Raw genomic sequence first — 72,089 nt, 5'->3', positions numbered from 1 at the left:
TGGATTCAGCCCTTTACCATAGAGCGGACTCCTTACATGCAATAACAATAATAATAATAATAATGTGAATATTTAGAATTCTATTTATCGTGAGCTGTAAGTAAACACAAGCATTCGGCAAACTATTTGATAAAAATAATTTGTGAATTTGCCATAGGGCCACGCCGATCCTAATTGCACACAGTAGTTATGGTATCGTGAGAGCGGGCTATTCTCAGTACATTTATTTTTGTAATTAGAAGTAAGGTTTCAGATATTCCGCAGGCAGCAGGCTACTAATCACTTCATCTGCCCACGAGCAGCGGATCAGATGGGGACGACGACGACACTCTTCAGCGAGAATGAGAGGGGGGGGGGGGGGCTGTAGTGTAAACAAGAAATGGTTAACGGGAAGAGATATATAATAAGATGATTACAGGCCCACGCCAAGTAATATATTACTCAGCATGAGCCTGTAATCATTTTATATCACTCGGCCTGGGCCTGTAATCATTTTATATTACTTGGCGTGGGCCTGTAATCATTTTATATCACTCGGCGTGGGCCTGTAATCATTTTATATTACTCGGCGTGGGCCTGTAATCATTTTATATTACTTGGCGTGGGCCTGTAATCATTTTATATTACTTGGCGTGGGCCTGTAATCATTTTATATTACTCGGCGTGGGCCTGTAATCATTTTATGTTACTCGGCGGGCGTGGGCCTGTAATCATTTTATATTACTCAGCATGAGCCTGTAATCATTTTATATCACTCGGCTTGGGCCTGTAATCATTTTATATTACTCGGCGTGAGCCTGTAATCATTTTATATTACTCGGCGTGGGCATGTAATCAGTTTATATTACTCGGCGTGGGCCTGTAATCATTTTATATTACTCGGCGTGGGCCTGTAATCATTTTATATCACTCGGCGTGGGCCTGTAATCATTTTATATTACTCGGCGTGGGCGTGTAATCATTTTATATTACTCGGCGTGGGCATGTAATCAGTTTATATTACTCGGCGTGGGCCTGTAATCATTTTATATTACTCGGCGTGGGCCTGTAATCATTTTATATCACTCGGCGTGGGCCTGTAATCATTTTATATTACTCGGCGTGGGCCTGTAATCATTTTATATTACTCAGCATGAGCCTGTAATCATTTTATATCACTCGGCTTGGGCCTGTAATCATTTTATATCACTCGGCCTGAGCCTGTAATCATTTTATATTACTCGGCGGGCGTGGGCCTGTAATCATTTTATATTACTCGGCGTGGGCCTGTAATCATTTTATATTACTCGGCCTGGGCCTGTAATCATTTTATATTACTCGGCGGGCGTGAGCTTGTAATCATTTTATATTACTCGGCCTGGGCCTGTAATCATTTTATATCACTCGGCGTGGGCCTGTAATCATTTTATATCACTCGGCCTGGGCCTGTAATCATTTTATATCACTCGGCCTGGGCCTGTAATCATTTTATATCACTCGGCCTGGGCCTGTAATCATTTTATATCACTCGGCCTGGGCCTGTAATCATTTTGATACCGGAGAAACTGACGGAAGCCAAGCACAGAGAGATGGACACAGGTTTCTTCAGGAAGGAAGAGATTCTTTATTGGATCACCGATCGGGACTCAGAGGGACTAGCGTCACCAAAATACAGCAAAGTCTGAGTACTGAATACATAGAGTACATTCCTTATATAGCACTGTAGCTCCTCCCACAATTAACTACACCCACACATACCCTTAACCTATTTAATAAATAGAGTCTAAACTCATCCATCCGGTCTAACCACGTGGCTCATCTGATACAAAGGAGAGGGACGCGTAATTCCAGTTCTTACATTCCTGCACCTGGTCAGTACAGTGATAACAGTATCTTAGCTACGTGTGCTACAAACACATATACATACATATGCCTTGTGGCAATCTTAGCCTGCTAAACTTGTATTTTACTGGAATTACATCACATTCCCCCCTTTGATGCCTCTGATATTTCACAATTACTTGAGGCATCACTTAACCTTGGTTTGCATATACCTCAGGTTACCATGAACCAGACCAGACTTATCTTATGATGTGAATCTTTTAACACTCATCTTCCTGCATTGGTTCTCCTTGATCTAGAGCCTTATACTTATATATCGCCATTATCTGTGCAGCAGCCTTCCTCTCTGCTATACTTCCTATCAGGCTTTGCACAGACCTAACTACTAAGGGTATAAGACACGGTAGGAGTAGACACAACAGTAAAATCAGTAGGACTCCACCTACCACTGCCTTAAGCCCTCCAAACCACTCATACCAGCTACCAAACCAACTACTTGGATTGTACCCTTTCCATACCTGAGTAGGCACATGCACTAGTTTAACCATATGGCTAGTAAGCTCAGCTATTGCTTGCCCTTCGTCATCTATTTGAAGACAGCAATTGCTCAGGTTAAACTTCCCACATACACCTCCCTCTACTGCCAAAAGGTAATCCAAGGCTAATCTATTTTGGTACACTGCTGTCCTCATCCTGGTATTATGCTTCGCTAGAAGATTGAGTGCTTGTGAGGTCTCATTAGTAATAATCTCAACCACCGCCTGTAATCTTTTATAATACGGTTGAGCATATAAATTGGGGTTCTATAACCAAAGGTACCATCTTCTGCCCACGTGGCTGGCCCATAATAATCTATGATACGCTGGGGAGGCCATTCATTATCTTCCCAGGTGCCTATCTCTAAGGGTCCCCTTTTCTTCCTATGATTCACATCATACACTTTAACACCTAAAGTCTCACCTGTTTCAATCGGTAACAAGAAGAAGGATGGTTTGAGCATACCCAACACACATGCCCCTTCCCAGTCCTGTGGCAACTCCGAATAGGCTTTCTTACCACAGATCCAGTACAAATTTGCTGGGGCTCTCCAGGTAGATGTGATGGATAAATCAAACCACACATCCTTTAAACTGGCATATCTAGCAAACGGGTTAGATGGTTCTGAGACATTTGAAGCCGACCACCAAGTTGTATTTTTAGTATCATCATCATAAGCTTTTTGCCCTAGACAAGTTAATTCTCCTACAGAAGTATTATACATTATTCCTTTCCTTGCTATGCAAACATAACCTATGATGGAGGTCTTTAATCTCCACTCAGATTTACCTCTAACACTCAAATGATAATCGGCTTGTGTAGATATTAGTTGGTCAACTGCCTCAGAACCGGACATTACCTCCTTTGCTTCCCAAGGCCATTGGTCTCCCATGTTAGTACCTCCACACACATAGCAGTTGGTAACATTAAGACTACCGGCAATACTTTCAGCTAGGTCAATGAACAGGTTTTTAGCGTTATGGGGGATCTTATTATCTATACTCATCTCTTCATAAAAGGAATGGTATACTTGATGAGTCTGGGAGGATACCGTATCAGTCTCTATTCCTATAAACAATAATGTCCCAGGATCTAAACCCGTCCCGTATATCTGAAACCCAAATAAATTTCCATACTTATCTAGGAACTTGTCGGGGTTATTAATAAGTATATGGACTGGGTTGCATTCCATAGACTTACAATAAGGGCTAGTCGGCAACTTAGTCACTATCATGTCTTTATCTACTGTCTGTCCCCAAGTCGCCCACCCCACACAAGACCAATATGGACAAAAGTTATAGTCTTTATTTGGGCATCTAGGACTCACATATTTATTTTTACTACTGGGACAAATATATTTATCATTAGACCCATACGTCCTCTCCCATCTAAGATCCCCACATACATTCCACGGTTTTCTACCACTTGATATCGCCTTACATGCATCAAATAGCAGAACACCCGAAGAATGTACGGATTCTAACACCGTCTTATTAATTAGGGTCCCCTGAGGATCTCCATTCCTGAGAGTCAACCAAATTGTACGAGGTTGATACTCTGGACTGAAGCACTTAGGTTCTCCTACTCCTAAATGGCACACACTATAGTCTATATTTAGGTATCTACATCTTGATACCTCTCCTTTACATTCGTATTGTGAATGCCAAATTAGGGTTTGGGAAATATGGTTACCTGTTCTCGTAGTCTTAATGCATACCTCACAGCTAGGAGTGTCGGTACCTCTACCTTCCTGAATATAAAAACACATATAAATAAACACAATCAAAAGCACATCTTTCGCCGTCATCCTCAGTCTTCGTCCGTGCGATGGAACCTCAGCTTCCAGGATGTGAGGGCTGCAGGGAATGGAGTTCTGCTCGTCTTCACAGGTGTCCCTTCGAGACTTTCCTGGCTTATACACTATGTGTTGGTAAGCGGACAGGCTTTATTATGGCCTTCTCACTCACACCTGTAACAATAAAATTTGTAATCCACAATAATTCCTCGTTACTCCGACTGAGTAGTGCGTTTCAACCGGATCTTGCAGGGATTCTCTGGATCTGCTGTAATTTGCCAAGAATCGACTGCTGCTGGTTTAACCCTGGAGTGATGTATCCACGGAGTTACTTCGGCTACTTTTATCGCTGTAGGGGTAGACAAAAGAACAACATAAGGACCTTTCCACTTGGGCCCTAACGGTACATTATTCCACTCTTTAATCCACACTTGGTCTCCTGGATGATAACTATGAACAGGGGGATAAATATTCACAGGTAATCTATCTTGTACCCATTTCTGTACCTCCTCCATAGTCTTACCCAACTCTACAACCTGCTGCCGGGTAATTCCTTCTCCCAACTGACTCAAGTCCCCCCTTAAGTTACCAAGTACGGGAGGTGGTCGCCCATACATGATTTCAAAAGGAGAGAGGCCCATCCTTCTGGTAGGGGTACTGCGGATTCGCAATAAAGCTATGGGTAAGAGAACGTTCCACTTAAGTTGGGTTTCCTGACACATTTTAGCCAACTGGTTCTTTATAGTTCTATTCATTCTCTCTACCTTACCAGAACTCTGGGGTCTATATGCAGTATGAAGCCTCCACTTTATACCAAGCATATGAGTCAGTTGTTGTAGGCACTGATGAACAAAAGCTGGACCATTGTCCGATCCTATAGAACAGGGTAGTCCATATCGGGGTATTATTTCTCGTAGCAGGAATCTTACAACTTCTCCTGCTTTCTCTGTACGAGTAGGACATGCTTCTACCCAGCCTGAATAGGTGCACACAATTACCAACAGGTAACGATGTCCACCCGATTTAGGCATTACTGTAAAGTCTATTTGTAGATCGGACATGGGGAGTCCCCCCATAAACTGGACTCCTGGTGGCTTTACTGGTCCTTGTCTTGCATTATTCTTAGCACACGTTACACATCTGCGTACAATGGCCTGAGTCAAGTTGGACAATCTTGGTATGTAGAAATGTTTCCTGAGAGATTCTTCAGTACTGTCTCTCCCAGAATGTGTCCCGTTGTGATAATTTTGGACAATTTCTACCGCTAGTGATGCTGGTATGACTATTCTTCCATCTTCTAGCTGATACCACTTGTTCTCCAAATACTTTCCCGGTTCAGTCTTTAACCACTCCTCTTCTTGAGCTGTATAAACTGGAGTCCATTGGGACAGTGGAGTTGGTATAAGAGCAGCTATATGCCCCACATACTCCTGTCTTCCTGATTCAGCAGCACGCTTAGCTGCACTATCTGCCATCCGATTTCCCTTGGTTACATCACCATCTCCTCTCAGATGCGCTCGACAATGTATGATACCGACTTCTTTCGGCTCCCACACTGCTTCCAATAGTTGTAGGATTTCAGCTGCGTACTTGATTTCTTTGCCTTCTGAATTCAGTAGTCCTCTTTCTTTATACAAAGCTCCGTGGGCATGAGTGGTTAAAAACGCATACTTAGAGTCCGTATAGATATTTACTCTTAAACCTTCAGCCAATTGTAACGCTCGTGTTAGTGCTATTAATTCTGCCTTTTGTGCTGATGTTCCTTTCGCCAGTGGCCGAGCTTCTATCACCTTGTCTATTGTTGTCACTGCATATCCTGCATAGCGGATCCCTTCTTTCACATAACTACTGCCGTCGGTGTAATATTGAACATCGGGGTTCTGGATGGGAAAATCACGAAGATCTGGTCTACTTGAAAATACTTCATCCATTACTTCCAAACAATCATGTTGACTTTCAGTAGGTTGCGGCAAAAGGGTAGCTGGATTTAAGGTGTTTACAGTCTCTAAATGCACTCTTGGGTTTTCACACAACATTGCTTGATACTTGGTCATACGGCTGTTACTAAACCAATGATTTCCTTTGTAATCCAACAACGTCTGTACTGCATGTGGGACTCGTACATAAAGTTCTTGACCCAGAGTGAGTTTATCGGCTTCAGCTACTAGCAGGGCGGCTGCAGCTACGGCTCTTAGACAAGGTGGAAGTCCGCTGGCCACTGCATCCAGTTGCTTAGACATGTAGGCAACAGGTCTTTGCCATGATCCCAAGTACTGTGTCAATACTCCCACAGCCATTCTTCTTTGCTCGTGTACATATAAGTAGAATGGTCGTGTGTGATCAGGTAGACCTAATGCTGGGGCACTCATCAAAGCCTTCTTCACATCTTCAAATGCCGTTTGCTGTTCTTGGGTCCATAAGAAGGGGTCGTGCTCTGTACCTTTGATGGCTGCGTACAGAGGTTTTGCCAGTATCGCATAGCTGGGAATCCATATCCTACAGAAGCCTGCTGCCCCCAAGAATTCTCGCACTTGTCTTCTATTCTTGGGTATTGGTATTTGGCAGACAGCTTCTTTTCTCTCTGGCCCCATAATCCTTTGACCTTCAGAGATATGGAATCCCAGATACTTGACAGTTGGCAAACACAACTGAGCCTTCTTCCTGGACACCTTGTATCCTGCCTTCCAGAGAATATGTAGTAGATCGTGCGTTGCTTGCTGACATTTTTCTTTTGTAACTGCTGCTATCAACAAGTCATCTACATATTGTAACAATACACATTCTCCTGGGATAGACTCGAAATCCAGTAGATCTTGACTTAGAGCTGAACCAAATAGGGTAGGTGAATTTTTAAACCCTTGGGGCAGTCTTGTCCAAGTCATTTGGCGTTTTGAGCCCGTTACAGCGTTCTCCCATTGGAAAGCGAAAATACATTGGCTTTCTGCGGCAATTCGGAGGCAAAAGAAGGCATCTTTGAGATCTAAGACTGTGAAGTAAGTAGCCCCGCCCGGAATTAAAGCAAGCAGGTTATATGGATTGGGTACAACTGGATGTATGCTAACAACCGCATCATTGACTGCTCTTAAGTCCTGTACAGGTCGATACTCATCTGTACCGGGCTTTTGAACAGGCAGCAATGGGGTGTTCCAGGGGGAAGTACAGAATTTTAGGATACCATACCGTATGAACTTATCCAGATAGGATTGGATGTTCTTCTTAGCCTTCTGCGGAATGTGATATTGTCTTAGGCTCACTGGATAAACCCCATGTTTCAGTTCAATTTTTATTGGTGGAATATTGCGGGCCAGTCCTGGTGGGTTGTTCTCTGCCCAAACTCCTGGTTTGTTAAACAATGTCTCATCACTCCTAGGGTTTTGGCTAGTCAACACTGTATAAAGTCGCCACTCTTCTTCCTTTGGTACGGATAAAGTCATAATACCTGAAGGTCCATTAAACTTTAAGGATGTTGTTCCATTTGGTAGGAACGTAATCTGCGCTTGTAATTTTGATAGCATATCACGTCCCAGCAATTGGACTGGACATTCAGGCATATAAAGGAATTGGTGTTTTACTACGTGGCCTCCCAATGTACAGAGTCGACTTTTAAGAACCGGTTTTTCAGCACTTCTTCCAGTTTAAAAGATCAGTTGTGGTAAATGGGACATATACGAAGACTGGGTCAGCGTGTGCCATTTGACCTGCGGCATCGATATAAGCTGACCCGGGATTCAGACGAAGAGGCATCTGATAGTGCTTTAATTGTTGGGCACCAGTCAACTGTCGGGTTTGGATGGGGCTACGTAGAGAGGCGTCAGTCATGGGTTCCGGTCGGGGAGAGATAGGGTATGGGGATGTGGGAGGTCGGTTTTGGGAAAAGGTCGTAAATAAAACACTTCGAGCCGAGCTAGATGAAGCTAGATGAAGCTTGACCGGAAGTCTGAAGTGGTATCAAATCAGGATATTCGTTTCTAATGGGGGTGGATTCTGGTTCCGGAAGGGGAGATTTAGTACGAGGGGGGGTGGATCCTGTACTGGAGGAGGAAGCGGAAGTGGATGAGGGTAATGAGGGGAGGGGTGCAGGACTTCCTGCGTTTGCGTCACTTCTTCTTAACGGAAAGTAAGGGGGCGGCAAAGGGATCTCGGACTCAGGGGGCGTGTCCAAAATGGGCCTAACACCAGTCCTAGTGGACGAGCAAGTCCTAGCTACCATGAGGCGACACTGCTCCTCGTGGCATGTCTGGAGCCATTTTGGCGAGTCATTTACGGCCTGTCTCCAACAGTCAATATAAGGAAACTGGCCGTAAAGTTCAGGCCTACCCGATACAGCCACGTGTAAGCGCTGTACCAGAGTTGGATCCAAACTGCCACGTGGCGGCCATGCCGCAACCAAAGTAGGCCACTCCCTAGTACACAAAGTGACCAAACGTACAGGAGACATCTTTACCCCAAAATCACAAACTTTGAATCCCTTTTTAAAATTCTTAACCATACATCCTAAGGGATCCGGAATCGTTGACTGCGACGCACCCATACTTAACAATGGAACGTCGTCGACAACGAATACTATACACGCGTACTATTCAACAGTCACACCCGTTTCCTCTGGCAACAGCACCACGTGGTACGGTTACCAAGTGAAACGTACACAATAACAATAAACACTCAGGGAATTCCCGTACACACACAGCTGTTACACCAGTCACTATATAATCAATATTATGCCCTTTGGCGTAACTATACAGTCACCCACGCTATAATTCTCTATATACGAATTACCCGTCTATAACACACCCCAGTAACATCGTCTTTTACAAATAGCGGTTACAGTACGGTTAGCATAGGTCAAAGCACAAGTTAAGGTCACAATACAATTATTAGTGGTTATGGTGTTAAACATGCAATGGACGACAATGATTAGTACTTATTATATAATGTCAGTAAATATACAGGGTTATGGTACCGTGCACTATAATACAGCAACACACTATTAACACTCTCGCTAGACGGCTGAGCTCGCGCTATCTAACAAGATATACACTTTACTAAAACAATCGTTAACACATTTACAATTCCCAACTAAACTATTGGCCAGTACCTTGAATGGACTACCTAAAACTATATACACCCGTTTTGGTTAGCCACACTGCCCAATCACCACATATATAGCGAGCTAGAGAACCGAATTTACACAGGCGCCTCTTAGTCGCACTATCAAAAGTCTAGTGGGTTCCAAATTTACACGCCTTCCACTTAGCCCAGATAGGATGAGAACTAGCGAACCGAATTTACACAGGCGCCGCTTAGTCTCCCGGTCCCTCCGACCTAGCGAACGTAATATACACCCTAGAACGCTAGTCTAGACAAGACACCGGTGTCCGGCTAGGGCTATTTACACCAGGACCCCGCCTGACTAACCAAATCAAACGGTCTGACTAAAGAGCGTTCGATCGAGCGGTGCGCCTTCGCTCCTTCCCTCCGACAGAGGGGGCAGATACACAGATTCAAAACCCCTTTGGGCCTACCGCACAATCGGTATACCCCTAGTGGGTCCTGCCGTCTAAAACAGCAGTTGTCTTACCTCCTCGTTCCTGAACCTGAGTTCACACTCATCGACGGGGACACCCCAGCACTTCTCACGTAGAGGCCGATGATCTCCTGGACAACAGACCAGTGGCGCCGAGACGAAGGGAGGTCCACGCAGAAGTTCAGGGGTGCAGCCGTAGAGAACGTGGGCAAAGATAGACCGTCTCACGCCTCTGCCTCTCAGCTACCGTTGAACGATGAGCTTCCCGGCCAACGCACCAAATGATACCGGAGAAACTGACGGAAGCCAAGCACAGAGAGATGGACACAGGTTTCTTCAGGAAGGAAGAGATTCTTTATTGGATCACCGATCGGGACTCAGAGGGACTAGCGTCACCAAAATACAGCAAAGTCTGAGTACTGAATACATAGAGTACATTCCTTATATAGCACTGTAGCTCCTCCCACAATTAACTACACCCACACATACCCTTAACCTATTTAATAAATAGAGTCTAAACTCATCCATCCGGTCTAACCACGTGGCTCATCTGATACAAAGGAGAGGGACGCGTAATTCCAGTTCTTACATTCCTGCACCTGGTCAGTACAGTGATAACAGTATCTTAGCTACGTGTACTACAAACACATATACATACATATGCCTTGTGGCAATCTTAGCCTGCTAAACTTGTATTTTACTGGAATTACATCACAATTTTATGTTACTCGGCCTGGGCCTGTAATCATTTTATATTACTCGGCCTGGGCCTGTAATCATTTTATATTACTCGGCGTGGGCCTGTAAACATTTTATGTTACTCAGCATGAGCCTGTAATCATTTTATATCACTCGGCGTGGGCCTGTAATCATTTTATATTACTCGGCCTGAGCCTGTAATCATTTTATATTACTCGGCGGGCGTGGGCCTGTAATCATTTTATATTACTCAGCATGAGCCTGTAATCATTTTATATCACTCGGCCTGAGCCTGTAATCATTTTATATTACTCGGCCTGGGCCTGTAATCATTTTATATTACTCAGCATGAGCCTGTAATCATTTTATATCACTCGGCGTGGGCCTGTAATCATTTTATATTACTCGGCGGGCGTGGGCCTGTAATCATTTTATATTACTCAGCATGAGCCTGTAATCATTTTATATCACTCGGCCTGAGCCTGTAATCATTTTATATCACTCGGCCTGGGCCTGTAATCATTTTATGTTACTCGGCCTGGGCCTGTAATCATTTTATATCACTCGGCGTGGGCCTGTAATCATTTTATATCACTCGGCCTGGGCCTGTAATCATTTTATATCACTCGGCCTGGGCCTGTAATCATTTTATATCACTCGGCGTGGGCCTGTAATCATTTTATATCACTCGGCCTGGGCCTGTAATCATTTTATGTTACTCGGCCTGGGCCTGTAATCATTTTATATTACTCGGCCTGGGCCTGTAATCATTTTATATTACTCGGCGTGGGCCTGTAATCATTTTATGTTACTCAGCATGAGCCTGTAATCATTTTATATCACTCGGCGTGGGCCTGTAATCATTTTATATTACTCGGCGTGGGCCTGTAATCATTTTATATTACTCGGCCTGGGCCTGTAATCATTTTATATTACTCGGCGGGCGTGAGCTTGTAATCATTTTATGTTACTCGGCCTGGGCCTGTAATCATTTTATATCACTCGGCGTGGGCCTGTAATCCTTTTATATCACTCGGCCTGGGCCTGTAATCATTTTATATCACTCGGCCTGGGCCTGTAATCATTTTATATCACTCGGCCTGGGCCTGTAATCATTTTATATCACTCGGCGTGGGCCTGTAATCATTTTATATCACTCGGCCTGGGCCTGTAATCATTTTATATTACTCGGCGGGCGTGGGCCTGTAATCATTTTATATTACTCAGCATGAGCCTGTAATCATTTTATATCACTCGGCCTGGGCCTGTAATCATTTTATGTTACTCGGCCTGGGCCTGTAATCATTTTATATCACTCGGCGTGGGCCTGTAATCATTTTATATCACTCGGCCTGGGCCTGTAATCATTTTATATCACTCGGCCTGGGCCTGTAATCATTTTATATCACTCGGCGTGGGCCTGTAATCATTTTATATCACTCGGCCTGGGCCTGTAATCATTTTATGTTACTCGGCCTGGGCCTGTAATCATTTTATATTACTCGGCCTGGGCCTGTAATCATTTTATATTACTCGGCGTGGGCCTGTAATCATTTTATGTTACTCAGCATGAGCCTGTAATCATTTTATATCACTCGGCGTGGGCCTGTAATCATTTTATATTACTCGGCGTGGGCCTGTAATCATTTTATATTACTCGGCCTGGGCCTGTAATCATTTTATATTACTCGGCGGGCGTGAGCTTGTAATCATTTTATGTTACTCGGCCTGGGCCTGTAATCATTTTATATCACTCGGCGTGGGCCTGTAATCCTTTTATATCACTCGGCCTGGGCCTGTAATCATTTTATATCACTCGGCCTGGGCCTGTAATCATTTTATATCACTCGGCCTGGGCCTGTAATCATTTTATATCACTCGGCGTGGGCCTGTAATCATTTTATATCACTCGGCCTGGGCCTGTAATCATTTTATGTTACTCGGCCTGGGCCTGTAATCATTTTATATTTCTCGGCCTGGGCCTGTAATCATTTTATATTACTCGGCGTGGGCCTGTAATCATTTTATGTTACTCAGCATGAGCCTGTAATCATTTTATATCACTCGGCGTGGGCCTGTAATCATTTTATATCACTCGGCCTGAGCCTGTAATCATTTTATATTACTCGGCGGGCGTGGGCCTGTAATCATTTTATATTACTCAGCATGAGCCTGTAATCATTTTATATCACTCGGCGTGGGCCTGTAATCATTTTATATTACTCGGCGGGCGTGGGCCTGTAATCATTTTATATTACTCAGCATGAGCCTGTAATCATTTTATATCACTCGGCCTGGGCCTGTAATCATTTTATGTTACTCGGCCTGGGCCTGTAATCATTTTATGTTACTCGGCCTGGGCCTGTAATCATTTTATATCACTCGGCGTGGGCCTGTAATCATTTTATATCACTCGGCCTGGGCCTGTAATCATTTTATATCACTCGGCCTGGGCCTGTAATCATTTTATATCACTCGGCCTGGGCCTGTAATCATTTTATATCTCTCGGCGTGGGCCTGTAATCATTTTATATCACTCGGCCTGGGCCTGTAATCATTTTATGTTACTCGGCCTGGGCCTGTAATCATTTTATATTACTCGGCCTGGGCCTGTAATCATTTTATATTACTCGGCGTGGGCCTGTAATCATTTTATGTTACTCAGCATGAGCCTGTAATCATTTTATATCACTCGGCGTGGGCCTGTAATCATTTTATATCACTCGGCCTGAGCCTGTAATCATTTTATATTACTCGGCGGGCGTGGGCCTGTAATCATTTTATATTACTCAGCATGAGCCTGTAATCATTTTATATCACTCGGCCTGGGCCTGTAATCATTTTATATTACTCGGCGTGGGCCTGTAATCATTTTATGTTACTCGGCGTGGGCTTGTAATCATTTTATATTACTCGGCCTGGGCCTGTAATCATTTTATATCACTCGGCCTGGGCCTGTAATCATTTTATATCACTCGGCCTGGGCCTGTAATCATTTTATGTTACTCGGCCTGGGCCTGTAATCATTTTATGTTACTCGGCCTGGGCCTGTAATCATTTTATATCACTCGGCGTGGGCCTGTAATCATTTTATATTACTCGGCGTGGGCCTGTAATCATTTTATATTACTCGGCCTGGGCCTGTAATCATTTTATATTACTCGGCGGGCGTGAGCTTGTAATCATTTTATGTTACTCAGCCTGGGCCTGTAATCATTTTATGTCACTCGGCGTGGGCCTGTAATCATTTTATATCACTCGGCGTGGGCCTGTAATCATTTTATATTACTCGGCGTGGGCCTGTAATCAGTTTATATCACTCGGCGTGGGCCTGTAATCATTTTATATTACTCGGCGTGGGCCTGTAATCATTTTATATTACTCGGCCTGGGCCTGTAATCATTTTATATTACTCGGCGGGCGTGAGCTTGTAATCATTTTATGTTACTCGGCCTGGGCCTGTAATCATTTTATGTCACTCGGCGTGGGCCTGTAATCATTTTATATCACTCGGCGTGGGCCTGTAATCATTTTATATTACTCGGCGTGGGCCTGTAATCAGTTTATATCACTCGGTGTGGGCCTGTAATCATTTTATATTACTCGGCGGGCGTGGGCCTGTAATCATTTTATATTACTCGGCCTGAGCCTGTAATCATTTTATATCACTCGGCCTGGGCCTGTAATCATTTTATATCACTCGGCCTGGGCCTGTAATCATTTTATATTACTCGGCGTGAGCCTGTAATCATTTTATATCACTCGGCCTGGGCCTGTAATCATTTTATATCACTCGGCCTGGGCCTGTAATCATTTTATATTACTCGGCGTGAGCCTGTAATCATTTTATATCACTCGGCCTGGGCCTGTAATCATTTTATATCACTCGGCCTGGGCCTGTAAACATTTTATATCACTCGGCCTGAGCCTGTAATCATTTTATATTACTCGGCGTGGGCCTGTAATCATTTTATATCACTCGGCCTGGGCCTGTAATCATTTTATATCACTCGGCCTGGGCCTGTTATTTTATAAAATGATCACAGGCCCACTGGGCAGCACACAAAGTGAGTTTTTTTAGGAATACATGGGACGGTACTGGGCAGGAGATGGAATGTGGGAACGGTCAGCATATTAGACGTACTTTGTTCTATGAACCCAACAGTGTACATTGTTAAAGGAACACGCACAGTAAAAATAAACTTGCTTTAAGAGCACTCTTTACTTGGCATCGCCACACTCCCCTTTATAAAACACAGCTAAACTGACCCATAACCCAGCCATCCGTATATTCGGTCCCATCAGATTACAAGAATCGGGGACACACGTTACTTCTCAGAGTTCTCTATACAGGTATTTCACCACCAGATGGGAAGTTTTCATGGAGAGGCTGCTTAACGGGCTGTAGAACCATGCCGATACGTGCAAACATTGCTGGTTTTCACCCAAAAACTTAGTCTACAGGGAGTCGGGCCGCCATCAGGGGGTGACAACTATGACTGTTGTTCCGGGCCCCACATGTAGCGGCGGATCTGCACGCTGGTGGGACCTATCGGGTGGCCCACGCACTTAGGGCAACCCAATGGGCCCTATATCTTCAGGGGCCCGGTCAGCACTGTGGCCGTGTAATAGCGCGACCGGGACCCTTTTTAAAAAAAAATAATTTTTTTTAAAATAAATAAATAAATAAATAATGCAGCCGCACTGGGAGGAAGTGGTCACTTTCTCCCAGCTCACTCCACTCGGGAGGAGAGTCAGCCAGGCAGTGAAAAGGGACACCCGTGCCGAATCCCATCAGCCCCAGCCACCCTCCAGCAAAGAAAAGGTAAGTAACAGGAGGGTGGCTGAAAAATGAGGTAGGTGTGTGTGTGTATGTATGTCTGAATATATGTCTGTGTCATTATGAACGTATGTCTGTGTGTGTGGATGTCCGTATGCATGTCTGTCTATGTATGTGTGTATGGATGTCAGTATGTATGTATGTATGCCAGTCTGAATGTATGCCTGTGTGTCATAAGTATGTCCTCATGCATGTGGGTCTGTATGTATGTTAGTATGTGTCTGTCACTATGTATGCCTGTGTGTCTGTATATGTGTGTAGGTCTCAGTGTGTGTGTGTGTGTGTCCGCGTGTCTGTCCCTTTGGGCGTGATTTGGAGGCAGGACCCAGACCCTGAGCTGAATTAGGGGCCCCAAAGTTTCTGGTGGCGGCCCTGACGGGACTATGGACTAAAACCACTAAATTCTGATGTATTGTGATTAGAGTGTTCCTTACTCTAATAAAGAGGCAATACACGGATTGAGCAGTAACAAAATTAAATTGAATATTAGGCATAGACCGAAATCCACAGTAATATCCCAAGCAGTAACCCTGGGCAGCCAAATACAACCACGTTGAACAAAAAATATAAACTAATGGAAAAAGGGAATACAATCAGCAGATTAACATGGGTTGAACCAGGTGGAATATTTAGGAAGAGTTCAAATGACTAGTGAAAATTAGCAGGAAGGTATTCCATATTTAAGAGCCACTTTTGAACTTAAAAGTCTGCTCCACTGCAATCAAATGATCTTCCAACACACTGCTCTGCAGTCAGACCAATGGGTCTCCTCAAAGCCTGGCACGGCACATTGGGAGGTCGTTCTGGAACTGCTGAGTTTGGTATGGAGGATCTGGTGAGGGTTTCACTGGTGACAGATGAACCCCAATCCCACCGGTACAGTGGATTTTTGAGGATGGGTCACCATACCTTACTTGATACCCATTGGGTATCTGGGTTAAGTATAGCAATGGTGTGTGAACCGTGGAAGTCAACTTAGGCTACTTAGGAGTAAACTAGAAGAGATTGCCAATAAAATTAACAACTCAGGTGGTGCTGGATTGCAATAATTCCGAGCTCTGGTCAACACCGCCAACGATGGCGAGAATCCCGTGCTCCGGTTAACACAGACAACAACAGCGATAACTTCGAGCTCTAGTTACAACTAATAATTGTTAGGTCATTCCTGGTTCACATAGCCCCATGTTTATTTCTTAGAATTACACCCTCACCACTAGGTGGCACTCACAAAATGCAGCTTGTCTGCAGGATCAGACACAAATCAAGCCAAAATAATGGTTTTAAAGAAAGATAAAAAAAATATATAAAACCAATAGTGTCAGCTGCAGTCAATAATGTGTCAATTTAGTGGATAAACCACACAGGGATCGTAGTGATATCCCTAATTTTTTATGGCAAGTTATTTGTAACAAATTACAATAAGTGTCCTACCAGCATCAATGCACCTATTCCTTTACTTTTGTAAGAGACTAGGAAAAAACTGACTGCATTTAAAGGGATCTCCATGCATTACATTCACAAAATGTTCCATTTTCCAGTGACAAGAAAAGGCACAAAGGTCACATTGTTAAACAAATAGTCTACAGCAAGGATTGATGAGATCAGCAAACGCGGTGTCATTTTATTCTGCCATCACAGCTCCAGAAACACCATACACTAAAAGCAAAAGCACACAAAACGGTAAAGACTGGTTTGGTTTCCTTTATTGTGCTAAATGTGCGGAGGCTGGAGGTAGCTGAACCAAATCAGATTGAAAACAAACCACCAATTTCTAAAGGGGGGGTGGGGGGAATAAAACACAACAAATTAAGGTTATCTTTTATTTAAAATAAAAAGCATTTTTACATAGTTTTATGTCATAACAAAGCAGGTTTAAACACTATTTGTAGAAGTTCTGAGAATGCATTCCACTCTGACAATGCAACACAATAATACTTTAAATATGGTCGAGTACAAGCAATGCATCGCAAACCCTCACTACTGAATGAGGCAGGGACCATGTTTGATCAAACCGTTCAGCGTCCTTTTTGATTGGCAGCCAGCCTGGTTAGTGGGACACAGAACAGTCTGGGACTATAGACCTTTAGTGTTGATGTTGATTTGCAGGTTATACCCCGCTTGTAGTGGATGTGAGGACCTGGATATTGGCCCAGCTTGGCACCAGGGAATGTCAAATTCAGAGGTTAACTCAAATTGTTCATTAAGGACAAAAAAATAAAAATAAGATAAACTACATTTATTTAGGGGAAAAAATATATATATATATTTTAAAAGGGTATGCCACATTAATTATGCCCACATCCAGCACGGGATAAAAGCATCATGGGTAATGGCGCCTTTAAGAGGTCAGCGGCGTGAAGCCATCATTGCATAATTCAGCGTGTCTCTGCAGCCCAAATACCAGGTTCCCAAAGAGACCCTCAACATTTCATTAGGGTCACAAATATTAATATTGTAGTGAATCGCTTTTAATACTAGAAAAATTGAGGCATACATTCTTAAATGCAAAATATAAATTTTAAATGAAGGCACTATAGCTAAAGAAAATGCGTGAGTCGTTTAGAACAAAAAAACAAAACAAAAAAAAAAACTGTACAGTTTTATAAAATTTGTGTTTTTACATAAGTTACACAAAAACGTATACTTCATTAGACCTTTACTTCATATCAGAATGAAATGTTGCATATCTGCTGGTAAATACTACATTTCTTTAATACTATATGGTAATCCACCCATGGCTCTAGAAACATTGCTGGGACTACATTTCCCAGAATCCTCAGAGTTGTAGTCCAGCAAAAGTCGGAAGGCCATTGTAGGGCAGGCCTGCAGTAGACTGAAAGAAATAATAAAGCAGGACAAGACACCGGTCACAGGCGCCAACATGGCAGATTCTTAAAGGCCGCGGTATTTTTAATTTGATAGAGTAGCCGACGATTTCACGTTGACCCGGCATGTCGCAAAGACAAGTTAAAATCTTTCTGAAAGGCAGGAGGCAGTTTGAAAAACACGAGGTCAACTTGAGAAATCCGAAATATAAAAATACATGCAATGCACCTGATAAATAATATATTATATAATATCTTAAGCCCTGGATATTTATATAGATAATGGCTTCAAATTCGTAAGCTTTCCTTCGTATAACCATTTTTGCGGTCACAAACGCGGACTGATGAAAACTGAAAGATAAAAATCCTGGCTTTCCACCATGACAACTGCTGAACTTGCTACAGACGGTGGATGGTTGACAGAGTACCAAGGGGATGCGAGACGCGTTGGTATGAGCTTTGTCTCGCTCTCCACTCGGTGATTGAAGTGCTTGATTGTGCACAGATCTGTAAAATTAGACTGGATACATTTCAAGCACTTTATTGTGTCTGATTTAAAGCAGCTTTAAGGGGGTGTGGGGGGAAATTGAGAGAAACCGCTCTGAGGAATTCATAGCAGTGGGCGGCTGGGTCAGGAACCCTCACACCCAACCGCTTGTAAGCTTGAAGAACATTTCTTCATCTAGACTTTCGTTCTGGTCCTTTGCCCGAGTAGACAGGAAAATGTAACCGCCAATAAATTCGTGGACTGTTTTGCAGTCGACTTCTGTGCAGATAAAGGACAACCTCATTTCATCGGCAAACTCCACAGTCACCTAAAAAAAATAAAAAATATTGAGATACAGTGACTATAATTAGATACACCAGAACGTTGCGTTTATTGGAACAAAAGCCAAGCAGTGTATAGACCGATCCCATAAATGGCTTTCACAGACATTGTGAAGACTTCACTCACTTCGTGCACGGCATTACAGCCCCTCTGGTTTTAATTTAATAAAACGTTCTATTGATGAATTCTCTTCCTTAACATTTTCTATCTTTGTTGGTCACAATGTGTTCTAACATTGAGCTGCTGATCTGACCAATCTCCTCTCTAGATTTTTTTTGCCCATTCTTTGTGAACTATAGACCATAATATTGTAAAATCGAAGCACCGCAGTTTGGATAAGAGTCTATGGCTCTAGGAGAGCTGCAGTTTAACCAGCAGACTGTTAGCACAACGAATGTCAGAGGAAACATGCGCACATTGTGTCATCGATCTGCAGAACGGCACCATTGATATTACAAGATATATGGAGACAGGTTTGTTATCCGTTAACAAGGATTCCCGACTGCTCCCGCATATTTACCTCCTGTTTACAGACCTAGCATTTCTATTTCACCAGGAGTCAACGTTGACCATGAAATACTAAGGGTTCACGCAGCCAGGCTTTTGGAAGGTTTCAGATTTTCCAGTTAATACATGTGAAGATCTGAATTGAACCCCTGAGAGTGATAGGAGTCAGATGCGGAGCGCGCAGAGTTACCATTTTAATTTCCCAGTTGACGTTCCATTGTTTCATATTGCTGAAACGCCAGGTCTTAATGGCATCGCCGGTGCTTGCGTCCATTCGGATCAGTCTGTTATAAGCGATCCCGATCAATTCTTCCTTTTTACCTCCTTGAAATCTGCGGAAAAACAACAAATGCAGCAAATGTTCTGATTCAAACAAGGTTTTTAAACACAACCTCCGCTAATACTACGATACTCACAGCATGAAACCCCGCCGCTAATACTACAATATACACAGAGCATAAAAGCCCCCCTGGCTAATACTATGATACTCACAGAATGAAATCCCTTTTAGTATAATTGGAATAAAAATAAATTTCAAAAGAAATTGTCAAATTTATAAATGAACCTTGTTACACACAAGGCTGTCCGTTGGTTCTGTTCCTGGTTTGTTTAGCTCAGTAAACTCAAGAGAAACTCAAGAGGCACCAATTGCTCAGAGCAGCTGCCTTTCAAAGACATCTCATTAAGCTGCATTGGGAAGTCTGTGATTGGACAGCCACAGAAAGTCTAGGCGGGGTTAGAAGGGGAGGGCATGCAAAGACATCTCATTGAGCTGCATTGGGAAGTCTGTGTGACAAGAGAACTTAAGCTATTACAAGCTGTTTTTAGATATATCCACAACGGAAAAAAACTGCATCATTTTTGTATTTCGGCAGTAGAGTGTCTATTGACGCACCTGGCAAGGAAATGAGAGATCCCGAATTCAGGAAGAGACTGCCAGGCCTGGATAAATCTCATCTTTGCTTCTATAAGACTCATCTGAGCGACATTCTGATGCGCCTCTAGAATCCGGGCTGTGATCTAATAAAAACAGACAAAAGGATAGAAAGTGAACAAATGAAATAGCACACAGCAACTCGGGAGCCAATCAATGCGCTAATTATTGGGATTAAAAATTAATTACTTTTACATTATAAGAATCGGTTTTCAAATCAAATGTGTTTTGTTATCTGAAAATTGTGAAAACCAATACAAAACCACAGATTTTATTTTTACACCAAGTGGATATCTGAATGCACGGCTTTATCTAGACAGACCGTCTATAGGCTTGAATATTAAAAAAATACACAAAACCAAGAAGGTCAATAGCCTTATTATGGCAACACAGCGAGCGTGAAACCCTAGATACATTGCCTGAGGTTCCATTTAGCAATGGATTCTACCGATCTGCGGTTTTAATATTGGATTTTTTTTTGTCCTCTGACAGACTCCGACTGAAACCGCTTACACTTTTCCAAATCTCTTTCCGAGCGAAACAGTCAGTTTATACCAAGGTTTGAACACTTACTGCTGAGTGCATTCACGTACCCGCTGTATCGCACACACCGTGTATAAAACAGATTAACTCCGTGCGAGTGCAGAGGTTCTGGTTGTAGCCACAAAAACTAAAAAGCCTTGAGCTGTTCGTCTATACAATGCACCCCACTGTCAGACACATGCATAGCAGCAAGACCGATCATTCATCGCGTGTTTAGAACATGCACTTCACACCAAAAACGATAATAAAAAGATTATTCCATACACTGATCGCAGCCAGAAAGTGTTAGCCAGGAAAGTTTAACAAAAAACGAATATCGAGATCGAAGTCCGACGGATGGGATTGAGACTTACCAATTCTCGTACATAGCCCAGCTGCAGGCAGAAAAGGCGAAGGAATGAAACCCAGAAGGGGAAAAGAAAAAATAAATAAAGCAGTGAGGTTTATAAAGTATTCGCACTACACGCAAACATGCAAATCACATGACAAAGAATAGAAGACAGACAGCAAAGCCAGATATAGACTGCTGGGCGCATGAGAATGGATCGCACAGCACCGAGACTCCTAACCATGACCCGTTTATATAACGGCACCATAACGTGGAGCAATCGTCATGGAAACGAAAGGAATGTCCCTGCAGAGTGCTCCCCCCCCATCAGCATTTTAACCTCTATAGATATTCCATTGCAGGGAGATATTGGGCAGAAGATTTACCAAAATAAATATTTTTAAGGATTCTGAGGAATGGAGAAAAAAAAAAAGTGACTGTATAGAAGTTCAGGGTCGTTGCAATGGCTGGATCTTGGCTGTGGAGGGTAAATAGACAGAGGACATGTTTCAGTGGGGACACGCGGGCTGCATTCCATTCATTCCCTGGGCACAGAGTTTCCGGTACAACTCTAGGTCATGGGATTGTAAACTATGCAGAAGTCACATCCGACCTCGAAGATCCCACTATTTTGGACCTGTGCCCATACTCATGCACAAGTTGACCCTTTATGTGCCACACTGTCATTTCCGGTAGCAGGACAGGGTGTTCGTTATTAATAGGACTGGGAGAATACTTTTGACCAGAGTGAAACAAGCAGGTGAACGTCCAGCATGGTATCAAGTTAAAATAGTATTTTTAAAATGTCCAGAGTGAGAGCTCCTGCTGTTGGATCCTGGAACTTGAAACTTTTACAGACACACACAGACAAGGAGGGGGGGGGGGGGGGGAGGGAGGGGAGAAGTGTCATTGTTTTTGCATGCGCCCAAGTTTTAGTACATTAAAATAAAATCCTATTAGAGTATTTCACTGTGAACAGTACATTAAAGGATCACTATAGGGTCAGGAACACAAGCATGCATTCCTGACTAGTGATGTCCCGAATGGTTCGCTGGCGAATAGTTCCTGGCGAATATAGCTTGTTCCCGTTCGCCACGGATGGCGAACATATGCGATGTTCGGTATGCCCCCTATTCATCATCGAGTAAACTTTGACCCTGTACCTCACAGTCAGCAGACACATTCCAGCCAATCAGCTGCAGACCCTCCCTCCCAGGCAGCATACAATTTAGATTAATTCTGATGCTGCACTCTTTTTTTGTGTGTTTATTATACATTATCCTCCCATAGCCAGTAACCTGTGTTTATTATACATTATCCTCCCCATAGCCAGTAACCTGTGTTTATTATACATTATCCTCCCATAGCCAGTAACCTGTGTTTATTATACATTATCCCCCATAGCCAGTAACCTGTGTTTATTATACATTATCCTCCCATAGCCCGTAACCTGTGTTTATTATACATTATCCTCCCATAGCCAGTAACCTGTGTTTATTATACATTATCCTCCCATAGCCAGTAACCTGTGTTTATTATACATTATCCTCCCATAGCCAGTAACCTGTGTTTATTATACATTATCCTCCCATAGCCAGTAACCTGTGTTTATTATACATTATCCTCCCATAGCCAGTAACCTGTGTTTATTATACATTATCCTCCCATAGCCAGTAACCTGTGTTTATTATACATTATCCTCCCATAGCCAGTAACCTGTGTTTATTATACATTATTCCCACCCCCCCCCCCCCCATAGCCAGTAACCTGTGTTTATTATACATTATCCGCCACAGTCATTTATCGTTGGACCTAGGCAGCATGATGTCTTAGGCCGGCCCAGAGAGTGAGTGAGTGAGTGAATAATATAATATATATGTTCAGAAACATATTAGTAATATATGTAAATCGGGTTCATGCAAAGAGGGTGAAAAGGTATTAAAGAAAAACACACTTATTGCATCAAATTTACAAAGCCAAACTTTTAAAAGCTTTCCTCATTTCTTTCTCGGGATGAGGAATATATCGGTTGTAGACTGAGGATTTCCATCTGCCCAATCTTTTAATAATATGCACTGGAGTGTCAGTGTTGAAGGAGACCGAAGCTGCCCCTATTCTAAATGAAAGACCCGAGACGTGGATACAACCCAATCTTAGGAGTAGTGTTCTGATGTAGAAGATGAATTTAGCCATAGTCAGAGGGATTCAGTGAGAGTAGTGGTGAAATGTGTGTGGCATGACTGAGTGTGGGTAAGTAAGAGTCAAGTATTTTAACTGGTATATAAAGTGGTATAGCGGACAGATGAGTAGTTTGGTTCGTTTTAGAGGTTTGGAGAGAAAGTATATAGTGATCATGATTTTTAGCGATATCCAATATTTTTAAGGTGGTCTCAAACAAACATAAAATGCTATATAAAATTTGTGGGAATATCGAATAGTCGTGTACAGTAAATCAGAGAGGGCTCAGAATATCGAACAATCGATCGGTAACCTGGATGAAGTAGGGGGTCTGTTTTATTAAATACGCGGTAATATGCTTTTAATGGGATAGGACGTTAGGAAAGGTGTGTGATTGGGATAAGTGGTTGTGGCTGTATTTACCTTATCCTGGGACCGACCTGGCTCCTAAGCTTGAGCCGCGCGTGGCTGGATCACTCCTGCCTCCACACGAGCCGCATGCGATCTCCTCTTCTGACTTAGCCGCGTGCACTGACCGCAGTGATCGGTCACGTGGCCCGCCTGGCACTAGGAGCACGGCTCGAGTCACAAGCTCGCTCTTAACCCTTGGTGTTGTACGTGGCTGGGTGGAGGAAGAGACCTTCAATGACATCAGTGAGGACAAGGAACGGGACATGGCTAGCTTGGTATCCAACCTTGGGCAAATGGGGAGTTTGCGGTTGTGCAAAGGGACTGTTTGCGGTGCGTTAAACAGGGAGTTTGGTCTGTCACTGTGAAGCGGGCGTAACCCTTACACTACCTGATTGATACAACATCATACCTGATGTTTTAAAGCACGTTATTCCAAACAATTTAGGAATGTTAGGTGATTTATGCCCTTTATGGATTAAAACCAGACTCTGCATCAACTATGTAATTTTCCATGGGAGTTTTGACATGGATCCCCCTCCGGCATGCCACAGTCCAGGTGTTCGTCCCCTTGAAACCACTTTTCCATCACTATTGTGGCCAGAAAGAGTCCCTGTGGGTTTTAAAATTCGCCTGCCTATTGAAGTCTATGGCGGTTCGCCCGGTTCACCCGGTCGCGAACATTTGCGTTTGGAAAAGGTTATGTTCGCGACATCACTATTCCTGACCCTATAGTGTTAAATCCACCATCTAGCCCCCCTGGGCCCCTCATGCCTCCATAAATATAGCAAAATGTTACTGTATTCACGCCTGAAGCTGTAGATCTGCATGTGGTTTGCCTCAGAAAAACAAGCAGTCTGCTGACATCATCAGAAGTGGTAGCCTGATCCAATCACAATGCTTCCCCATAGGATTGGCTGAGACTGACAAGGAGGCAGATCAGGGGCAGAGCCAGCATGATTCAAACACAGCCCTGGCCAATCAGCATATCCTCATAGAGATGAATTGAATCAATGAATCTCTATGAGGAAAGTTCAGTGTCTGCATGCAGAGGGAGGAGACACTGAATGTTTGGATGCATTTTAGGCAGCCATGACCCAGGAAGGATCTCTAACAGCCATCTGAGGAGTGGCCAGTGACGTTATCACTAGGCTGTAATGTAAACACTGCATTTTCTCTGAATAGACAGTGTTTACAGCAAAAAGCCTGAAGGTAATGATTCTACTCACCAGAACTAATTCAATAAGCTGTAGTTATTCTGGTGACTATAGAGTCCCTTTAAGCTTCCTCAAGCTCTATTTTCAGTGGTCTCCATGTTATTACTCATTCACACAGAAAGGGCAAGTGTTTCAATTGGTTATTTAGACATAGTCAAGCGGTTTAATAGGTTAATGGGTAACTGTGGAATGATTGCTGGTGCCAGAGGTCTGAGCATGTCAACCTCTGCTGATATCCTGGGAATTTAACACAGAACAGTCTTAAGAGTTTAGAGACAGACTGTCATGAAAACCAAACACTGAGCTGCAGCTCTGTGGGTTAAAGAGAGGGGCTAGAGAAGAATAGGTGGCCCGATTCTGGCTAACTAATATGGAAGCTTTAAGATGGAGGAATGTCTCTGACCACTTGTTGAAGGATGGGCTACAGCAGCAGACGACCACACTGCTTGCCAGTCCCGTCAGCAAGAACAAGAAACTGCGGGGAGCGTGTGAACACAGGCAGAGCTGAACAGAAGAGGACTCAAAACATCACTTGGTGATTAACATTTCTGCTGTTTGACGGTAAGGTCAGAATGCAAAGGGTCCATGGACCCAACATTTCAACAGTTCTGGCTGGCGAGGGAAGAATTTCCTGGGACAGATTAGCATTGTTTAAATGCCACAGCCTGCCATGGAGTTATCGCTGGCCACGTGTATCTGTGAATAGCCAGAATTGACTCTTTTTCTAATGGCTACTTCCACTAGGAAAATGTGTGATTTAAATAAACACACATCAATGCGTTGCCCTCGAATGGACACCGCAGTCACCAGATCAGACTTGGAACGTGGAAGAGTCATTGCAGAACCTCTACTAATGTTTAAGGAACCTCGCTAATGTCATACCACAAAGAAGTTAGTGTGCTCTGGGGCAAAGAGGGGTGTGACACAATATTGATAAGGTGACTAATCCCAATAGAATAATATTTTATATACCATTGTGAGTGAAGGCAATTTATGTTCTGGAAAAAACATTTACAAATAAATATATATATCTCTATCTTAACCTGCACTGCTCTTTAATTCTACTAAAAGTGGAAGGTGGGACACAGCAACAATCACAATAGTGAAACATGACATGGTCCTGCGGTCAAGCAGATTATTTTAAATAAACCCCTCCCTGCCCCAGGGAGACTGTGGGCACATCAAGATTCTAAAGCTGCGAATACTGCTGAATGAACCCATACCTGTTTATTTTTGTACTTCTTTAAATAGCGAGGAGAAACCACACATTCCGGGTTAATGTCAGAGTTCATTTGGTCAGGGATTAGTGGTGGGTCTGGGTTTAAATGTTGCATCTTTAGAAAAGATAAGATGTTCTGGACTTCCAAGCTGTATGAGCTATCTGCCATGGTCTTGCCCTTTGATGCCAATCTGCAGGCTGCCATCCAGTTGGCATACTGCTTCTCCTGCAGGGTAGAGAAAATTACCATGAATGCCAGATAGACACACCACCGCAGCAATGAACAGTAGGAATACTTACATTATCGCAGCGCAGCCAGATCTCATGCATGCCCTCGGCAACGGGGATAAGAAGGCGAATGTTAAACTTCTGCCCAGAGATATTAACATCTGGCGTCACCTCACAACCTGCATTGAAAAAAAACCAAAAAAAAACCACGATGGTCTGGTTAAAACATGTACGGAAGACCATTCTGAAGTTCATGTCATTCTCTGTAGAGTTATGGATACATCAGGCAAATAAGTACGAGGCTTAAGGTTCACATCACTGAGCGCTATAGGTTTTTGTGCTTAGATTGATCCTTTAAAAGAAATAAATAAAATAAAAGGATTGAAACTCTTTGGCCGTTCTGTAGTTCGAAATTCTGTGTCAATCACAGCTTTCTCTATATCCAACAGATCAATCAATCATCATAGGGGAAATATTCTGACTGCGCACAATGGAGTATAAATAGCCAGAAGCCAGGATGTATAGCCAACGTGGTCACATGAAAGCTGGATTTGGAAAAAAAAAAACCAAGATTGTTATTCTAAATGAGTAAAATGGACTAAACCAGGTCAGCTCAAACATTCAGTCCGTCGATCACTGGATTGCTGAGTTAATCTCACAGAAAGCTATTCCAGACCAAAATTCTCCCGGACATCACTCTCCTATTTGGACCTTTACTGCACAGTGAAACATTAAACAAGGAGCTACTAACTTACAAACCTCCCACAGACCAACGGCATTCTATACCGTCCTCATAATGACATCTACAGGGATACAGATTCCTCAACAAAACCAGCTTTAAATAAAATGTTTCGACATGAACTCCCTCCCGCGAATGGAAACCATGATATTAGCCTCAGAGGGAAAGTAATCAAACTGTTTTAGAACTCACCTGAGGTCCACCTGATGCCAATCTCCACTGGAGCTCCTGCATGGAGCTTTTATTAGCCAAGCTAAGCCATGCAGGATCATTGGTTGAGAGTGACCAGCTGAGAGTTCACAACCAATGAACAGCTCCCTGCACTTCAGAGCTCAGCTCAGACAGAGGTCCCAGTTATGAGCGTTTTTTCCAGTTATCCGGGGAGGATGCATTCGTTGTGAGCTGTAGTAGGCCCTGGAGCTATGGGTGGGTTTCACTGATTTCCCTAGGAGGATACACTCCTGGTGGGCAGTAGAAGTTCTGGAGCTATGGGCGGGTTTTATTAATTAGTAGGACACACACCTGGTGGGCTGTAGGAGGTCTGGAGCTATGGCTGGGTTTCAGCAATTACCCTGGGAGGACACACTCCTGGTGGGCTGTAGTAGGTCTGGAGCTATGGCTGGGTTTCACCAATTACCCTGGGAGGACACGCTCCTGGTGGGCTGTAGTAGGTCTGGAGCTTGAAAAGCATTGAGCTCCTGACTGTCTTACCTCTCAAGTTCATTTGATGGACAGGAGTGCCACTGGATTCCTCCTTACTCTTATAACAGGAGATGGAGGTGTCTTTAAAGGTACACCAATACGGTTTGTATCCTTTCAGAGTGAGCTTCTTTGGCCTACAGTCAAAGAAGAGGGGGAGGGGGTGCACGGACATTTTAGAAGAAGATTTTCACCTCTCATGGAAAAGATAAGGAAACCAAAATAAGTAAGTAATTTTTAGTACCAGTAAATCTATATTGATATTTTTAAAGTGGGGGGAGAGAGAGAGAAAGAGAGAAAAGAAAAGGAAGGTGGGGAAGAGAGAAAAGAAAAGGAAGGTGGGGAGAGAGAAAAGAAAAGGAAGGTGGGGAAGAGAGAAAAGAAAAGGAAGGTGGGGAAGAGAGAAAAGAAAAGGAAGGTGGGGAAGAGAGAAAAGAAAAGGAAGGTGGGGAAGAGAGAAAAGAAAAGGAAGGTGGGGAAGAGAGAAAAGAAAAGGAAGGTGGGGAAGAGAGAAAAGAAAAGGAAGGTGGGGAGAGAGAAAAGAAAAGGAAGGTGGGGAGAGAGAAAAGAAAAGGAAGGTGGGGAGAGAGAAAAGAAAAGGAAGGTGGGGAGGAGAGAAAAGAAAAGGAAGGTGGGGAGGAGAGAAAAGAAAAGGAAGGTGGGGAGGAGAGAAAAGAAAAGGAAGGTGGGGAGGAGAGAAAAGAAAAGGAAGGTGGGGAGAGAGAAAAGAAAAGGAAGGTGGGGAGAGAGAAAAGAAAAGGAAGGTGGGGAGAGAGAAAAGAAAAGGAAGGTGGGGAGAGAGAAAAGAAAAGGAAGGTGGGGAGAGAGAAAAGAAAAGGAAGGTGGGGAGGAGAGAAAAGAAAAGGAAGGTGGGGAGAGAGAAAAGAAAAAGGAAGGTGGGGAGAGAGAAAAGAAAAGGAAGGTGGGGAGAGAGAAAAGAAAAGGAAGGTGGGGAGAGAGAAAAGAAAAGGAAGGTGGGGAGAGAGAAAAGAAAAGGAAGGTGGGAAGAGAGAAAAGAAAAGGAAGGTGGGGAGAGAGAAAAGAAAAGGAAGGTGGGGAGAGAGAAAAGAAAAGGAAGGTGGGGAGGAGAGAAAAGAAAAGGAAGGTGGGGAGAGAGAAAAGAAAAAGGAAGGTGGGGAGAGAGAAAAGAAAAGGAAGGTGGGGAGAGAGAAAAGAAAAGGAAGGTGGGGAGAGAGAAAAGAAAAGGAAGGTGGGGAGAGAGAAAAGAAAAGGAAGGTGGGAAGAGAGAAAAGAAAAGGAAGGTGGGGAGAGAGAAAAGAAAAGGAAGGTGGGGAGAGAGAAAAGAAAAGGAAGGTGGGGAGAGAGAAAAGAAAAGGAAGGTGGGGAGAGAGAAAAGAAAAGGAAGGTGGGGAGAGAGAAAAGAAAAGGAAGGTGGGGAGGAGAGAAAAGAAAAGGAAGGTGGGGAGGAGAGAAAAGAAAAGGAAGGTGGGGAGGAGAGAAAAGAAAAGGAAGGTGGGGAGGAGAGAAAAGAAAAGGAAGGTGGGGAGAGAGAAAAGAAAAGGAAGGTGGGGAGAGAGAAAAGAAAAGGAAGGTGGGGAGAGAGAAAAGAAAAGGAAGGTGGGGAGGAGAGAAAAGAAAAGGAAGGTGGGGAGGAGAGAAAAGAAAAGGAAGGTGGGGAGGAGAGAAAAGAAAAGGAAGGTGGGGAGGAGAGAAAAGAAAAGGAAGGTGGGGAGGAGAGAAAAGAAAAGGAAGGTGGGGAGGAGAGAAAAGAAAAGGAAGGTGGGGAGGAGAGAAAAGAAAAGGAAGGTGGGGAGAGAGAAAAGAAAAGGAAGGTGGGGAGAGAGAAAAGAAAAGGAAGGTGGGGAGAGAGAAAAGAAAAGGAAGGTGGGGAGAGAGAAAAGAAAAGGAAGGTGGGGAGAGAGAAAAGAAAAGGAAGGTGGGGGGAGAGAGAAAAGAAAAGGAAGGTGGGGGGAGAGAGAAAAGAAAAAGGGGGGGGGGGAGGAGAGAGCAGAGAGCAGACAGAAAACCAATTGGGAATATTTAGACCATATGTCAGACTGTATAGGACCAGCACTATAAGGACACAGAAAGAGTTTACTCTGCAGACGGCTGTGAGAATATTGCAGAAGCCGGATGTTAAACGAAGACGAAGGAACGTTTTAGCTCTATGTTTAAGAACCCAGCTGGGTTAACCCCATCAGCGCCACCAGGCTCAGAGAAATGAAGGTCACCAAGCTGAATACATTCATTTACCGTTTCAGCAGCAACACGACACACAGGAAATGCTACATCAACACACAACAACAAGCAGAAACCGATGGCAGTCACAGCCACTGTTAGCAGCCATTACGCTGTGGATTCATTTTACATAGAGCGAAATAGCCAACACAACTGTCTCCTGAAAAGGCAACGCCTGGCATTTCATGCAAATCACCCCTTCCCATGATCCTTTACCAATTCATGTCACAGATCAAACGACCGTGTGGAACATGTAAATGGAAGCAGGACTCCTGGAGACTATACAGGGTGTAACAAATCATCTGAACATTGCAGGGGCCACCAAGTATATTGTGTGTAATACAGGGCCTAGCTTTCCTAAATGTCATTTTAAAGACAAGTTAGCTACGTGCCAATTTTAATTATAAACTGAATATATTGAACATTATGGAGGATATCTTCAGCACGTCAGACTGACCAGCCATTTAAAAGCCATCGATAGTGGGCAGCTGGCACGACAGCCATCAATAAAGCCAGTATTATTGTTGTCAAAGTGACTTCTTCCTCCGTCTTGGAATGATGTCAGAATAAAAATAGCTTCGTGGAGGAAAACAGATTCTGAGCCAACGACCACTGAATACAAACACAAACTAGGACGTTGGCAGAAAATCAATCCTCCGGCGAGTTCCTCCCACGGTTATAGGTTCAATTTCACAAACAATATTTGCTTAAAAGGCACCCAACACCCAGAAACTGTGGCAATATACAGAACATACCGACACCCCGAAACACAGCACGGAGGCATTATGCAGAACATACCGACACCCAGAGAGACAGCACAGGGGCAATATACAGAACATACCGACACCCAGAGAGACAGCACGGGGGCAATATACAGAACATACCGACACCCAGAGAGACAGCACGGGGGCATTATACAGAACATACAGACACCCAGAGAGACAGCACGGGGGCATTATACAGAACATACAGACACCCAGAGAGACAGCACGGGGGCAATATACAGAACATACCGACACCCAGAGAGACAGCACGGAGGCATTATACAGAACATACCGACACCCAGAGAGACAGCACGGGGGCATTATACAGAACATACAGACACCCCGAAACACAGCGCGGAGTAATTATACAAAACATACAGACACTGCACGGAGGCATTATACAGAACATACAGACACCCCGAAACACAGCACGGAGGCATTATGCAGAACATACAGACACCCAGAGAGACAGCACGGGGGCATTATACAGAACATACCGACACCCAGAGAGACAGCACGGGGGCATTATACAGAAGATACCGACACCCAGAGAGACAGCACAAAGGCATTATACAGAACATACCGACACCCCGAAACACAGTGCGGAGTAATTATACAAAAACATACAGACACAGCACGGAGGCATTAAACAGAACATACCAACACCCCGAAACACAGCACGGGGGCATTATACAGAACATACAGACACCCAGAGAGACAACACAAAGGCATTATACAGAACATACCAACACCCAGAGAGACAGCACGGAGGCATTATGCAGAACATACCGACACCCAGAGAGACAGCACGGAGGCATTATACAGAACATAGAGACACCCAGAGAGACAGCACAAAGGCATTATACAGAACATACCGACACACCCCGAAACACAGCGCGGAGCAATTATACAAAACATACAGACACTGCACGGAGGCATTATGCAGAACATACCGACACCCAGAGAGACAGCACGGAGGCATTATACAGAACATACCGACACCCAGAGAGACAGCACGGGGGCAATATACAGAACATACCGACACCCAGAGAGACAGCACGGGGGCATTATACAGAACATACATCCTTTTCACTGTGTTCATAAGGATGATTTCTGTGTGTATTTACTGGAGTTTTGTATTCAATCACAATACTAACAGGCTAGTCTATGGAACACCTGGGATGGTTTTATCTCACTACATGGAGAAACCCTACAGAATGGAGCCATTCGTGGATAGTGGCCCGTTAGAGGGTTTAGAAAGGAATTAAGGAGATAAAAAACGCCACCTACCAACTCACACCATACACCCCCCAGCTATATGCATTGTATACCACTCACACTACACCCCCCCCGCTGTACACTGCCTACCAACTCACACCATACAATTATTAAGCAGTGATTTGAGGGGGGGGGGGGGGGGGAGTGGGGTGCAGCTAAAGAATTTACTTACTTGAAGACCTTTAAGTAGTCGGTAAGTTCTGGAATAGAGGTAATGTCCCCCTAAAACAAAACATGTAAAGAACAAAAACATTTTAGAGAAGCTGACGTCACTGGCCAATTTTGTAAAAATACTGAACATTTAGACAGGTTGTGAGAAGCTTAAATCACTATATCCAGGCTGTATTATCGTACAGAGTGCCGTGCACACCATCTTCCCGGCAAATTGCAGCCCCGGCACCCAGGGAAGGGGCGGCAAATTACAGCCAAATATTCACATTTTAAAATGCAAAAAACATTTTAGTGAGCGGTTTAGAGCCCTGCACCTTTTAGGATCAATTTACTTGCCCCAACAGTTAACACAGTCATTACCCCATTATCCTGTTCTCCGACATCACTATGACATCAGAGCACCCTCCTTCCTCTGTACCATACAGTACTCCTTGCTCAACTCCACGGTAACAGATTATAATGCCAGTTTTCTAGTGTCCGTAGTACATAGATTTACACAAAACATCTTAATCACCCTATTTTTAAAATTTACTTTTAGAAAAAGAATATATATATATATATATGCACAGTCTGGGAACAGAGAGCCACAAAGAGAAAGGAGACACAAAGCGCACACACAGAGCCACAAAGAGAAAGGAGACGCGAAGCGCACACACAGAGCCACAAAGAGACAGGAGACGCGAAGCGCACACACAGAGCCACAAAGAGACAGGAGACGCGAAGCGCACACACAGAGCCACAAAGAGACAGGAGACGCGAAGCGCACACACAGAGCCACAAAGAGACAGGAGACGCGAAGCGCACACACAGAGCCACAAAGAGACAGGAGACGCGAAGCGCACACACAGAGCCACAAAGAGACAGGAGACGCGAAGCGCACACACAGAGCCACAAAGAGACAGGAGACGCGAAGCGCACACACAGAGCCACAAAGAGACAGGAGACGCGAAGCGCACACACAGAGCCACAAAGAGACAGGAGACGCGAAGCGCACACACAGAGCCACAAAGAGACAGGAGACGCGAAGCGCACACAGAGCCACAAAGAGACAGGAGACAAGTAGCGCACACAGAGCCACAAAGAGACAGGAGACAAGTAGCGCACACAGAGCCACAAAGAGACAGGAGACAAGTAGCGCACACAGAGCCACAAATAAATGTTTAGAAGGCTCTCACCAGAATAGTGGAGGTTTTCCCTCCTTCCAAAGTGATCTCCAGGTCAGAGAGTGCAGCATCGACCTCATCTACCTCTTTGTCGCTGTTATTGTAGTGATTTTCAGTTGACATCATAGAAAGTTTGTTTATATGATACTAAACAAAGGGAGGAAAAAAATATATACATCAATGTGGAGGTACATCTCCCCCCACCCCCCCCATCAATGTGGAGGTACACCTCCCCCCCCCCCCCACCCCCCCCCCCCCCCCCCACCCCCCCCCCCACCCCCCCCCCACCCCCACCCCCCCCCCCCACCCCCACCGATGTGGAGGTAAACCCACACAATAGCAGATGCCCATTTTTAATGGTTAGCAAACACTAAAGACCATCACCGCTACTCAGCAACGAGATTAGAGAGCCTGGAAGTTATAACTTCACAGCCAACCGGGCAGAACCGGTATTATGGAATGGGGGGGGGGGGGGGGTGTGCTGGGACACACCAGTCAGCTGATCTCCCAAAATACAATTATCACCAGGTAAATTCACACAACCCACCAGGAGACAAATTCCCTTTGGGATGCAGTGGAGACTCTTTACATCACAAAATAAATGGTCAGGTTGGCGCAATGTGAGCTGCAGCAGGAGATGCTGTTCATGTGCTAAAAGGGTCGCAATTTACTTATTACTGGGTCTTTAACGATCTTAAAATCAGACAGTCACAAGAGTGTGAAGGAGTGCAACACCAACACCCTCCCTTTCTCCCCCATGTAATATGAAGAGTATTTCATTAACAAACAGTTTTCCTGGTGCTCTGGCCTCCCCCGGCCCAGCACTTTCTCAGCTAGAGAGACAGATGTTTCCACTGAGAGCGACCCCCCACCAGTTACAGGATATTTGTGAATCCCACCGCTTAACCACCATCTACCCAAAGACGTTGCATCAAATCCCCAGCAGAGTATCGCATCAAACAGCACAGAAAGCAACGTGACAGACATCACAGGGATTACACCTTAAATAATTGGGATTTTTATTTATTTACAATGACATCTAGGTTGAAAATAAAGAATTTCTTTGCTGTAACGGTGATCTATAAACTGGAAGTCACGGCTGCTCTGAAAAGAGATTTGACCAGCAGAGTCCAACCATTGCCAGACAGCTGTTAGACTACATTTCACATAACTCTCAGCCAGCCATTGGCCAGAACTACAAAGTCCTGATAGAATCCAGGTTATCTGCGGACACAGGCTCAGAATGGCTCCATATATGCAGGATTATAACCCCCACTAATCACAGATTACTGGCCCCCAGTAATGCAGACACCCTTAAACCACACAGATTGCATCACGCACCATGCAGTTTGCCTTCTAAACGTAACGAACACGGATTGTAGCCAATGAGACATCCAGCTAGTCACTAGATACAGCCGGACCGAGCAGTGACAGTGCCAACCCATCATTTAGCACATGCTTAGAGTCATCCAAATGTTTACATGGCACCAACATTGTCTATGGCGCAGAGTAAGAGAGTTGGCATACAGGCAAAAAACAAATCAAACAAAAATCCAACAAAAATATAAAATTGTACTTCGAAATGTTCTGACTGACGGGTTATTGCCTCGAGTTCACATTCTGGAATACTTTAAAACGCCACTCAGGAAAGAATATGCTAAATATTAACTCGGCAAAAGGTTTGGGGTTTTTAAAGGCGGCCAGCTGTGGGGTGTCTGCAAGAAAGTCCTTGTTTATCTTGTTACGGTTCAACTCCGCAGCCTATGAAGAAACCTGAAATATGTGAAATGGCGGCAGGCTCAGGCTGATTCACCTCCAGGATCACATTTCGCACAGCGGAGGGGGATCGTTAATGAAACCCAATGAGTCAGCTGTACGGGTAACATTCCCAGACACCACTACTTGCTATTGGAACATGTGAGACTTTGGGATGACTAACAGGGTGGGTTTGAGTAGAGTTATGAATCGGAATACAAACACCCGCATGTGCTCACTTATACACAACTATGATAGAGTACAGGGTTACAAAACTAAATCCTGAACTAATCCTAAAAGGAAAACTATTTTTACATTTTTATATATCTATATTGCGCTTACTGTAAAAAACAAAATAAACAACAAAAAAAAAAACAGACACACCTTTTCTTTGCCTTAGATGAAATCTCCTTTCTTCCAGCCTAAATGTGTGACCTCGTGTCCTATGTATAGCCCTGTTTATGAATAGATTTCCAGGTAATGGTTTGTACTGGCCCCGAATATATTTGTATAATGTTATCATATCCCCTCTAAGGCGCCGTTTTTCCAAACTGAAGAGATTTAAATTTTTTAACCTTTCTTCATAACTAAAGTGCTCCATTCCTTTTATCAATTTTGTAGCTCGTCTCTGCACATTTTCTAGTGCCGTGATATCCTTCTTTAGAACAGGTGCCCAAAATTGCACAGCATATTCAAGGTGTGTCTTACCAGCGATTTATATAATTCTTTATTTTTGAGTGCAGTATACATTTCGGTAATATTACATGGCGTTACACAGAGATTGACAATGTTTTGTTTAGCATAGTCATGGTGTGCTGCACTTTTTTTTTTCATAACAAGAGTAATATTGAAAGATATACAACAGGCTTGTCAACATTTTTGTTCGTATGATAATAAGGGATAGATTTTTGTGAGTGCTTCCGAGAGGAGTCTTGAGTGTGTGGTGTCTCTAGGAGATGGGCTCTCAGGTGTGCCCTTGTGATGTGAGGGAGTGTCAGTTGAGGTTCTGCGTCGAGGGTTGCAGAGGCATCTCTTGTGTATTATGCCTGTGGTGTTCTGTAGGAAATCCCCGGGGTATGGGGTGTCATTTGCCCAGTGGCTGAGATGTTTGAGTGTGTGGCTGGGTGTCGTTTGGTGCTCTGCCAGGACATCTGGGGGGAGATTTGTGCCCTCCTTGTGATGTGTTGTGTTGCCCCTAACCAGGGGGGGCAGCGGGGGGGGGGAGTTGATATGTCGGTGTGTCTCAAGATTCTCGTCTCTGTGGGTTATAGCACCCTAATGGAGCAGTGGTCTGGAGTGTGTGTAGAAGAGAGCGAGAGAAAGAGAAATCAGGAAATAAACAGATATACATTTGCATCTTAAATAAAAAACAGGTATAACGACTCGTGCTGAGTTTTAGCCCATATGTGTTTGTTCAGGTGCCATGTCCATGGGTGTTGGCCCAGTCCCCATTAGTTGTCAGTTATCAGTTGCTTGTGAGCCTCCGGCTCTCGGGACGAAGGTGGCGATGCAGGCAGGGTCCCATGTGCTCCTGGGGGTGGTTGGCTGTGGGTCCTGATGACTGTCTGTTAGTCCCAGTGCTTGGAGGAAGGGCAGTGCCCCCTCTATTGACGTAAGTGTGTGAGTGGTTCCATTGCAGGTTACCACAAGGGTCCCTGGGGTTCCCCAGCGGTAGGGTATGGCTGCAGATCTTAGTTGAGAGGTAACGGTGTTCAGTGATTTCCGCCAGAGTAGGGTATTTTTGGTGAGGTCTTGATAAAATGTTAACGTGGAGCCTTCGAAGGTCAGAGGTGTTTTATTCCTCAGTGCCATCATGATCTGGTTCCTATCTTGTGAGGTTACGCAGCGGAGAATTACGTCTCGTGACGCTCCAGTTGGTGTTTTAGGTGTGCCCGTGACACGAAACACTCCGTCCACAACCATCTTTTTGGCGGATGTGTGGGGCAGTATGGATGCAATTAGTCTGCGTGCATAATGAGGGAGTTCCTCTGCGGTCACTGCAGCAGAGATGCCACGGATTTTTATGTGGTTCCTGCGCTGTTTGTCCTCCAGGGCTGAGATTTGGTATGTCCATGTGACTTGGGTGTTTTGCAAGTCTTGTACTGTCTCTTTAAGGGCTGAGATGTCAGTTTTGGCAGTTAATATGTCATTTTCAGAGGTTTGCACTCTGTCACTTATGGCCTGTATGTCAGTTCTCAGTGCCCTAAGGTCGGCTGTCCAGACTTGCTGGATGTCATTAAGCAGGAGTTTTAAATCCTGCTTTGTTGTGGGAGCAGTCCCATCTGGGTTGTCAATTGGGTGCATGAGACTTGCCTGGGTGGGTGTTGTAGCTCCCAGTCCGTCTTGCGCCCGGTTTTCCTCATTCCGGTCCGCAGCAGGAGTCAGCTTAGTCTGTGCTGGCTGTCTCAGCATGTCCCCTATGTCTCTGCTGTCAGCCACAGCATTAGGTTTTTGGGAGCGTCGCCCCATTGCGTTCCGGTGTTCCGGTTGCGGCAGGGGGGATATTGGCTCCGGTCCAAGCGGGGGGAGTACGGTGCTGCCGCGCAGGAGTGCTTCCAGACCCAGGCTTAGGGGTGTGCTGTAGGCCGCAGTTTTTCGCCACGGCTTGGAGTACTTCGGGTGTAGAAAAAAAAAAAAAAGGGCATCTATCGATGCGGTTTGACTCTGGGGACCCAGTTATGTTAGTGAGGGGTTCGGATGGGTTATGGTTGGATGGATATTTGGGTAGATTCGATCTGGTGTGTGGGAGCTCATGGAAATGGCGTCCACTCGTCAGGCTTGCAGGCTCCGCCCCCTTACCAGTGATTTATAAAGAGGCAAAATTATATTTTCATCCCGAGAATTTATGCATTTATGTATTTATACATGACAAAACCTTACTGGCCTTAGCAACTGCAGATTGACATTGCATATTGCTGCCTAATTTGTTGACTATAACAATTCCCAAATCCATCTAGTGTGTGGTTATCCCTCATTCACTACCATTTAGGGTGTAAGTTGCTTGTCTATTCTTTACGCCAAAGTGCATAACTTTGCATTTTTAAACATTAAATTTCTTCTGCCATTTGAGTGCCCAGCCCCCCAATCTATCCAAATCCCTCTGCAGCAAAGTAATATCCAGCTCACATTTTATTACTTTACTAAGTTTTTTTAGGGTGAAAACCAATCCCTGATGCATTTGATGCGAGAGAACCTGCGAGCGAGCAAACCGCCTAGCGAGAGGCTCCTGTAAACACAAATTTCGGCAGCTGGTGATAAAGGCACTAGCAGGCACACATTTCAGGAAAGTCGGGGAATCCAACCGCTGCGGATTACATACAGATGTGAAGAACAAACTTTGCCAAAATCCCCACAGCGGTCTCTGTGCGGACGTCAGATAATCCTCCAATTACAGGAGGGAACAGACTACGTTATAGTAGCAGAAAAAAATATAAACATCTCCCCACCCCCTGCGCTATACCTGCAGCGCTGCAAACATCATCATCTCCTCCTCTGTGCAGTCTATCTCCTCCAGCAGGATCGCCCATTTGGCTTGTTCGTATAACTGGTTGATCCGGATGGCGTCGTACTGAGAAAACAAAACACAACACCAGTTACCACGTAGGCAGCCCTCACCCCCCCCCCCCTTTAATACAGTTAGACCCTCCCCCCGAGAATGGATGAGAGGCAAGTCAGAAGGAGATGTACTTTACCTTTGGATTCAAGTCAAAAAAGCTGTAGTACTTAAATCGAAGTAGTAAGGCTTCATTTTCCTTAACTTCCTGTTCCATTAATGATCTTGAGGAATCCAGCCATCTGCAAAACAGGTTGTTGTTAATCCCTCCACAACAATTTTAACGCACGACTCGAAATATATTGTAGGTGGGACTAGAACAAACAAATAAAAATGTAAAGGTACCCTTGGTTTATTTTTGCTTTGTCAAGAAGGGACTGAGGCTTGTAGAGTTTGGCCAAAATGTCAGGAGAGGTGATCGGTTGGCTGACGGCAAGTATGCCGGGATTTCCTTCAGACAAGGCACTGTCTCCAAACCAAGCAGACGTTGGGGAAAGGGGACTTCCGTCACGCGCGTCGTATGTGGGAGTCATGGTTTTACTGTACAAGCCAGGACTGGAATATATACTTCCTAATTTAGGAAAGAAAGACAGACAAACCATGACATTTTATTCTTGACAAGAGTCACTTGTCACAGAGCACAATCCATGACAAGACAGTTTCTGCATGCGACAGTGTCAGCAAAGTAAATGTAAAACCAAAAACACAGGCTTGAAACAGACAGTAAAAATACAGCAGAGCAGAAGGAACCCTGAACTCACCTTTCACCGGCCCAATATAAAGAACCTCAGTGCCTGGAGAAGATAGGAAAGAATGAAAGTAAAACCGCAGAGGACAGTGAGAAGACAGGACAGAACATCGGAACAGTAACAAAGTGTAGAGTGCCTCAAGGGGTACACAGGACAAGGTCAGTGTTCCACCATGGAGTCTATGAAACCACGCACATGGGATGAGGAGCGGTTGGACCTGGCACACTAAACCTGCTGGAAGTTAACCCAGATCAAGCCCACGTATTATCTGGGGTCAGCCATGATTGAAAGTGGCCCATATGAGGTCCTAGTCTCTCCACAAACTAGTCAGATGATGTACTCACCAGAACCGGGGGTCAGTAAAGGCCCCTCAAGTTCGAGAATGTTCTCTTCACATTGTTCTTCAATCTTTTTCTTTCTTTTCTTAGAGGGATCTCTTGGTTTTCGAAGAAGTGAAAGTTCCTCTGGATGTCTGATATCTGGGGAGTAATAAAACAATTACATTAAAAATGTTTTATTAATTTTGCATAAACAATACAAATCGCTTTAAATGGACAATGGGCAGGAGGGTTTCATGAATTTTGATTGAGGCTTTCATGCAAAAGTACCAATAGGAAGCCTTTTATGGCAAAGATGAACCACGTAGGACTTTGTTTTTTAAACATTTTACTTAAATTCTTTATATTGCACCCATTGTTCCTGAGCAATCCTGGAGAAACATCTCTACGGTGGAGGCGAGGCGTACTAACAGCCCCCTGTGACACATTACCATCACCTGTCCTGTGAGTGCATGCTTTGCTCCACTCAGCGCAGGTTAAACAGTATCATTTTATTACATTTGTATCTGCCTAGGAAAAAGCTGAAACCCTGTGTTTTTGTACTGCGTATGCTTGATGTAAAGGCTTGGGAGGAGACGCTGCCACAAAAAGTAAGTTAAGTATTTCTAGGTTTATTCTGTGTTCCTGTTTTTTGGGGGCATCTTTTTTGTACATTAACTCAGCAGCCTGTTCAATAATATCCCTTTAAAACAGGGACACAAAATGACACACTCAATATGGTGCATTAATGAATTCTAAAGAGAGGTGAGATTTTATCCTGAAAATAAATTTTTCATGCGAGATGGTACCTTCTGATCAGTTTCTAGGTCCTTCTCATTAACTCTGTGCTAGAGAAAAAGTTAATGGTGGGTTCCTGAGCCCAGAATGGATAATCTTGCCTTTGTCTTGAAAATCTGCACATTTATAAAAGAGTGAAAGAATACGTGGCTAACCCCTTAAAAGGAGTTTTTAAATCTTATCTGCCGCTGGCTGCCAAGTCCCCAATTTCGTCAGATCACTCGATAACGCAGTGTCACAGGTGGCGTTCCGAAGGTAGATCTTTGGGATGACAGGAAGTAGTGATGTTTTACTGCAAGTAACTTCAGGAGCAGATGCAGGCTACTAGAGCATCGGAGGTTCTCTCACGGAGGCCAAGCATGACGGCTTCTTATAGGACGTAGAAAGGCAGTAGCAAGTCGAAGAGCTGGAGTTCTTGGAGGAGAACAGGTGTGATAAAATGCCCTCTTTCTCCACAGTAGAAACAGGCCAGGGCTTCTCCCCCGGTCTCTTTGAGTCGTTGTTGGTACTGCCTTGGAATCACCTTTCCTGCACAGGCCCCGTGCACAGATTCACAGTCCAGGTGTCTTCCTTTCTGGTCACCTTGTCCTGTATCTGCGCTACAGACTCCCATATCAGGAAAGAACCCCGACATGTAGTAATACCCGGCTCACACTGTATTACGAAGCTTGTTTCATGTGACAATGCAGACACATGAATTTCAATACCAGCATTAACATAAATAATCAGGAAGAAGAGATGCCGACCCAAGACGGACCCGGGACACTCCACTCACTGCCCTACTACAGTCTTCGTCCGTACAGCAACCGTGTGAGAGGAGAATTCTATGTAGTTTAGAAGACACTCTTACAACAGACAGACATTTTTCCTAGCAGGAGGTTGGATTATTTAATGTTTTCAGTGACAATTGGGGGAATGGGATTTTTTTTTTACGCTTTCTACCTCTGACAAACCAGAGACTAAAGAAAATATCGCCGGTGTGAGGTCAATGGACAAGTAGTAAGAGTTTGTGTATTTAAACTGGCAGTAACTTTCCATTTTCCAAAGTCTAGAAACAACAAACATTACAAATAGAGAAAACATTTCACCTCCTTTTATGGGGAAAGTGGATTTACAAACACTTGTGCAATAAGGAGGAGGTATTCAGGCCTTGGGACATACAGACCGCACGAGGCTCGGTGCCTGCTGGAGTCAGAAGAGTGGAATCGATTTTAAAACCCCACATTCTGAACTTTAACATGAAGGCATCGCTGGCTTCTAACAAGCACTCAGTAAGAAGGTTTTAACTGAATAAGGTGGATCACAGAGAGACTCGGGGTAAACCAATTTATGGCACATTATTAGGGACGACAAACCGTTCTGCCAGCAGATTCATTGATTTAACTTTCACAAGCCTTGCGGGTAACAAAAGGCTGAGCTGGCAATTCTACAGTTTGTGTACTAACCGACTGAGCCCTCTGTCCACAACATGGGAGATTCTAGGGGAAACATCAGATTTGGGATGAGAAGACGCTCCAGAGATCAGTTGATTACTCATCCAATTAGTGAGAGCTTTACGTGACGGCAATACCGTGAAATTTACTCTGTTTGGCAAATACGAGCGCATTTACGGAAATCAGGAAAACAAGAACAATCCCCCCTGCCACACCAATTACCATATTATGGTTTTCACCCCTCTCCCCCATTTTACCTTTAACGTTATATTAAATAAAAGTAGTTTTAGAAAGCTTGCTTGTTACATAAAGCAGTAATAAGGAAGTCAATACGGAATTTCCTTTCATCGTATCGTACATGCTGAGAGCAAAGTTACCCAGAGCTGGATTACAATAGACTCCGAGCTAGGGCAGAGATGGGGTCGTTGGATTACAATAGACTCCGAGCTAGGGCAGAGATGGGGTCGTTGGATTACAATAGACTCCGAGCTAGGGCAGAGATGGGGTCGTTGGATTACAATAGACTCCGAGCTAGGGCAGAGATGGGGTCGTTGGATTACAATAGACTCCGAGCTAGGGCAGAGATGGGGTCGTTGGATTACAATAGACTCCGAGCTAGGGCAGAGATGGGGTCGTTGGATTACAATAGACTCCGAGCTAGGGCAGAGATGGGGTCGTTGGATTACAATAGACTCCGAGCTAGGGCAGAGATGGGGTCGTTGGATTACAATAGACTCCGAGCTAGGGCAGAGATGGGGTCGTTGGATTACAATAGACTCCGAGCTAGGGCAGAGATGGGGTCGTTGGATTACAATAGACTCCGAGCTAGGGCAGAGATGGGGTCGTTGGATTACAATAGACTCCGAGCTAGGGCAGAGATGGGGTCGTTGGATTACAATAGACTCCGAGCTAGGGCAGAGATGGGGTCGTTGGATTACAATAGACTCCGAGCTAGGGCAGAGATGGGGTCGTTGGATTACAATAGACTCCGAGCTAGGGCAGAGATGGGGTCGTTGGATTACAATAGACTCCGAGCTAGGGCAGAGATGGGGTCGTTGGATTACAATAGACTCCGAGCTAGGGCAGAGATGGGGTCGTTGGATTACAATAGACTCCGAGCTAGGGCAGAGATGGGGTCGTTGGATTACAATAGACTCCGAGCTAGGGCAGAGATGGGGTCGTTGGATTACAATAGACTCCGAGCTAGGGCAGAGATGGGGTCGTTGGATTACAATAGACTCCGAGCTAGGGCAGAGATGGGGTCGTTGGATTACAATAGACTCCGAGCTAGGGCAGAGATGGGGTCGTTGGATTACAATAGACTCCGAGCTAGGGCAGAGATGGGGTCGTTGGATTACAATAGACTCCGAGCTAGGGCAGAGATGGGGTCGTTGGATTACAATAGACTCCGAGCTAGGGCAGAGATGGGGTCGTTGGATTACAATAGACTCCGAGCTAGGGCAGAGATGGGGTCGTTGGATTACAATAGACTCCGAGCTAGGGCAGAGATGGGGTCGTTGGATTACAATAGACTCCGAGCTAGGGCAGAGATGGGGTCGTTGGATTACAATAGACTCCGAGCTAGGGCAGAGATGGGGTCGTTGGATTACAATAGACTCCGAGCTAGGGCAGAGATGGGGTCGTTGGATTACAATAGACTCCGAGCTAGGGCAGAGATGGGGTCGTTGGATTACAATAGACTCCGAGCTAGGGCAGAGATGGGGTCGTTGGATTACAATAGACTCCGAGCTAGGGCAGAGATGGGGTCGTTGGATTACAATAGACTCCGAGCTAGGGCAGAGATGGGGTCGTTGGATTACAATAGACTCCGAGCTAGGGCAGAGATGGGGTCGTTGGATTACAATAGACTCCGAGCTAGGGCAGAGATGGGGTCGTTGGATTACAATAGACTCCGAGCTAGGGCAGAGATGGGGTCGTTGGATTACAATAGACTCCGAGCTAGGGCAGAGATGGGGTCGTTGGATTACAATAGACTCCGAGCTAGGGCAGAGATGGGGTCGTTGGATTACAATAGACTCCGAGCTAGGGCAGAGATGGGGTCGTTGGATTACAATAGACTCCGAGCTAGGGCAGAGATGGGGTCGTTGGATTACAATAGACTCCGAGCTAGGGCAGAGATGGGGTCGTTGGATTACAATAGACTCCGAGCTAGGGCAGAGATGGGGTCGTTGGATTACAATAGACTCCGAGCTAGGGCAGAGATGGGGTCGTTGGATTACAATAGACTCCGAGCTAGGGCAGAGATGGGGTCGTTGGATTACAATAGACTCCGAGCTAGGGCAGAGATGGGGTCGTTGGATTACAATAGACTCCGAGCTAGGGCAGAGATGGGGTCGTTGGATTACAATAGACTCCGAGCTAGGGCAGAGATGGGGTCGTTGGATTACAATAGACTCCGAGCTAGGGCAGAGATGGGGTCGTTGGATTACAATAGACTCCGAGCTAGGGCAGAGATGGGGTCGTTGGATTACAATAGACTCCGAGCTAGGGCAGAGATGGGGTCGTTGGATTACAATAGACTCCGAGCTAGGGCAGAGATGGGGTCGTTGGATTACAATAGACTCCGAGCTAGGGCAGAGATGGGGTCGTTGGATTACAATAGACTCCGAGCTAGGGCAGAGATGGGGTCGTTGGATTACAATAGACTCCGAGCTAGGGCAGAGATGGGGTCGTTGGATTACAATAGACTCCGAGCTAGGGCAGAGATGGGGTCGTTGGATTACAATAGACTCCGAGCTAGGGCAGAGATGGGGTCGTTGGATTACAATAGACTCCGAGCTAGGGCAGAGATGGGGTCGTTGGATTACAATAGACTCCGAGCTAGGGCAGAGATGGGGTCGTTGGATTACAATAGACTCCGAGCTAGGGCAGAGATGGGGTCGTTGGATTACAATAGACTCCGAGCTAGGGCAGAGATGGGGTCGTTGGATTACAATAGACTCCGAGCTAGGGCAGAGATGGGGTCGTTGGATTACAATAGACTCCGAGCTAGGGCAGAGATGGGGTCGTTGGATTACAATAGACTCCGAGCTAGGGCAGAGATGGGGTCGTTGGATTACAATAGACTCCGAGCTAGGGCAGAGATGGGGTCGTTGGATTACAATAGACTCCGAGCTAGGGCAGAGATGGGGAGGCTGGATTACAATAGACTCCGAGCTAGGGCAGAGATGGGAAGGCTGGATTACAATAGACTCCAAGCTAGGGCAGAGATGGGGAGGCTGGATTACAATAGACTCCGAGCTAGGGCAGAGATGGGGAGGCTGGATTAAAATAGACTCCGAGCTAGGGCAGAGATGGGGAGGCTGGATTACAATAGACTCCGAGCTAGGGCAGAGATGGGGAGGCTGGATTACAATAGACTCCGAGCTAGGGCAGAGATGGGGAGGCTGGATTACAATAGACTCCGAGCTAGGGCAGAGATGGGGAGGCTGGATTACAATAGACTCCGAGCTAGGGCAGAGATGGGGAGGCTGGATTACAATAGACTCCGAGCTAGGGCAGAGATGGGAAGGCTGGATTAGAATAGACTCCGAGCTAGGGCAGAGATGGGAAGGCTGGATTAGAATAGACTCCGAGCTAGGGCAGAGATGGGGAGGCTGGATTACAATAGACTCCGAGCTAGGGCAGAGATGGGGAGGCTGGATTACAATAGACTCCGAGCTAGGGCAGAGATGGGGAGGCTGGATTACAATAGACTCCGAGCTAGGGCAGAGATGGGAAGGCTGGATTAGAATAGACTCCGAGCTAGGGCAGAGATGGGAAGGCTGGATTAGAATAGACTCCGAGCTAGGGCAGAGATAGGGAGGCTGGATTAGAATAGACTCCGAGCTAGGGCAGAGATGGGAAGGCTGGATTACAATAGACTCCGAGCTAGGGCAGAGATGGGGAGGCTGGATTACAATAGACTCCGAGCTAGGGCAGAGATAGGGAGGCTGGATTAGAATAGACTCCGAGCTAGGGCAGAGATGGGAATGCTAAGGGTGGAGTTTTAGGATCTCAAGCAGATACAAAGATAACTGTTACAACCTAGTAAACCATTCAATGATTTATCTGAATGAGAGAAGTGACCGGTCTTCCTACCATGTACCCAACCTTTCCAGGGCCAGAGGAGGCACAACAAACCGGAAAATATTGGCACAAACTCCAGCCATATGATGAAAGTTAATGAAAACGTGGATCACATTTACATATTACAGAGAAGATCCATCAGTCTGAGTCCAGGAGTACTTTGGATAAAACATTGCACACCACAGCCAAAGTTTCCAACACCTACATATAGGCTACATAGCTACCTACCCAAACGTGTACCACCCCTTTCTGATCCATCCTTAGAGAGAGTTCAAAGAAGGGCTACTAAACTGGTTCATGGATTGCAGGATAAAACTTACCAGGAAAGGTTAAAGGATCTTAACATGTATAGCTTGGAGGAAAGACGAGACGGGGGGGGGGGGGGGGGATGCATGGAATAGCCTTCCAGCTGAAGTGGTAGAGGTTAACACAGTAAAGGAGTTTAAGCATGCGTGGGATAGGCATAAGGCTATCCTAACTATAAGATAAGGCCAGGGACTAATGAAAGTATTTAGAAAACTGGGCCGACTAGATGGGCCGAATGGTTCTTATCTGCCGTCACATTCTATGTTTCTATGTTTCTATGTAACAAGTTAGATCAGCTTCTCTTATGGAATGGGTACGTACAGTGTATTTAGCACAGCTGGAGAGTATATAAACATCCAATAATCATGAGTTTTCTAAAAAAAAAAGAAAGGCACCTTTTACGCACGCCAAGACAATTACAGACACAAAGTCTTTAAGTTTTGTAATGTATTGCCCTTCACATAACCAAGTTATAAAAAGAATATAACATCTATTTGGCGGTTTCAGGTCAGCGATCATCATGGGTCACAGACAAGACCGACAGGACCTGCAAACGGTAGGAATTCTAAATCAGCATGCGATGCAGACGCCATCATTCAGCCTTTTATTAACCAATTGCGGCTCACGTGACTGACGAACACTAGGGTAATCCTGCCAGTCACACCGAATACAAACTTAATAAATCAGTTCCAAAGCTGGGGTATTAACCAATTGAAATACCCCACTATGTAATGGTAGATTTGAATTAATTTAATGCTAATCTGGTTTAAATTTAATGGTCGAAGCCTCTTCTCCAACGATCCCAACACCCACTGAAGTGCATCACTAGAGCCAAGTGGCATGGTAACAGATTACAGACAGAATCAGCAGAAATCCCATACGAGAGAATACCCAAAGGGCTTCAACAGCAAGAAACGGGAGCGTCCCTAATGGCATGGGGGGGGGGGGGGGGGGTGCATTCTGTATTGAGGTATATTGCCATAGATCTCTTGAAAGATTTTAGATTGAATGGGGGCATGTTCTCAAGATCAAAGTAATCACGATAAACAGTCTGCCACTGGTACAATATGGAACAATCAGGGCTTAAAATCTGTTATCCAACACAACTAGCCAAGTCTTAAATGTTACTAGTCACGGCAAGACTGGAGGATCACACTCACATGGGCTGAATATTCAATTGCCAATGGAAACCCTGAAAAATTGTAAAACTCTCAAAGAAACTTCAGCGACAAGAAGGACCCCCTGCACCACTGGAAGGGGATGGTGTCTCGAACATTAGAACTGCAGCTCATCGCTCCTTTACATCGCGTTTTAGTGCTTCTGGTAACTGGAATTTCTGCTCAGATTTTGTTAAATCTGCTTCACACCCACATTTCCTGGCACCCAAAGCCCACACAACACGACAATTCGGAAACGTTCCTTCAGCATTACTAGACATTAGTGCTCGGCTGTGCGTTCTTGGATAAGCGGTCCCTGTGCTTGCAGCCAATCATGGTTATTTAGATACAATGTGAGAATGAACACGTCACACTGCCCGCAGGCTGCAGAGTCACCTAGCTTTGGGTTTGGGGGAGAGACATGTGGGAATGTGGAAGATGGCAGACTCCGGACACCGGAAAAGCTGCAGAGGAACTTGTTATGGTGCTAAAAGTTGGGCCCAGGGTAGCCAGCGGGCATTGCTGGAGTATATTGAGTTTATGAAGGATTACCATGCAGAAAAAAAAATAATAAAAAAGTACCATGTCACAGGATCTCATCTCAATCAGCTGTTAAAAAAACAAAAATACATATATAAAAACACTAACATGGAGGAATGTGATCTCTATTTGAAGGTCTTGAGCAAGAGAGATTTGCAAGAAAAAGAAACGGAGATCTTTAACATTTAAGAATGCTTTATAACGGGGAAACACTGCAGTTTAAAAAAATAGAAATAAATAAAAACACGGTGTTAAAATAAACTATAAAATGAAAATAAAGTATAAGCAGTCACTGTTCCCCAGATTACAAAGTAAAACCCGTTCACAGAGCGGGTATTGTGGCCAACAATCCACAATTGTCCGTCTGGCATTCATACTGTCCTCTCGAAGCAGAGTCTGAGGGACCAAAACAAAGTGACTACTATATCGCAGGACACTTCCAGACAATTAGCCGTATTGAAAGCAGCTCATTAGGCAGCCATTGATTAGCTCACAGACTTGAAACATAATGAACTTTCCCTTTAAAAGCTCCAACCTCCCCAGATCAATATACCGGACATGCACTGGGGACACACCATGAGATCCAGGATGATGGAGAAGGATGAAGAACCTTTTAAAATGGAAGAGATTAATCAGAGAGAGTGAAACTGGGGAGAAATCAGCCAGGGATTCTGTGTTATTGGGTAAAGGGGAGAGAGAGTGGCAGACGTGAAAGAGAAAAGCCGTATCCTTGGAGAGAAACTGGCCTTGGAAACAGAATCGGGAAGGAAGACTGTACTCTACAAGTACCTCGCCCAGTGAACGTCACTGACCACCACACCATCCATCCCTCCTGTGACGAAGGCACCTTTGTCACTGGGATTTGGAGAGGCCTGCTTGCCAGCCTCTTGCCCTGTGACTATGGCCCCTGGGATATATTGCCCTTTAAAAACACTATTTGGGCATATTGGATTATAAAGGCACTGTTTCTGCCCCTTGGACTTTTAAACTGGAACAGATTCAAACATGTGGCGGCAGCCATCTTAAATTGTCCAGCAGAGTTTTGTCGTCGAGTGTATAGAACTGTTTTGGCCTTTGGACCATGTGCACGTTGGGGCAAAAATAAGACTTCCAGGAAATTTCTGAACCCCTGAACCGATCTGGGTGATTTTTGGATTTGTTGTTCACCCAGATCGGGGCTATCAGGGGATATGTTGTATTTTGGGGTACTTTTGGGGGTTTGTAAAAATGTATGGTTTTTTTCTGCTTAGAGTTAATGGAGTTAGTCCATTGTCTTAGTTAATTGTATCACAGGCAGAGGGGAGGGCTTGTGTGCTGTAAATGGGAGTGTTGGATATTGTTGTATTGTTCTGATTAATTTGTGTGCCTGTGTTCCATCAGGCAGAAGGGGTGTGCCTCTGGCCTGAGGAATTGTATAAATTGTGAGTGCTGGCTTGCATTAAACAGACCTGTTATACCCTTCATGAAGTCTTGGCTCATGTTTGGGGGATTGGAGAACTACACTCTGGGGATTGCTATAATCACTATACTCCCCAGAGTATAATCACTAGCTCTTGTAAGAGCTGTACCTGTTCCTGCTCTCTGGATTACAAAAGGTCTACCTACAAGAATCTGGACCCTGGTCAAGGGTCCAGAGTTGGTGTAAGATGGACAGACCCCAACCAAGCCGCGGCGGTTCGTGGGGTCTGTGGTGGTTATGGTGTCTAGTGGAGTGCATGGAGCCCTCGGAGAGCACTAGGAGCATCAGTCAACGGAAGGTACCCAGTCAGGGTGCCAGGTGATCCATTACACCTCCGCTCTACTACAAGTACCTCACGCCACTGACCACCACACCACCCATCCCTTGGCTCTATCACTCTTCAATTACATCGCCCAGCTAACGTCACTGACCACCACACTAAGCAATACCCCCGCTCTACTACAACCTACCTCTATCACTTAACATGTAATTCGCCCAACGACCATCACACCACTCTACATCAATGTTCATCTAGTTCCACAGCTTATTTCCCAATCTACCACCAGACAGTCTTCCTTCCCTATTCGGTTTGCAACTTTCCAAGGCTACGGCTTTGCTCTTTCACGTCTGCCCATTTTCCACTCGCTCTCCCCTTGACCCACTAACACAGAATCCCTGGCTGATTTCACCCCAGTTTCACTCTCTCTCAGATTAATCCCTTCCATTTTAAAAAAAGGTTTCTTAATCAACCTGGATCTCATGGTGTGTGTCCCCAGTTATCGTTTCCACCCCAATTCCATGTAGAAAAGACCCTTAAAAAGAAGAAAATGTCGTGGTCACACTACATCCCTTGAATAGAACAGAAATTATTTTAACCTGGATTTAGAAATCAATCTTTCCTTTCATAAATTGGCCATCAAAAGGTCTAAAGAGAGTAGTATGTTCAGACAACACTCGCTACTTTGCAAAAAAACTAAAAGCAATAGAACACCCACAACATTGCGGTCATTTTTAACATGTCCAATTGTGGCAACACTCAGCATAGCGACTTCCGAAGGACAGCCATTATCTTGTAGCTCAATGAAAGTCCTGACTCTTTCACACCTTTCAATGTACCAGATTTAAAAAAGTAGTTCTTGAACCAACACAAAAACAACTTCAACCTCAACTTTTCAAGGACAATCAGAAGCTTTGGATAGATGTGGTTTCAATCTTGGCCCAAGGCTCGACTGGAGTCCAGGAATTTCCCCCACTGAAAATTGGAAAATGTTGAAATCCTAGACTGCAGGTGTGCCATGAGGACTGGGGTGGGAACCACAGCCTAACAGCACAAATTAAATGGAAATTAAAACTCATCTAGCGATACAGGGCCCAAACCGATAGGCCTCATGGAGAAGGAGGGTTACTTACTGAAGGTCTTGCAGATGTCGGAGACGGCTTTGAAGACTCTGTCTGAGAAGTTCACCTTGACTTTTACATATTTCATGTTAGGAAGCTGCAGTCTGAGAACTTTGTGCTGCGGGGTAAATTGAAGCCTTGCGTCCGCTTGGATTCCATACTTGTCCAACGTCCAATGGGTCTTTAGAAGCCAAGTTTTCTTCTTCTCCCACCACAAAGCATGGTCTGACCAGTCTTTCTTCACATCTGCATGGTAGACAAAAAAATAAAAATAAATATACAAGGAAAAAATATATATTAAAAAAAAAAAAATAATAAAAAAAAAAATACCAGTTTGTGATCCTGCAATCCCCGCCCTTAGAATAAGACCAGATGGTCTGTAATGAGGAAACAAAGATATCCCAACTAGTAGAAAGACGACATCCATAATACATTAAATGGACTTTACAGGCACCCAGACTACTTCATCTCATTGAAGTGGTCTTGGTGCAATGTCAAACATGTTTGAGAAACTACAATACTGTAATTATATTGCAGGACTAAGACAGCAGAGGGGCAGCAGACACAGGGGGGTTTAACCAACCATGCAGAGGGCTTCAGTTAGCACTTCACATGTAGTGTTTACTGGTTATTAAAAAAGGTCATTGCATGGTGTATTGTGTCTAACATTATCCCGAAATGTTGGCATTGAGTCATATCACATGCATGGCACTCACAGTGGGCACCTGTGCACAGTGCCCTCCGGCATGCAATATTTGGACATCTTTACAGATATTAAAATAAAGTAATACAATTTAAGGCCAATTAAAAAAAATCACCTACCATATATGGGGATTCAGTTCCATGTGGCATAGCGGTGGGTTTCACACAATATGATATAACTGAATCCCCATATTTGTAGCATAAAATAGGCGATTTAAAAAATAATTTGTGCATGCGGTTTCTTAATCTGCATACATTTTGGTCTTTAGAGACAACTAATCCTACAGCGCTTAACACAAATTCACTTAATTTCATAACCGAGAGAAACCAGACAGTCATATCATTGATGATACTCTTAGTTTTTAAAATCCCCCTGTTTTCGCATATCTAGGCGGTCGACAGTATCCTTTTGTAACTTACGCCTGTACTATTGGAGCTTTGATTTGGCTTTAGAAGGTCTTCATGTGCCATTTCAATGCTCGCCGCTTCTTCACAATACTCTGGAATCAACCAACCTGGCAAGGCGTCAGCAAAATACCCAGTGTCAGATATTGGGGTTGTAGCAGAGAGCTGGTTTTTCACAGGTTATCTCCACTAAAGATCCCAGTGAGGCTCAGGAACAAGTAATACAATCCCATAGAACAATAGTCACAGCAAGCGAGGTAATCCACGAATATCCCAATGACTGGACGACACACAGCATCAGGAGCAGACTGAACTTTTAATAACACAACCTTCTTTTAAAGCTTTCTCCCATGCAAGGGAGGGATTCACATTCATTTGTACAGTAGCCAATAGTGTAATGTTACCTCCCACACATCTCCTCCCCTCAGTGGGACACATAATCCACTTATACAGTTTTACCCGATTTCTGGATGTACCCCAAAACAGTCAGATATAATTATATAAGGTGTACCCCCTGGTAGCCCTGATCTGGGTGACCAACATTCAAAATTCGCCCAGATCGGACCAGGGGTTCGGGAGTTAGGTGAAAGAGACAATTTGACCGACCACACACACACACACACGAGGTGGTACCAGAAAAGGGCTCCATGTGTTTTGGCCTTGCGGTCGGTCTCTGTTCGGGAGATAAAACATATAGAATTACTTGCCATCCAACGTTAAATCAGTATTCGTATGAATACCCTTGTTCGGTACACTTAGTTCACCGAACGAGGGGCTGGTTGGCCCCTCCGTTCAGGAGTTATGGAGCTCTGGAGGTCTCAGCGGTGTTCGGGTGATTGAGTGTCCAATTTGAGTTCCAGACACTCGACCAAACACCGCTGAGATTTTCTTGCGTAAGATGGCCGCAGCCACGAGGTTCGTATGCCGGACGGTGGCCACCCAGATATGTATACAAAGTACCGATTGCATGGTCAATTAGCTTGCGGTTACAGAAGTGTGAAAGATCAACGAGGTGCACACTTCTCTCTGGGGTGGTCTGATGGCTCGGTAGTTTTCATTCGTATGGAATACGGACTGAAAACTACCGAACAATCAGACGAATGCTACATACAATACATTTATACATGGGAATAATCACACAAAATACATTTTTAAAGCAAACTCTGAGGACAGCCCCATGCCATCTGCTACAGGGGTGAGTCTTTATACTAGGGGAGTGTGCTGGTAGTGGGGTGTAGGGCAGGCCTTGGCATTAGTCTAGAACTTTGCTCCCACAGTTTATAAATACATCAAATCACACTCTCTCGGGCAATAAAATGACATTTTCTGATTGCTAAGAATTAAAAAGTATAAATAACAAAATAAAAATAGTTTTTGTATGTGGGATGGACAACGCAGAGCCGATCGGTTAATACTCTGCTTTTTCTTTATATTCCAATCGTGTTGGTTCCATTTCATTGGATGCCAGTTTCCAGCGAGACGTTATTTCTGTTATGAAGTCGGACAAACCAGTGAGAATTCTTCAGAAAACCAATGGCGTGAATTCGGACATTTTGCCATATTTATGGCAAGAGGGATTGAAGAAAATATTCAGCCAGTGATCTAAACCTTGTTTAAAAAAAAAAAAAAAAAGCACACACACACCTCAAAACGGGTTTATAACCAGAGTGCATTCCATCGAGGTAGAACATCATGGAACTCATCACATACGTGTGTATCATGAATCAAGACACTCACTGGACTCCACATATTCCAACACAAAGCATGGAATTGGTGAAAAGCTTGCAAAGGCAGGAATCTGTATCGGAAGCAGACGTGCACGTAATATCTGAGCAGGACAGCAGGAGATCCGGTCTGGGATACATTCTATCTAAAGTCCATGTCACAGAGTTGGTGCCAGCACGCTGACACTGGTTTCATTATAAAGAGCCTTGGCACGCGGCTATGGAAGGTTATTCCATAATGGGAGCTTGGCACGCTCTCTGTGCATTGTGACGTTTACTGCCTTATTTGAAGAGATCCGTTCATGTTGCAGGAGAGGACAGATACGTGGCAGAGCGTTTTCACAAAAATCTCGTGGCACCTGAACAGCTTGAAAAGTCCACTTGGTGCTGGTGAGGGAATGCCAACCAGAGCGTACACAGCCTGCATGGATTAGGACCCAGGTAGATGAGTGGGCGGGAGAAGAGGGGGGACAAATACTTAATTCCCCACCGCGTAGTAACAGCAGGAGACGAGACTGATAATGCGAGGTAGTGGTCTAAAGGAATGAAATAAAGAAACTGAGCTCTACAAAGTAAAAAACATGGGATTTTCTACCACGTCATCCTGGCAAAAATCCACAGCAGAAAAATGTGCAACTTAACCCACTGTCTGAGGTGGCCCAAACTGTAAGATTGTCGATTATTGCACAATGTTCAGAACTGTCAAAATAATACTTTTTTTTTTTTTTTTTTAAGTGGCATGGGATAGGTGTGAGGGATGGTTTGCTAGCTGGGATGGGATAGGTGTGAGGGAATTGACGGCAATTTACCAAAATCAGTTTGCCCATACCACCTAATATACCAGAGAGAGGCCGAAAGCCAAACCTTTACCAAAATAAAGGATACTTTGTACAGGAGAAACCGGTTTATAACAATTTGTAAACACAAATATCTGGGTACCACGGACACAAAACAGGTCAGGCCTTTGTTAGTAAAGACATTAATTCAGTGATGGCGAAATATGGCGCTGCCAGGAACAAGTCGTTTTCCCTGGATGCCAGCCAACCTAAAGCCATCTCAGACCTCCATCTACAATATTTCACTATGGCGGAGACAGGCATTTCTTCATTCACCTGGTGAGGTTCATCATATAATTCAGATATAAACTCCCAATGTCTGATGGTATGAGAATAAAGTCATGAATTGATAGGGATGGAGGGGTCAAATACGCAACACCTGGATAGAATCGGCAGGCTGCGTGCGTAGACCCGAAAAATAAGCAGTTTATTCCCCCCAATAAATTAATACAAGTCCCCGTGTTGGGAATGTAAGTCTCAAACTGAGGGCAGGAACTTGCCCACACCTGCTTGACTTCAATACCCATCATGCTCAGTGAGATTCTGGTTGAGAACAGTGGGAGTTAAAAAAGAAAAAATACACATCTGACCCAATGGGATAGGCAACCACTTGCCAGCATGTGAAGAATAACAAATAACAGTGCATAAAGCTTTAGAGCCTAGAAGTCCTAGATTTTTTAGAGAATGGAAGTTAAATTAAATCTAAGAAATCGTGCTCTTCTGTGGGCCGGCTAATCAAAGAAAAAGAAACACTCAGCAAGCTGAATATACCCCCGTGACTCAGGACATCGTAGAACACCAGTTTGGGTTTTAAACCTACCACCTGGAAGGAAGCACGGTCTCTTATCGATAACTTCCAGAGCAGGAGGAGGCCGTAAAACAGCAGGAAATGGGATTCAAAGGGAGAATTTAGTTCCCACTGGTTGTAAGAGGGGGAGGGGAAAAAAATTAAAAATTAACCCCCCCTCCTCACATAATGTTAAGCAACAAAGTCCAAAAAGCACGGGAAGCTTCCAAACGGAGAAAGAAAACATCTGGATTTCATTATCCTTGTCCCCATGTTTCCGCTACTGGCGAACCACCTATCCCATCCCAGCTAGCAAACCAGCCCTCACGCCTATCCCATCCCAGCTAGCAAACCAGCCCTCACGCCTATCCCATCCCAGCTAGCAAACCAGCCCTCACGCCTATCCCATCCCAGCTAGCAAACCAGCCCTCATGCCTATCCCATCCCAGCTAGCAAACCAGCCCTCACGCCTATCCCATCCCAGCTAGCAAACCAGCCCTCACGCCTATCCCATCCCAGCTAGCAAACCAGCCCTCACGCCCATCCCATCCCAGCTAGCAAACCAGCCCTCACGCCTATCCCATCCCAGCTAGCAAACCAGCCCTCACGCCTATCCCATCCCAGCTAGCAAACCAGCCCTCACGCCTATCCCATCCCAGCTAGCAAACCAGCCCTCACGCCTATCCCATCCCAGCTAGCAAACCAGCCCTCACGCCTATCCCATCCCAGCTAGCAAACCAGCCCTCACGCCTATCCCATCCCAGCTAGCAAACCAGCCCTCACGCCTATCCCATCCCTGCTAGCAAACCAGCCCTCACGCCTATCCCATCCCTGCTAGCAAACCAGCCCTCACGCCTATCCCATCCCTGCTAGCAAACCAGCCCTCACACCTATCCCATCCCTGCTAGCAAACCAGCCCTCACACCTATCCCATCCCTGCTAGCAAACCAGCCCTCACACCTATCCCATCCCTGCTAGCAAACCAGCCCTCACACCTATCCCATCCCTGCTAGCAAACCAGCCCTCACACCTATCCCATCCCTGCTAGCAAACCAGCCCTCACACCTATCCCATCCCTGCTAGCAAACCAGCCCTCACACCTATCCCATCCCTGCTAGCAAACCAGCCCTCACACCTATCCCATCCCTGCTAGCAAACCAGCCCTCACACCTATCCCATCCCTGCTAGCAAACCAGCCCTCACACCTATCCCATCCCTGCTAGCAAACCAGCCCTCACACCTATCCCATCCCTGCTAGCAAACCAGCCCTCACACCTATCCCATCCCTGCTAGCAAACCAGCCCTCACACCTATCCCATCCCTGCTAGCAAACCAGCCCTCACACCTATCCCATCCCTGCTAGCAAACCAGCCCTCACACCTATCCCATCCCTGCTAGCAAACCAGCCCTCACACCTATCCCATCCCTGCTAGCAAACCAGCCCTCACACCTATCCCATCCCTGCTAGCAAACCAGCCCTCACACCTATCCCATCCCTGCTAGCAAACCAGCCCTCACACCTATCCCATCCCTGCTAGCAAACCAGCCCTCACACCTATCCCATCCCTGCTAGCAAACCAGCCCTCACACCTATCCCATCCCTGCTAGCAAACCAGCCCTCACACCTATCCCATCCCTGCTAGCAAACCAGCCCTCACACCTATCCCATCCCTGCTAGCAAACCAACCCTCACACCTATTCCATCCCTGCTAGCAAACCAACCCTCACACCTATCCCATCCTTGCTAGCAAACCAGCCCTCACACCTATCCCATTCCTGCTAGCAAACCAGCCCTCACACCTATCCCATTCCTGCTAGCAAACCAGCCCTCGCACCTATCCCATCCTTGCTAGCAAACCAGCCCTCGCACCTATCCCATCCTTGCTAGCAAACCAGCCCTCGCACCTATCCCATTCCTGCTAGCAAACCAACCCTCGCACCTATCCCATCCTTGCTAGCAAACCAGCCCTCACACCTATCCCATCCCGGCTAGCAAACCATCCCTCACATCTATCCCATCCCGGCTAGCAAACCATCCCTCACACCTATCCCATCCCGGCTAGCAAACCATCCCTCACACCTATCCCATCCCTGCTAGCAAACCAGCCCTCACACCTATCCCATCCCTGCTAGCAAACCATCCCTCACACCTATCCCATCCCAGCTAGCAAACCATCCCATCCCAGCTAGCAAACCATCCCATCCCAGCTAGCAAACCATCCCATCCCAGCTAGCAAACCATCCCATCCCAGCTAGCAAACCATCCCATCCCAGCTAGCAAACCATCCCTCACACCTATCCCCATCCTTGCCAGCAAACCAGCCCTCGCACCTATCCCATCCTTGCTAGCAAACCAGCCCTCGCACCTATCCCATCCTTGCTAGCAAACCAACCCTCGCACCTATCCCATCCCTGCTAGCAAACCAACCCTCACACCTATCCCATCCTTGCTAGCAAACCAGCCCTCACACCTATCCCATCCCTGCTAGCAAACCAGCCCTCACACCTATCCCATCCCTGCTAGCAAACCAGCCCTCACACCTATCCCATCCCTGCTAGCAAACCAGCCCTCACACCTATCCCATCCCTGCTAGCAAACCATCCCTCACACCTATCCCATCCCAGCTAGCAAACCATCCCATCCCAGCTAGCAAACCATCCCATCCCAGCTAGCAAACCATCCCATCCCAGCTAGCAAACCATCCCATCCCAGCTAGCAAACCATCCCTCACACCTATCCCATCCTTGCCAGCAAACCAGCCCTCGCACCTATCCCATCCTTGCTAGCAAACCAGCCCTCGCACCTATCCCATCCTTGCTAGCAAACCAACCCTCACACCTATCCCATCCCTGCTAGCAAACCAACCCTCACACCTATCCCATCCCTGCTAGCAAACCAACCCTCACACCTATCCCATCCCTGCTAGCAAACCAGCCCTCACACCTATCCCATCCCTGCTAGCAAACCAGCCCTCACACCTATCCCATCCCTGCTAGCAAACCAGCCCTCACACCTATCCCATCCCTGCTAGCAAACCAACCCTCACACCTATCCCATTCCTGCTAGCAAACCAGCCCTCGCACCTATCCCATCCCTGCTAGCAAACCAACCCTCACACCTATCCCATTCCTGCTAGCAAACCAGCCCTCGCACCTATCCCATCCCAGCTAGAAAACCATCCCTCACACCTATCCCATGCCGGCTAGCAAACCAGCCCTCACACCTATCCCATCCCGGCTAGCAAACCATCCCTCACACCTATCCCATCCCTGCTAGCAAACCAGCCTCCGCCAATCTGTCAACGACTCATTCTAAACATGTAACCAGCTTCCTCTCCCCATGACCACACAATGCCGGCCCTAAAGCATTGTATTAACCAGCAGCCTAAAAGAAGGTCAATTGTACCTACAACTTTTTGCATTCTTCTTTAACTGCGATTTTCATTATATTTTTTAAGATTTGACATATGACATCAAAACCCAGTTCAGACAAGGCACAACCAGGGCATACAATGCTAATCAAACATTGAGGCGCTTGAAAAAAAAAAAAAAAAAAAAGTGTTTATTCTAAAAGGACGGTCACAGAAAATAAAGGTGTTTGTGATAATTCTCCATTGTTTCATGTCTCCTCCTCTCCATATGCTCTCCCTATAAAAAGGACAGAGCTTATAAAAATCATTGAAAGGGAGCCAAGATAGAGGTCTCCCTGGACATCACATCTCACGGTCTCTCCCACGATGGGGAAGATAATTCGATGTGTAATAGCACAGTGTGTGCTCCACGTTAAGGAAACTTGTCAAACAGTCTCTAGTGCTGCCTGCTCTGTATGAGATGAAGATTTCGAAGGTCAGCGTGTTACGAAGTTACAGCGAAGTGGCATTTCTGTTCCACAATCACAGGAAGAGCATTTCCCACAGATCACCACATTTACAGAATAAAATACTCCTTCCCCCTTCACTCCTAGCCTTCCAAAATGAGAGCGCCATGTACACAGACAGCCTGGGTCATGGGGTGTGAAACTTGCCAAACATACAAAGTGAGTCAATACGAGCCATACTGCTGGGTCTCTGCCCTGTATCACTGTCCTGCTCTCATTTCAAGGAAACGCAGATATTAAGGCTTCCACTGACAGAGTGTGAGTGAGTCTCAAAGCCGGGAGGTCGTTTACTCAGTAAAGATCACAAAATCCCCCCCCCCCCCCGCCCCCATACCACCACCACCGCAGGAATCATCTTAAAAACGGGTCAAGGTCAATATAGTGAGCAGAAAGGTCGATCTTTGTATGTAAATAAATATTACAGAGAGAGAAGGAGAGATTTGACCTACACGTTTCACTATTCGGGCCAGGAATGCCAACCGCCCCCAAATAACCATAATGTGATATAAAAAGGGCAACAATTCAAAACAGTTAGAGGCTAAACGATGTGTCCCTCATTATCCTTTAACTTACAGTAAATAGGCCATCTTACTAGCCGGTCACTTACTGTAGGTTAGGAACTCCCCTGAAATATCCTGCAACAGCCCCAAGCAGTTTCTCCAATTGGTCCCTTGAGAATTTGGGTGTTGTATATTAATCAATAGAGAGAACTGGGGAAATCTGGAAGGGGCAGTTATAATGAGCAGCTTCGAGTATCCTCTGCAATCTCCATCTTCCTATTGCCCCATAGCCGTGATATTGGGATCCAGGTCATCCCCGCATCCACCCCTTGCAAAGCTGCAGGCAGGGAGTGTGCGGTCTGCATATACGGGAGGTGCAGACTGCTTTAGGTCCTCCCTTGCAATCCTGGCCCCCATTGAATGATTGACTGCTGCTTCTGGATTTCCCATCAAGTGCCGAACTGGAACAAGAGATTAGCGACCACTGAATAGAGAACCCCACTGACCCACCAGGGATGATAGCCCTGTCCTTACAGGAAGGCACTGCAGGACAGGGGCAACAGAGCACCATTACCCACACACTGGGGCACTACACCCAATTACTTTCCTAATTCTAGTTATTTTGAGTGACAGGACAAGTAGATGTATTTGTTACATTACACAGCACTAATGGAGAACTGTACGACCAATGCTATTAGTTCGCACAAGATTCAGCTGATTAGCAGGAAGGATCACATGCTGGTGACGACTTTAGAGGAATTGACAAACTGATCAAAACAGCTGTGTGCAAGGTTAGGGTTTAAAGAGACCTGATCAAGTCATTACAGCCTGAAAGTGGGTGTAGAGACACCATCTAAGTCATTTTATGGAGTTACTTGTGTGATTATGTCACAAGTATAGTTTTATAGCTGGGGTGTTTCATTTGGATTACTGGTCCCCAGAAAAAAAAAGAAAAATTAAAAAAAAAATTAAAACACACGGCTCGCCTCGTTCTGGTGTTGGTAATAAAGGGACCCCAATCATCTAAAAAATAATCCGCTTTGACCTACAACACTTTACGGACAGAAGTCCCAGATCCTTTGGTGAAGGAAGAGAGATCAGATCTCAGAGATTCTCTCTCATGGTATTAAATGAGGTCTGAGGATTCCAGTTCTCCACGAGCCACAGGGCACTTCACAACCGCACCCACCTACCTACAAATACTGGACAACCTGCGTCATGGTAGACTTTAACCATCACGTTGTCACGTCCTACGGTCATCTGGACAGGTCTGCTAAAATCAACTCACCTTATTTGTCCTTGCAGACGCCCAAAGAAGCGAAAAGGTTAGTATCGAAATTAACAAATTAACAGCTGGAGCCAAGTTATGAATTCCAAGACATCGAGAGAAACAAACAATCTCCTGGAAAAATCAATTACTCAAAATACAAAAAGCTGCAGTGAGCTCATTGCTGCAGACTGTTATTTAGAGCGTCTGTAGAGAAGTCACCTTGACTGGTTCCCTCACAGGGTAAAAATAACCGCCAGATATAGCGCTTTTTGAGAAAACAAGCAACTGGTGAGCCATTTCTCTACCTCGTCGTCTCAGAGCCTCAGGAGCTGCGGTGGATTAGAACATGATTTGCAGAATTGAGCTGCATAGGCCCCTTTTATCTAATAAAACACAGAATAAGCCTTTCCTAGCAGGAGACAGCGAGTCTGCGTTCAGCCTGAGCACAGAGGCCAAGAGGAACCTACAGAGCAGCGGTGCCCGAAGCGTAGATCCAAAGATGATTGAGAACTACAACTCCCATGATTCTTTACATGCCTTTAGAATGACAAATCATGAAAGCTGTCGTTTTAAAACATCTGGCAATCTACCTTCTTGGCACCCCTGCTATAGAGTGTCCCTCCACAGGACGGACATTCTGAATTAGAGGAGAAAAGGGGGTCTGCAGAGTAAGACACCAATAACGCCTACTGAGTGCTAAAACTGGAGCAATATTCTACTGGATTGCACGACGATTGCTCTCTTTATACAGCCAACACGCAGTTCTGGCATTGTCTGTGATAGAACCAGGTCGAGCAAACCTTGTCTGACAGTCTAAATCGTGGCACTGTACACATTACCAGGAGGAAGGTCGGGTGGCATCAGCGACAAATCTAAGCCATAGCACCTCCTCCCCCCACACCTAGAACTCTGAAGTTACAGCCCCCAAAGGAACACATGGCTGGGAGGCTCTGAAAGCAGAGGTTGACCTTTGTTCCTGGAAGCAGTGGCTTAACGGAATGCAGACCCTTACTCCCCATCCCTGTTTGTCTTATGTTCTTAGTGTGTGGAATGTCAGCTGTGTCCCCCCCAATTATCTCCCAATAGACAAAAATTATTTTATTTTTTTTAAATAAAATGTGTACTCAATACATCGAGCTTCCATCAATGTACCTCAACGGTGCCACTAGACACTGGTGGACAGGCAGAGAGGACCACGGACACCACCCACTGACCGAGGTACCTGATGGTGTAAAGAACCACCAATCCCACGGCCACATCATAAGCCCCACGAAGGACAAGCACGATCCACAGTCCAGCGGCTAGATATTTCCCTTAATTCTGACGGCTTAGAATTCACAAACTCCTTAACACATTTTAATAAGGTGCAATGTATTGGTAAGAGTTACAAGCCATACAGTGCTTTGGAACTTGCTGGCGTAATACATAAATACAGCAATGGCTAAGAGACAGCGATGGCTGTAAAGATGTGTGCTCCACTGCCAGGTTCATTCATGTAAACAGAAAAACCATTTATAACATTCAAGCTGTTATTAGCAAGTTGGAGAATTATTGCCAAATCTGCTATTTTGGCATATTTTATTCAGGCTTTGGTGCCTTCTTACAGAAGAATTCGTCCACTAAAGGGATTTTTAATCAACAGCTGGCGCTCGTACGGGAGGAACATCAAATTCTACAATAAACCCCCCCCCCCCCCCCCTCCAAAAAAAGGGAGACATTTGCAGAATTACTGGTTTTGTCTGACTGGATCGATCGACCTTTACAAAAATGAGATGAGCCGGTCAAGGAAACTGTCCCATAAACGGCAGAAAGAATCGGTTTAGAACCAGCCTGCATTTACCAATCTTATTAAAAATGATTCAAACCAAAACGATCGAGTCCAGGAGTTCATATAACCCTTGGATTTATTATGGGATGGAGACAGGGTTAAAAAAGGAACGTTGATAAACCTTTTCTTCTCGCAAGTTTGTCGCTTTTTACCATCTAATCCAATATCTGTGCAGACTGATAACAGCACAGACGCCCAGTGGGGTCCAGCTCCACGAATCCAGCACTGGTACCCAATCATATTACAGCTACAGACCTGACCCGGCTTTCTAACCAGGGAAAGAAGTAAAGAGGCCCAAATACAGTGTAAAGACATTGCCAGAATCCTCAAAGCTGTCCAAAAAGGGTGTTAAATGGACAGGGTGATAGTATGCAGACAGCCAGAGAGGATCACGCCCGGCTCAGTCCAGTAACAGCAATAAGGCAACTTTGGGCGCTACCAATACTTCGCAGAGGACACCCCAATAACCGGTCAGGTTTGGCTACATTGTAAATGGATTTGGCTCAGTGCTTCGAATGTGAGCAGCGATAATCGCTTACCTCCAGGGCCAGCGAGTATATGGAAGTCAACTTCCCAATTTCTATTATAGAGCACCACCATATTCCACAGCGCGGTACAATATGTAAACAAGACAAAATCAGGTTTGTCACACTGCCCAAACGAAAAGAACTTACAGCTTCCTTTGGCACCCGAGATGTTTAAACTATACCTCCCATGAAGCTCAGCCAGCTTTTAGCGGTGGGTTTGTTCTATAAACCCATGTCAATTCCATATCGTACATGGGCTGCAGCAATTTAACACATCTGTCTGTAATGGATTCCTTATAAATAAATTCTACAGAACCAAGGGAACGCAAACATCCTGTTACTGGGACCAGAAAACTGCCATAAAGGATTAATAATCCAGGGTTATTCATTTCCCCAGAACATAGCCCCCCTAAAAGGCAGCTAAACCCTATTAACCCAATAAGGGTCATGGAGTATATAAAAAATCTCATATCAAGACATACAGAACAGCAAACACACACGACGCAGTGACAAGACAAGCTGTCCACAGAGCTAACGGGGACCTGGAAACAAGGGCCACTGAGCCAGCCACCATAAAACAAAGTGATTGAGAATGGGTGGCTCTCCCAAGAACACGTTAAATAAAATCCTACGAATAAGGGCGAGTGTCACTGGAAACTTACCAAGTTTCTCCACCAATTTCAGCATCACACCGCCAATGTGGACCTCCCCGGTGACCCTCAAGGTGACATCCCGGCTTAGGTCGGTGATATGGACATTTAATTCCCAGGTTCCATCCGCATAGCAGCCATCTGGCATTCGGATCCCATCCAGAGCCATCTTTTCTTCCTGTGAGGAGAGGAAATTACAGCTCTATTAACTGGAGAAATGTCAAACTGGGGGCTTTAATCCAAATCTGCAAAGGGTTAATAGGGGGGGGAATCAAACTCAATGATCTGCAGCAATACAGATACAATGTTTACTGTTTGTAAACACAGGAACCGGTGGAACAAACAAAATGTAACTGAAGATTCTACAGAGTCCAAACAAACCAAGTCACAGCTGGTAGGAAACTAAACCCATCCTAAACTAGGGGGGCTTCAATCAGCCGCCCCCACAGCCCATCAGGGATATTCCACCCCGATCACAGCTCACTGGAAAATGACAAAAAAAAGGGAAATTAGTTAAAAATGTTATTTACACCACAAATAGAAATTACCGCTCAGTAAAAGGAAGCAGCACAGATTGAGATCATAGATCAGCTTAACTCAGAGCAACAGGGTGTGATCCCTGCAGCCATGTGACCCCAACATTTACTGCAAAATCAAACCGGATTAACCCTTCACCCCGGCAGGGAACTGGTTAATACAACTAGGGGGGTTAATAATTTCCTAATCCTGAGATTTCTCCATAGACCCAGTGAGCTGTGTGCAGCCAGCCATTCCCTGCGATTTACAAACATCTCTTTCTCTGTCTGTCTGTCTCTGTCTGTCTGTCTGTCTGTCTGTGTCTCTGTCTCCACAAACCGTTGTTTTCACCTGTTTGTAGAAAGTTCCCTAACCGGTCCGGCGGCTCCCAGTCCTTGTGTAATATTAACTTTTTAAGCTGTGGAGGGAAGAGGCAGCAGAGAGAGGGGAGGGGTGTGGGGAATAGATGGGAATGGAGAGGGAGAGAGGGGGTGAGGGGGGTGAATGTAAGTCCAGGGTAGAATGCACACTTACCTTTTACCCTCCCCTCTTCTTGCAGCAAGTTACCCCAGGGGTAGGTGAGGGCAGCCTGCCTCAAGCTCTACAATCTCAGCAATGGGTCTCACACTCCCCCAAGCCCCCCCTGTCCAGGCTCTGAGCACTCACTGTGGCCCCCTCCCTGTATACTTTACTGACTGAGACCTACAACTGCAGCCCCGGCCAGGAGAGGGTTAATAACAAAGTATCAGCTCAAGGATGCTGTGTCCACATGGAGGGGGAGGGGGGCCTGAGGAGTCTCCCAGCCACAGCCCTTTTATGGATGTGAATCAAAACCAGGATTGGATCCAACATCCGGGACTCAGGGAGGCTGGGGGAGGGCTGGAGGCTCATACTGACTGTGTCCCGTTATAATACACCCCACCCCCCTTCTGGCATTCACTGCACCCCTTCCATGCTGGGAGAGGGGACAACTGGAACAGACCTTCCCAAAACTGCCAACCACCAGGGAAAATGGTTACAACAAAAAGCCAAATACCCCATTCATCAACTGGACAACTCTGCCAGCATTTTATATCAAAGAAGGCACCAACATGTTCTGTATCACTGTACAAAATGGAGACAGTAACAACAAAAATTAAACAGTTTATTAATTAAAGTGTGACAGGGAACCTCCTTACACCATAACCTTATAGCTGCAGTTATAATACACTGTGTGCGGGGAGACAGGGGACCTCCTTACACCATAACCTTATAGCTGCAGTTATAATACACTGTGTGCGGGGAGACAGGGGACCTCCTTACACCATAACCTTATAGCTGCAGTTATAATACACTGTGTACGGGGAGACGGGGGACCTCCTTACACCATAACCTTATAGCTGCAGTTATAATACACTGTGTGCGGGGAGACAGGGGACCTCCTTACACCATAACCTTATAGCTGCAGTTATAATACACTGTGTACGGGGAGACAGGGGACCTCCTTACACCATAACCTTATAGCTGCAGTTATAATACACTGTGTGCGGGGAGACAGGGGGCCTCCTTACACCATAACCTTATAGCTGCAGTTATAATACACTGTGTGCGGGGAGACGGGGGACCTCCTTACACCATAACCTTATAGCTGCAGTTATAATACACTGTGTGCGGGGAGACAGGGGACCTCCTTACACCATAACCTTATAGCTGCAGTTATAATACACTGTGTGCGGGGAGACAGGGACCTCCTTACACCATAACCTTATAGCTGCAGTTATAATACACTGTGTGCGGGGAGACAGGGGACCTCCTTACACCATAACCTTATAGCTGCAGTTATGATACACTGTGTGCGGGGAGACAGGGACCTCCTTACACCATAACCTTATAGCTGCAGTTATAATACACTGTGTGCGGGGAGACAGGGTCCTCCTTACACCATAACCTTATAGCTGCAGTTATAATACACTGTGTGCGGGGAGACAGGGGACCTCCTTACACCATAACCTTATAGCTGCAGTTATAATACACTGTGTGCGGGGAGACAGGGGACCTCCTTACACCATAACCTTATAGCTGCAGTTATAATACACTGTGTGCGGGGAGACAGGGGACCTCCTTACACCATAACCTTATAGCTGCAGTTATAATACACTGTGTGCAGGGAGACAGGGGACCTCCTTACACCATAACTTTATAGCTGCAGTTATAATACACTGTGTACGGGGAGACAGGGGACCTCCTTACACCATAACCTTATAGCTGCAGTTATAATACACTGTGTACGGGGAGACAGGGGACCTCCTTACACCATAACCTTATAGCTGCAGTTATAATACACTGTGTACGGGGAGACAGGGGACCTCCTTACACCATAACCTTATAGCTGCAGTTATAATACACTGTGTGCGGGGAGACAGGGGACCTCCTTACACCATAACCTTATAGCTGCAGTTATAATACACTGTGTGCGGGGAGACAGGGGACCTACTTACACCATAACCTTATAGCTGCAGTTATAACACACTGTGTGCGGGGAGACAGGGGACCTCCTTACACCATAACCTTATAGCTGCAGTTATAATACACTGTGTGCTGGGAGACAGGGGACCTCCTTACACCATAACTTTATAGCTGCAGTTATAATACACTGTGTGCGGGGAGACAGGGGAACTCCTTACACCATAACCTTATAGCTGCAGTTATAATACACTGTGTGCAGGAAGACAGGGGACCTCCTTACACCATAACCTTATAGCTGCAGTTATAATACACTGTGTGCAGGGAGACAGGGGACCTCCTTACACATAACCTTATAGCTACAGTTATAATACACTGTGTGCGGGGAGACAGGGGACCTCCTTACACCATAACCTTATAGGTGCAGTTATAATACACTGTGTGCGGGGAGACGGGGGACCTCCTTACACCATAACCTTATAGCTGCAGTTATAATACACTGTGTGCGGGGAGACAGGGGACCTCCCTACACCATAACCTTATAGCTGCAGTTATAATACACTGTGTATGGGGAGACAGGGGACCTCCTTACACCATAACCTTATAGCTGCAGTTATAATACACTGTGTATGGGGAGACAGGGGACCACCTTACACCATAACCTTATAGCTGCAGTTATAATACACTGTGTGCGGGGAGACGGGATACCTCCTTACACCATAACCTTATAGCTGCAGTTATAATACACTGTGTGCGGGGAGACAGGGGACCTCCTTACACCATAACCTTATAGCTGCAGTTATAATACACTGTGTGCAGGGAGACAGGGGACCTCCTTACACCATAACCTTATAGCTGCAGTTATAATACACTGTGTGCTGGGAGAGAGGGAACCTCCTTACACCATAACCTTATAGCTGCAGTTATAATACACTGTGTACGGGGAGACGGGGGACCTCCTTACACCATAACCATATAGCTGCAGTTATAATACACTGTGTGCGGGGAGACAGGGGACCTCCTTACACCATAACCTTATAGCTGCAGTTATAATACACTGTGTGCAGGGAGACAGGGGACCTCCTTACACCATAACCTTATAGCTGCAGTTATAATACACTGTGTACGGGGAGACAGGGGACCTCCTTACACCATAACCTTATAGCTGCAGTTATAATACACTGTGTACGGGGAGACAGGGGACCTCCTTACACCATAACCTTATAGCTGCAGTTATAATACACTGTGTATGGGGAGACAGGGGACCTCCTTACACCATAACCTTATAGCTGCAGTTATAATACACTGTGTGCGGGGAGACAGGGGACCTCCTTACACCATAACCTTATAGCTGCAGTTATAATACACTGTGTGCAGGGAGACAGGGGGCCTCCTTACACCATAACCTTATAGCTGCAGTTATAATACACTGTGTACGGGGAGACAGGGGACCTCCTTACACCATAACCTTATAGCTGCAGTTATAATACACTGTGTACGGGGAGACAGGGGACCTCCTTACACCATAACCTTATAGCTGCAGTTATAATACACTGTGTGCGGGGAGACAGGGGACCTCCTTACACCATAACCTTATAGCTGCAGTTATAATACACTGTGTGCGGGGAGACAGGGGACCTCCTTACACCATAACCTTATAGCTGCAGTTATAATACACTGTGTGCCGGGAAACAGGGGACCTCCTTACACCATAACCTTATAGCTGCAGTTATAACACACTGTGTGCGGGGAGACAGGGGACCTCCTTACACCATAACCTTATAGCTGCAGTTATAATACACTGTGTGCTGGGAGACAGGGGACCTCCTTACACCATAAATTTATAGCTGCAGTTATAATACACTGTGTGCGGGGAGACAGGGGAACTCCTTACACCATAACCTTATAGCTGCAGTTATAATACACTGTGTGCAGGAAGACAGGGGACCTCCTTACACCATAACCTTATAGCTGCAGTTATAATACACTGTGTGCAGGGAGACAGGGGACCTCCTTACACATAACCTTATAGCTACAGTTATAATACACTGTGTGCGGGGAGACAGGGGACCTCCTTACACCATAACCTTATAGCTGCAGTTATAATACACTGTGTGCGGGGAGACGGGGGACCTCCTTACACCATAACCTTATAGCTGCAGTTATAATACACTGTGTGCGGGGAGACAGGGGACCTCCCTACACCATAACCTTATAGCTGCAGTTATAATACACTGTGTATGGGGAGACAGGGGACCTCCTTACACCATAACCTTATAGCTGCAGTTATAATACACTGTGTATGGGGAGACAGGGGACCACCTTACACCATAACCTTATAGCTGCAGTTATAATACACTGTGTGCGGGGAGACGGGATACCTCCTTACACCATAACCTTATAGCTGCAGTTATAATACACTGTGTGCGGGGAGACAGGGGACCTCCTTACACCATAACCTTATAGCTGCAGTTATAATACACTGTGTGCAGGGAGACAGGGGACCTCCTTACACCATAACCTTATAGCTGCAGTTATAATACACTGTGTGCTGGGAGAGAGGGAACCTCCTTACACCATAACCTTATAGCTGCAGTTATAATACACTGTGTACGGGGAGACAGGGGACCTCCTTACACCATAACCTTATAGCTGCAGTTATAATACACTGTGTGCTGGGAGTCAGGGGACCTCCTTACTCCATAACCTTATAGCTGCAGTTATAATACACTGTGTGCGGGGAGACAGGGGACCTCCTTACACCATAACCTTATAGCTGCAGTTATAATACACTGTGTGCAGGGAGACAGGGGACCTCCTTACACCATAACCTTATAGCTGCAGTTATAATACACTGTGTACGGGGAGACAGGGGACCTCCTTACACCATAACCTTATAGCTGCAGTTATAATACACTGTGTACGGGGAGACAGGGGACCTCCTTACACCATAACCTTATAGCTGCAGTTATAATACACTGTGTATGGGGAGACAGGGGACCTCCTTACACCATAACCTTATAGCTGCAGTTATAATACACTGTGTGCAGGGAGACAGGGGACCTCCTTACACCATAACCTTATAGCTACAGTTATAATACACTGTGTGCGGGGAGACAGGGGACCTCCTTACACCATAACCTTATAGCTGCAGTTATAATACACTGTGTGCGGGGAGACAGGGGACCTCCCTACACCATAATCTTATAGCTGCAGTTATAATACACTGTGTATGGGGAGACAGGGGACCTCCTTACACCATAACCTTATAGCTGCAGTTATAATACACTGTGTGCGGGGAGACAGGGGACCTCCATACACCATAACCTTATAGCTGCAGTTATAATACACTGTGTGCGGGGAGACAGGGGACCTCCATACACCATAACCTTATAGCTGCAGTTATAATACACTGTGTGCGGGGAGACGGGATACCTCCTTACACCATAACCTTATAGCTGCAGTTATAATACACTGTGTGCGGGGAGACGGGATACCTCCTTACACCATAACCTTATAGCTGCAGTTATAATACACTGTGTGCAGGGAGACAGGGGACCTCCTTACACCATAACCTTATAGCTGCAGTTATAATACACTGTGTACGGGGAGACAGGGGACCTCCTTACACCATAACCTTATAGCTGCAGTTATAATACACTGTGTACGGGGAGACAGGGGACCTCCTTACACCATAACCTTATAGCTGCAGTTATAATACACTGTGTGCGGGGAGACAGGGGACCTCCTTACACCATAACCTTATAGCTGCAGTTATAATACACTGTGTGCGGGGAGACAGGGGACCTCCTTACACCATAACCTTATAGCTGCAGTTATAACACACTGTGTGCGGGGAGACAGGGGACCTCCTTACACCATAACCTTATAGCTGCAGTTATAATACACTGTGTGCTGGGAGACAGGGGACCTCCTTACACCATAACCTTATAGCTGCAGTTATAATACACTGTGTGCGGGGAGACAGGGGAACTCCTTACACCATAACCTTATAGCTGCAGTTATAATACACTGTGTGCAGGAAGACAGGGGACCTCCTTACACCATAACCTTATAGCTGCAGTTATAATACACTGTGTGCAGGGAGACAGGGGACCTCCTTACACCATAACCTTATAGCTACAGTTATAATACACTGTGTGCGGGGAGACAGGGGACCTCCTTACACCATAACCTTATAGCTGCAGTTATAATACACTGTGTGCGGGGAGACGGGGGACCTCCTTACACCATAACCTTATAGCTGCAGTTATAATACACTGTGTGCGGGGAGACAGGGGACCTCCCTACACCATAACCTTATAGCTGCAGTTATAATACACTGTGTATGGGGAGACAGGGGACCTCCTTACACCATAACCTTATAGCTGCAGTTATAATACACTGTGTATGGGGAGACAGGGGTCCTCCTTACACCATAACCTTATAGCTGCAGTTATAATACACTGTGTGCGGGGAGACGGGATACCTCCTTACACCATAACCTTATAGCTGCAGTTATAATACACTGTGTGCGGGGAGACAGGGGACCTCCTTACACCATAACCTTATAGCTGCAGTTATAATACACTGTGTGCAGGGAGACAGGGGACCTCCTTACACCATAACCTTATAGCTGCAGTTAAAATAAACTGTGTGCTGGGAGAGAGGGAACCTCCTTACACCATAACCTTATAGCTGCAGTTATAATACACTGTGTACGGGGAGACAGGGGACCTCCTTACACCATAATCTTATAGCTGCAGTTATAATACACTGTGTATGGGGAGACAGGGGACCTCCTTACACCATAACCTTATAGCTGCAGTTATAATACACTGTGTGCGGGGAGACAGGGGACCTCCATACACCATAACCTTATAGCTGCAGTTATAATACACTGTGTGCGGGGAGACAGGGGACCTCCATACACCATAACCTTATAGCTGCAGTTATAATACACTGTGTATGGGGAGACAGGGGACCTCCTTACACCATAACCTTAAGCTGCAGTTATAATACACTG

General features: G+C 45.4%; 1 protein-coding gene across 6 annotated transcripts; it reads right to left on the bottom strand.

Moving 5' to 3' along the window:
• Positions 1-17,024: 17,024 nt before the first annotated feature.
• On the bottom strand, positions 17,025-65,426 carry FERMT2 (FERM domain containing kindlin 2). 6 transcript variants are annotated; one of them, XM_063439842.1, is made up of 17 exons: positions 65,156-65,426; positions 64,118-64,283; positions 51,012-51,245; positions 39,847-39,981; positions 39,515-39,547; positions 39,099-39,324; positions 38,893-38,995; positions 38,661-38,768; positions 33,458-33,592; positions 32,284-32,333; positions 27,883-28,007; positions 26,505-26,611; positions 26,209-26,430; positions 21,208-21,228; positions 20,273-20,397; positions 19,568-19,709; positions 17,025-18,856 (listed from the first exon to the last, which is right to left on the bottom strand). In XM_063439842.1, the coding sequence occupies exons 2-17, from the start codon at positions 64,272-64,274 to the stop codon at positions 18,683-18,685; spliced, it is 2,097 nt and encodes a 698-aa protein (XP_063295912.1). In that variant the 5' UTR covers positions 64,275-64,283; positions 65,156-65,426; the 3' UTR covers positions 17,025-18,682. The 6 variants fall into 6 exon arrangements, with proteins under 6 accessions (XP_063295912.1, XP_063295914.1, XP_063295913.1 ...); XM_063439844.1 differs by lacking the exon at positions 65,156-65,426 and adding an exon at positions 64,973-65,040; XM_063439843.1 differs by lacking the exon at positions 65,156-65,426 and adding an exon at positions 64,636-64,693.
• Positions 65,427-72,089: the final 6,663 nt, after the last annotated feature.

The sequence above is a fragment of the Pelobates fuscus genome, chromosome 13 (genome assembly GCF_036172605.1).
Source record: "Pelobates fuscus isolate aPelFus1 chromosome 13, aPelFus1.pri, whole genome shotgun sequence".
Taxonomy (NCBI): Eukaryota; Metazoa; Chordata; class Amphibia; order Anura; family Pelobatidae; genus Pelobates; species Pelobates fuscus.
The sequence above is the reverse complement of the archived record's forward strand: the minus strand, read 5'-3'. Positions and strand labels throughout refer to the sequence as shown.

Bases quoted from the DNA above. Each gene is read 5' to 3' on its own strand.
- FERMT2 (XM_063439842.1), bottom strand. From the start codon at position 64,274: ATGGCTCTGGATGGGATCCGAATGCCAGATGGCTGCTATGCGGATGGA. The intron at 39,982-51,011 runs GTAAGTAACCCT...ATTACTCCCCAG, and splicing joins CGACATCTGCAAGACCTTCA to ATATCAGACATCCAGAGGAA. The intron at 26,431-26,504 runs GTAAGTATTCCT...TCTACCCTGCAG, and splicing joins TCTGGCTGCGCTGCGATAAT to GAGAAGCAGTATGCCAACTG.